General features: G+C 34.6%; 1 protein-coding gene and 1 long non-coding RNA gene across 2 annotated transcripts; both read left to right on the top strand.

The window, feature by feature from the left end:
• Nucleotides 1-30322: 30322 nt before the first annotated feature.
• Nucleotides 30323-33670, top strand: LOC141300753 (uncharacterized). The gene is made up of 6 exons (XM_073831051.1): nucleotides 30323-30515; nucleotides 31979-32034; nucleotides 32161-32454; nucleotides 32557-32586; nucleotides 32725-32769; nucleotides 32863-33670. Exons 1-6 carry the CDS (start codon nucleotides 30511-30513, stop codon nucleotides 33054-33056), a joined length of 624 nt encoding a protein of 207 aa, XP_073687152.1. The 5' UTR covers nucleotides 30323-30510; the 3' UTR covers nucleotides 33057-33670.
• Nucleotides 33671-50963: 17293 nt separating this feature from the next.
• LOC141300088 (uncharacterized) lies at nucleotides 50964-55177 on the top strand. The gene is made up of 3 exons (XR_012341918.1): nucleotides 50964-51006; nucleotides 54123-54473; nucleotides 54677-55177. It is a non-coding gene; the product is annotated as an uncharacterized lncRNA (long non-coding RNA).
• The last annotated feature ends 16912 nt before the right edge of the window (nucleotides 55178-72089 follow it).

Below are 72089 nucleotides of genomic sequence, written 5' to 3'. Positions count from 1 at the left end.
AGTTCAGGACGATCGGATCATGTTTATATTATAAGGCCAAGGATAGACACGTTCGTGGCTGCTGGTAAGCGGTGTTTTCACCAGATTTAGCATTACTTATTATCATAAGAATGACGTGAAGGAAAGATATTATGAAAAAAAAAATCGTAAATCTATCTTAAAGGAGAGGGCTCCTGCAGGTCCTTAAAAACTCCTCAATTAGGATGTGTCAAATTTAAGGACATAAAAAGTTTTATATATGTTAAATAGTATAAGAACATACTTAATTATAATTTAGGAGGTCTTACATTTGGGGACGGAAAGACGAGAATCTTGATAGGGCTGGATTAAACTTCAAAAGTCAATGATGTCATTGAATAAATATGCACACTGCACATTTCAAAGTCAAAATGTGGCACTGATGTCTTGATGAATGAATCTGAAGGGAACCGACTGTCCTCAGAAACGTGTCGTTTGCATTTTCATTTCACGTCTGATAAAACTGCATTAATGCTGCTGCTTGGTGTTCAGTCGTTCCCATGGAAACCGTAGTATTTCAGCGCTCCTAAAGCGCCCTCTTGTGACAGAGAATGAATTTTTATTTCCACATTTTTCAGCTCTTTATGGTCAAATAATTGCAATTATCGACCTAGTTTTTATGCAGCAAACACATAGAGTTGTAAATGTGAAAGATGTTAATGTGCCTTCTAAAAATCTAAACAATTAAGACAGTGTATGTTTTAAATAAAATATAATAAATTATAAACTCGATTTATCCCTTTTAATGGTGTAAAGGCTGACATTCCATTGTACAATATATTTTGTTTTTGTGTGAACCTGTATCTGAATTATAAATCCATATAAAGCCATTTTATGCCTTAATATTCTACCGTCTACAATCTTACAATATACATCAGGGGCCACAGATATTTTCAATAGTGACCACACAGAGTTTAATATAACAGCTGTTCTTTATTATTGTGTTAAACAGAGAGAAGAAAATCTTTAGGTTGGACAATTTAATACACAACAATTTTTAATCAAAATTAAAAGGTCCAAAGAAAATATTTTTCAATCTTTTAAACATAAAAATGTTCCATTTCTTTCTCAGAACTGCTTCACAGCATTGGCAGCTAGAAGCCTCTGTAATGATATGTTTATCAGCAAGGAATGTGTCACAATATACAGTACAGTATTGCTGTACTGATGTTTTGAGCACAGCCCTATTTAGAGAGCCCCTTTTATAGTGATAAAAATATTACTAATTCTATTGTTTGAGTCCTGAACTAAACATAAATGCAATTAAAACTTTGAATAATGCATTATTTGACTTATTAATGACATTGTTACTTATTACGTAAGTAACTGGATGCCTACAATGAGGTGATGGACCCGAGGGGCTCTTAAATGCCTTGTTCCAGGTGCCCTTTTTATACTTTGAGCACCTGCCCCTTTAAAGGTCTCTGCACGGCCCTGCACAGAGGCTAATATGCATGATATTGTGTTCATTTCACTGGAGCTGTATATCTATTCTGCAGATTCTACATAGAAAATGATACGTTCTGCTCTTATCCAAAACCACGCTTGATTCAAGAGCATCTGAAAGGTACAACCCTAATTTTAATATGGCATCTTAATGCTTATGTAATGATAAAAATTTTAATAACATCATAATCTTTTCTCCAGCTCTAAAGGAGATAGTGGACAGGTCTATTGAAGGCCAATAGAGGATGCTGCAAATCTATCTATATATTGATCTATTTTTCGAAAAAAAATATAGAAAGTTTATTTGTTTAAGTCTTGTAGCTAACGTGGATGTTAAGAGATGTTTCACTTAATCGATTTGATTTACATGCTTTAAAATTAATGCAAATAACCATGTACCTGCTTACATTCACACAAACATCCAGCCTTTTCTCTGTAAATGCATTTAATGTACTATACATTCAAAAAATATATGCAATGGTTTTGTAAAAGCTGTTATTATGCAAGTGTTAGCGTTTTGTTGCATTTACACACTTTTGACCAGCAGGTGTCACCATTCGTGTCATCCATGTCAGCCATATGTCTCCCATTAATAAGTACTTTATCTAAAAATGAGTAGGCTAACTCATTACAAGGTTGAAAATTAATTTGTGGTTGATGTGTATAATTAAAACTTGGAAATGTTAGCATGATGATGTGCTAAAACTACAAATAAACTATGATCAGCATCTGCTTGTTTTGCTTGTGGTTGATGTTTCTGATGGTGTGCTAGAACCCTCCCATAACATATGGAGATGCAAGATCATCTTATGATCATCTTATATATCTTATCATCTTCTAGAGCCTCCTACTTTCTATGTACAATACACACTGTATCCTTAAACAAATTTTAATTAGCATGAGTAAGATTTATGCAGCACTTTATATAGCCACGTCCAGTGTTGGGAAGGTAACTTTGGAAATGTAATAAGTTACAGATTTCAAGTTACTTGATTTAAAATGTAATAAGTAGTGTAACTTTTAAATTACTTTATAAAAGTAATGTGACTTATTACTTTTAATTACTTTTTGATTACTTTTCTAAATTTTGAATATTTTCAACTGTTATTCATTTTGAATCATTTAAACGAGGCAGAGTTAATCTTACAGTAGCACTCAACATTGATTATTGTCAGAATTTCAAAATCCTTCATCACTTGAATTAAATAAGGGATAATATACATCTTTATTTTGCGGTAACAACTGGCTACATTATCAACAACATTATCCCACTAATTACACAATTGCTTCATAGATTATTTAGATGTTTAGGTCAAAATTATTAGACAAAAAACACTGTTCTGAGTTGAAATATTTGAATGCAAAGCTTCCATGAAGAAATCAGTTGTTAGCAAACGGCAAGTTCAAATTAGACATTTTAGGTACACTGTGGAGTCTTACCAGTTTTCTTACACAACATTTCACCACATAAATAATTAAGGAAGTAGTACTAGTTTGTTAGTTATCTTATAATCCATTACATTGTAAAAAAAAAAAAAAAAAAAAAAAAAAATTGTCCACATAATATTGAATTAAGCTTTAATAATTTATTAGCTAACCAAACACAAAGCTTGGACCAAGAAAAATTATCAAGCATATAGCACTGACTTAAGTTCCCCTGAATGTCAGAATCAAGTACCGTGTAATAATTTAATTTAAAGCACAGCCACCACAAATTCAGACTTTTTTTTACTTTTTTTGGTGGGTCTTTTTATGCCTTTTTTGTGATAGGACAGTAGAGAGATGACGGGAAAGAGCTGGGAGGAGAGAGGTGCGCGGGATTGGCATAGGACCTCGAGACGGAATCAAACTAGGGTCACCATGAGTGCAGTTGCACTATATGTCATAACAAGATCATAACATAAATAACATCATAATAAATAGTTTAATATCTGTGATACTGGGTTTGAAGTTAAATGTTTGCATAGTTATGACAGGAAACACAAGCATTTAACAATGCCTTGGCAGGGCTCGAAATTGCGACCATTTTGGTCGCATATGCGACCAAAAATTAACCTGTGCGACCTCAAATTATATTTGGAAGCATTTGTGCGAGTGAGAGAAATGATTGTGGTGCGACTCGATTTCAAAACTGTCGCTATCCTTACTGCACAGACTGCTGTGAGCTGATACAGTGACGGTTTCGCCGATTTCTCCAACATTACATAACTATTTAAGTTAATCTTCACATTATTACCTTAAATGCAGATTTGAGATATTAGCCGGCAGGGCTCGTAAAATCGCTAGCCCGACGTCCCTAGGCTCTTGTGTTTCCAGTAAGGCTACCAGAATGTTTCACCCGACTGTCAGACGTACTATCGTGAAGTAGAGGACTTCTGCAGGTCCTTAAAACTCCTCAATTTATTTGTATCAAATGCAAGGCCATAAAAAGTTATAAACATGTAAAATGGTGTAAGAAAAGTCTTGATTAACGTATAAGTTTAAGAGACGGAAAGTCGATCGCGATAGGGCTGGATAAATCTTCAAAAAGGCAATGATGTCATTGAATAAATATGCAAGCTGTTCGTTTCAAAGTCAAAACGCGGCACGGATGTCTTTATATGAATGTATCTGAAGGGAACCGACTGTCCTCAGAAACGTGTCGTTTGCATTGTCAATTCATGTCTGATAAAACTGCGTTAAGGCTGGTTTGTGTACAGCTGTTACCATGGAAACTGTATTATTTCAGCGCTCCTAAAGCGCCCCCTCGTGACAAACATTAATTTTTATTTCTAATACATTTTTTCAACTGTTTATGGTCAAATTATTGCAATTATCGATCCATGTGTAAATGTGAAAGAATTTAATGTGCCTTTTAAAAATCTAAACAATTAAGTAATACTACTGTTATATATCTTATATAAACTTGATTTATCCCTTTTAATGGTATAAAGGTTGAAATGCCATTTTATTAGATATTTTTTTTTGTGTCTGTATCTGAATTATAAATCATGTCATTTTATGGCTTAATATTCTACCGTACATTGTCCAACCCCAGCTCTTTAAAAAAAAAGGGGTCATAAATTGCCTTAAATTGATATTTTAAAATGCTGCAGCGACACTAAATGGTGAAATAAAATTCCTTCCTTGATATTTGTTTATATTTGTGTATTGAAAACATTTTTGATTGACATTTAGACTCCTATCTGATTTTCTATATTTAAAAAAAAAAATGTCTTTTTTAATTTGGGCTAGTTAAATTAATTTTTGGGCTATCAAAATCTGTTAATCAGAATCGCCCATGAAGAATCAAGATCGGCGCATAACTAAAAAGAAATTGGGTGCTCCTAAATTTTTTGGGATGCTCCTAACTTTTTAAAGTTGGGAGCACCAGTGCTACCAAGTAAAAAAGTTAATTTCGAGCCCTGCTTGGAAAAAACAATCTTAAAAAATAAAGTTTATTTATAAACCCAAATAGGAAATAAAGCAGTTATGGAATGAGCATGTGTCCTATTCTGTGTGCTAAACTCCTGAAACATTGGTGTCTCATTTTAGAGCAGTCAATGCAATTTATGAAAGAAGTCAAATAAATCTGTAAGTGGGGGTGAGTGTGTGAAAAAAATTCAGATGTAATCCCCATTGTAATCGCTGGCATTTTTCAGAAGTAACTGTAATTTAATTACACATGTTTTATCAGTAACTGTAACTACTTACAATTACATTTATTTTGTAATTAAATTACGTAATTCCGTTACATGTAACTAGTTACTCCCCAACACTGGCCACGTCAACTTGAGTGTTGACAGTGAGAGAGCCCACCGTCTAATAATTCTTATGTGTGCACTTTTGCGCCATCTAGTGGAGAACATAAAACACAGAAATACATAGAAAATGTCAGCACTTGACACATTTTGTCAAATCACAGTTTGTTTTATCGCTCATCGCTGTGATAAGTTCATACTAATGTTGGTGCAAATAATTATTTTACAATCCATTATTTCATGTAATTTCTTAGTACAACACATGTAAAGTGCACACACACCCGCAAACAAAAGCAAAAACATTTACATAGCTACCTACTGTTGCAGTACAGGATATACAGCGATGATGTCTGAAAAGCGAGACGTGTGGACAAACAAACGGATGCATTTGATTTGTTTCAGGTACTGTAAATATTCACTTAATCCAAGGCTCGACTTGTTTTTTGGCGAGCAAAAGGTAGATAGATAGCTTTAAACGAGCTCAGCGCATGCATGATTTGCTTGATTCAGACTGAGTCGTAAACAATCCGTGGAAAAAATGAGCTGACTCAAAAAAAAAAAAAATGATTGTAGTGATTCATTTAGCAATCAGAAAATGTAGAAGACAATTCCGTTGTTTGTTAACCAGATATGCCTATTATACCTGCAGAGGAACAAATAAGTGATATGTTCGATTCACTTAATCGCAAACAATCCATCAATCAAAAGAGTGATTTATCTATGAATCTTGCATCATTGTATCACTATTGTCTTGTTTATCACTGTAAAGCTGCTTTGAAACAGTCTGTATTGAATAAATCACTAAATAAATAAAGGTAACTTGACTTTAATTTAAAAAAACTGAACAAAACCGTTTTATAACTAATTAAATGTAGATTCATCATGAAAACATCATGTAATGCATTAAATTCAGATATAAGCAACTCATTTACATTCTGAGTGGTGTGACCATCTTTTCATTTGTCGTTCTCTGAAACAATCACCAGTTCTCTGGACCTGCTGTGGTCTGTAGCACAGATACCGCAGCACATTTTCCCATTCGTGGTTCATTGTGATAAAGCACTATGTTCAGTTAAAATTGACCATTGTGACTGATAGCAATGAAAAACAGGATGTGGTAACTTGCCCCTGAACAGAGAATTTGTCTAATGTAAAGTTTAGTATGTTTACTAAAGAAAATGCATCCAAAAGACTTGTTTTATTTAGTTTGAATGAACTTTATTAAGAGCATTATGCTAATTAGAGTGTAACTTTTTTTTACACTAATAATGGTATCCAAGAGGTGCTTTATGATGTCATATTATCACAGCAAAAATAATATCAGAGCTACAAGACAGGAGTAAAGGTGATGCTAAGCAATACTTGTGCTTGAAGACTGTTTTACACATAGTTGAAGAAAAGTTAATTCATAACTTTGTTTTTAATTTTAGCATTCAATGTGATACAATTCAATATACAAGCAATATAATGTGTATGAGCACAAAAGATGATGTTAGGTTTGTAAAAGAATTTTGCAATGATGATTTATAAAATATTATTTAGTGGTGTATAAATAACTTCCGCCAGTGTCCAGTCATCTTGTCTCATCAAAAAATGGCCCAACTTTATATTACCCTGAAAAGCTCTCCAGCACACATAGACACTTGACACCAGTAACAGTAGCAAAAGCACACAGACAACAGGCAGCCATGGGATGATACTGATGATCGCTGTTTCATGACTGATAGTATTTGTATCTTGCTGATCCACATCTTCTACACACAACAAAATATAGATTATATAATATAATATAGATATAGAATATAGAAAAATACAGATTTCTAATTTAGCATTTGTTTAATAGATAAATATGAAAAAATCCTACCTTCATAGTCCAGCTTTGTGCATTGAGTTTGCTCAATCTTATAGTCAGTGCAGCAGTAGAGCATGAGATCAGTGTCAGTGATGTTCATCAGAAGCAGAGAGTGAGTGTTTGTGGATGAACTGAGAGCTCTTATCCGACCTGCATAACTGGGGTGAATATTGGAGACCTCTGGTTTAGAATTATCTGCATTAAGATGCTCTAATCTCAGAATTCTGACAAATGTTTGGTTTCCATTTATAATGATCCAGTTAATCTCTTTATCATCTTTAATGCTACAGGGGAGTGCTGTGTTTCCTCCTGGATGAACTTTCACTGATGATCCTTCAGTGCCAATCATTAAGACACTGAAACCTGGAGATGAAACAATACAAGTATTTGGTTTATATGGAAAATGTGAATTCAAGAAAAACTTTCTTGACAGCGATCACTATGATAATCTGGATCTTAGTGATTTTTGACAGCTCATCATGTAGCAGATGTTTTAATTAAAATCGATTTACAAACAAGAAATATCACAAGCTATTTATCAAACAATATATATAGCAGCAGTCAAATTAAAGTACTTGATAATTTCATATACTCACATACAAACTGTCTCATCATCATTCTCGCTCTCTTTCGCTCTTTGTGGTTTGTTGCCATTTACATCGCAGCTTGTGATTTTTGTCAACTGCTAAGGATCTGTCAAAGGCACAAATCCCTCCTTAAATAAGACCACGCCTGTGTGTGGATGATGTAATGTAAGCGTTCTAATTATTTCACTTAAAGCGTTAGTTCACCCCAAAATAAAAATTAGCTCATTATTTACTCACCCTCAATGCATCCTAGGTGTATATGACTTCCTTCTTTCAGACGAATGCAATCTGAGTTATATAAAAAAAAACATTCTGGCCCCTTTAAGCTTTATTATGCTATGTGGACATTTCTCTTCATCAGTCCAAAACAAGTCCAATAAAGCACACCCATCCAAAAGTGCCTCACACGGCTCAGGGGGGTGAATAAAGGCCTCACTTTAAGGCATATAATAATCACTTTAATCTAGATGCGCTAACAGTTGTACACAGTAGCAGCTCCAGGCAGATGACGTTGGAGTTTTGCATGTGTCTGCGAGTCTCGTGAAAACCAATGTTTATTTACAGGCAGTGGTGGAGGTAACGAATTACAACTACTCACGTTACTGTAATTAAGTAAATTTTTTGGGTATTTGTACTTTCATCATGAGTATAATTTTAAGTCTGTAATTTTACTTGTACTTGAGTACAAATTAACCTGAGTAATTTACTTAATTACTTTTAAAATCACAATTCGTTACAGAGCACTGCAATTTGAATATTATATTTTAACCACTGACCGGCTTTTCGGTAGCCAATAAAAATATCTCTTCTTAACGGACCAATGAAAACCTGGTATAGTATTTGAACCGAAAAACAAGTTCCGTTTATTTTTATTTATTTTTTCCTGCGCGCTATTGATAAGATAATCATTACTAGAACTAGGGCTGGGCGATAAATCGATTTTATATCAATTAACTCGAATGTGTAGTTTACATCGATTTGTTTGAATGAAATTCTCTTTAATATCCGCTGACGCTCTGGGCTCCAGCAGTTCCGAATGGGCTCAGCCCTCCCCCCGTGAATTCACCATATTAGAAACACTGATAAACTGTATATATTTGTTTTCAGAAAGGCACGGAAAAAAATAATGGGAGCCACTAAAGGGATATGATTAGCTGCTTGTTAGCCAGTTAGCCGGACCGATCAGCATATTTGTGTTTGCGCTCAGCGGATCTTCAAAGGTTTCTACGTGTTTTTACAACGTAGAGTAATATATCACGGACATATCTCACGAATCCTTTCAGAAACAAAGTGTAGAGAGTGTAAATAAGAGACTGATGTACAGTATAGCGAGCGTTGTTGATTATAATAGAGCTTTGTGATATTGCGATCCAAGATGAGTAACAGCTTTTAATATTTTTTAAGGGAGTTTTTATATGAGATATTGATTTAACACAGCAGTTAAATAAAAAAGAAGTTATTGTCTGACTATAACACTATTGCCCTAATTTCATGGTCAAAAGTAGCCTGAAACAAGTCACATCTGAGCCTCTGAGCGTTTATGAATGAACGTGCGTTTTTAAACGAATCTAGTGAAATGATTCAATTTCCCATTCATAAAAACGAGAAGGGTCTGGCTGCAGACCGTGGATGCGAGTGGAGCTCCACTCAAGAACGGAAATACGTCACCTCCACTTCCGACGTATGTTACACCATATTGGTCCGGGCATGACGCGGTCGCCTTGATGGTCCGGGCAAAATTTTAAGACATTGCATATTTAAAACTTATTGTTTAATTTTTCATTTTGTATTATTTATAGTTACATATGCGTGTTCTTAATATTTACATTTTCTGTACATTTCATAATTAAAACGTTTACCTTGGCAAATGATATGTGTATATTATTATATATTTTAGAAAGTAAACAGTAGATCTTTTTTTTATTGCACAATTAAATATTACAATAATGAAGATGTAAATACGGACAGCATTTTTTATGACAGCATTTATTGACAGCATCAGTTTTTAGAACAAAACAAAAAAAGAACATAAAAGGGCAATTACATAGTACATAAAACATAACATAAAATAGAAAATTAAAATTAAAATAAAGAAAGCTGTAACATCACATATCCATAACCAAGTACAAATAGTTATAAGTTATTCAAGAAGTTTTTTTTTTTTTTTTTTACTTTGCTATTATTTGTTTCTTTTAATGTACACAGGTAGTGGCCAATTTCTATTTTAAAATGAGTAAAATTAGTTTTTTTCACTGCCCGTTTACATTTATGAATGAAAAACATTCCATATATGAGTAAATTTACAATATACCAAATTTTGAAGTCAGCACTGTACTCATAAAAAAATTAAATGTCCTTTTCTTTGAGTTGCAGTTCAACATTAGTATTTTATATCTCCAAAAACCAATGGCTTAAGGAACACTAAAAATTTGGCAAATCTTTCTAAGATAATTATTAATTTTTTTTTTCTTTTATACCTTTCAATTTAAGACAGAGATCAACATTTGGATTTTTATCTATTTCATTTACTAATAATTTTCTAAGTTCTAAGGGAATGGCATTAATTACCATTACATACTCCTTTACAGGTATATGAAATGAACATTTTTTAAGAACTCTGCATAGGTAAGCACGTGACCATTAGAATTCAACAGCTGTGAAACCAACCAAACATTTTTTCGAAACCAATTAACTAAAAAAAAAAGAGATTTATTTTGGTGTGTAATGTATTTATTATTCCAAATTAAGCACTTGTGAGGGGAAAAATTATGTTTGTATATCATTATCCATGATAATAATGCCTGTCTGTGAAAATTGGAAAGTTTTATGGGAAACTTGCGAATATTAAAGTTACAAATAATTAAGGAGAAATTCAATACCACCTACTTTTTCAAACATAATATTAGGGATATAATACCATAATTTATCTTTTGAATGAACATCATGTTTTATCCATTTAATTTTAGAAATAGTGTTAGATATTTCAAAATCAAGTAAATTTAGCCCACCTTGATTAAGTGGATTAAAAAAAAAAATTTTATTCAAATAATGATGTTTATTTTTCCAAAAAGAAAATTATATATACACATTTATTTATATCTTTAATAATACGTTTTGGAGTGTCTATAACCATTGTGGTGTAACAAACAAAGGACAGCATCACATACAGTTATGAGAGCTTCACAGAACAACAATATATTACACATATTGGAGGGGAAAGGGGAAAAAAAAGAAAGAAAAAGACACCTCGAAGATGTACAACTGACTCAAGAATTTTAAAGTTTTAAAAGCTTTTGAGTTCAATGGTTTGGACACATTCTTAAAAGAGTCAAAGAAGACTTTTTAAATCAGTAAAAACAGTAAATAAAACAGTAGATCTATAATATCACTGGACATTAAATGAGAAGTTATTTTATTAAACATCTTAATCACAACTTGTATTTTAAACAAAATAACAACATACATATCACAGTAAAATAATGTTTCCCACAATGTTTTCCATCCATTGAAATTTCACAAGTAGTTTTGTTATGATATGATAACCTCGTTGTAACTCGCTATTATAGCGATGCTAAATTAATAGGCTATAATAAAAAAATAAAATAAAGTGAGCGACGCCATTTTCATTTTAGTGGAGGTGACGTGTTTCCGGTTTGCGGGTGGAGGTGACGTATTTCCGGTGGAGCTCCACTCGCCGTATGTCTGCAGCCAGGTCCTCTTGATAAAAACAGCTCACTTATTCTGAGTGAACCAGCGGTTCGAACGAATCAAATTTATGATATGATTCTTGCTGCCACCTGCTGGCAGATCGTTTCATTTATTTAAATCATTTAATATTTCTGCATTCAAAATGTAGTATTTTTATATACAATATAACTGCAAGAGAAAAGCATGGAAATATATATTTTCCTCCCACCGCATATTTATTTGTCTAACAAACATTTACTGTTTCCATTATAATAAGAATGGGGACTGGTGGAAAGCGATCACTGATGCAGTTGCAATGTATATTGCAAAATATACGGTGCCCATATGTTGTGGAAAAGCTGGGGTTTCTTTCCATGCTAAATGTCTTGGGGGGGGAAATCTATTTAAATCGTAAATAGGATTTTTTGTGAAAAAATCAGGGATTTTATTTTTAGGCCATTTTGCCCAGCTCTAACTAACATGCAAATCTATCATCATTGTAATACAGACTGTATTAATTAATTCCTGATTTGTTAATTTGTTCTTATTGCATTGCTTACTGTGTACTTGTTTTAATATCTTAAATATATATATATATATATTAGTAAGGCATACTGGGTTTTTTTCTGCTTATTGTGTTATGTAATGAATGGAAAATATATATGGTGATTAACCTATAATTTAATTTGTATAGTGTGTGCTTTATTGTCTAGATCTTGTCTGATTCAGCAATTATGGATAATTCAATAACCAGCTAAAAAGTAATTAGTACTCTGAGTAGTTTTTATGAAGAGTAATTTGTACTTTTACTTAATTACTTTTTTAACACCAGTACTTTTACTTGTAATTGAGTACAATTTCAGCAATGTAACGGTACATGTAATTGAGTATAAATTTTCAGTACTCTTTCCACCACTGTTTACAGGAGCAAAGGAAGCAAAGATTCCTGAGCTTAGCAAAGGAAATCAAGTATCCTCTTGGCTTATATCGAAATCATCCGACAATTCCTCGTTTTGTACTTCTAATTTGTGACTGAAATGAAATTTCATTTCATTTTCTTCCTCAGCTTCAAAATCGTCCTACAACACAGCTTTACCTTTTTTGTTAAGGGTGTTTGATCTTGCATGTTCATTTTGCAAACACTGGGTTGGTACTTCTGCAGCGATGTAGGATGATTTTGAAAAGATTTTTGAAGTTGAGGGAGAAAATAAGATGGGAGTTTTTCGACCTACCCTAACTATTTTGAACCAGAGATGCACAGACTACTCATACACATCACAGAGAGAGACAAAACAAGCATTTGAGGTTAAAAAGTATATCAATTGTAATAAAAAAAATAACATCATTTCACCAGATAAGACACTTTTTCCTCAACTGGAATCGTTTACAGCCGCATTTGGGATCGTTTGAAACTGCATTTAAAATGCATTTTGGAAGTTCAAACTCAGGGGAACCATAGAAGTCCACTATATGGAGAAAAATCCTGAAATGTTTTTTCTCAAAAAACAAATTCTTTACGACTGAAGAAAGACATGAACATCTTGAATGACAAGGGGGTGAGTTTCTGTAAATTTTGAAGTAAACTTCTCCTTTAACTTAAACCTGGCTCAAATCTGAGTTGTGTCAGGGTGGGCTCTTCAGTATCACCCTGACTACTCACAGCCTAGAAACCATTTAGAGCACCCTAGTATCCACATAGACAGTAAAGAGGGTAAAGCCATGACTCAAAGTTTCTTCAGAAAATGTTCTTATCATTTTGTTCCTTTTCTTTTTTTTTCTTTTTTTTTTTTGTTGCAGGAAATCTCAAAGAAATACCCCTGACAAGAATGTTGACAGTCTGAGTGACTGATTTTTATGAGGAAAAACATGGAAATGTTAGTATGATGATGTGCGATGGTATTATTGCAATCTGAAACTTCAAATAAAGTATGATCAGCAGCTACTAGTTTTGGTTGGGACTGTTGACTGTGTGCAGACTTTTCAATGGCAGTGATGGCATGTGCGCCATCTAGTGGAGAATGCCACGTAATTGATCAAACCATGTCAGCATTTGCATTGTGAGATGTTTTGACTCTGCAAAACAGCTGAAGCAATAAAAAACTAATATTGGCTAGCAAATGAAACTAATGTATGTCATGGAATGCATAAATAGCCGTAACGTTTGTTATGGAATGCATAAAGGCAAAATTTTTAAAGGACTAGCCTACTTCATATTTGTCACACATAAAGAGGCTTTTCTATCAGCAAAGGACACCATCAATACTCACGGATGATGAGCAACAACATACCTAAAATATTTATTCATGTGACAGTTTGTCAAAATTACCCAAACGGCAATTGGCAGATTCTTTTTCTAGATATTACATATAAATGTGTTTTTTTTTTTCTTTTCTTTTAAAAATCAGAATCAACTGTTGATTAGATTGATCAATTCACACTAATTCCCTTTTTTTAAAAACATCAAGCAATGTATCAGTCTCTTTGGACCTGCTTTGATAAGATGTACAGCACATTTTTTCCATTAGTGGCTCATTGTGGTAAAGCGCTATATGTGGTTCTAAATAATCACCATGACCAATAGCAGAGAAAACAGGATGTGGTTAACAGCCATTGAACAGAATATATGTCTCACATAAAAGGTTGTGGACATGTTCACCAAAGTCATCACTTCGGATGCACACAAGAAAAGAAAAGACTCCTTAATTCTCTATTTCAGTTCTGCTTGTATCACTTTATTAGAAGCATTTCTATAAATACAGTATCTCTGTTTGTGTGCATGAGACACCTTGCTTTAACTGCTGGCACAAGAGCTACATTTAGTCAACAATGACGGACAAGAAATAACACTATTACAAGTTGTGTGAGAGGAGATTTTTGATGCATTAAATCACAAGAAAATACAACAGTACAGGCCATTGCAAGTATTGTCATTATTCATGTGCAGAAGTTAGATATTTAAAGTGGTAGAAAATATCAAAGTATTGACATAAACAGTTAGGGGTTGAATACACAATTCTTAACAATCTCATATAAGCATGTCTGAAAAACTATAAAACTACTTCTCTGATTACCATAGAGACACTGATGCTTACAAATTGTATTAAAGAGAAAATAAGAAGTTAAGTATAAAATATTAAAGGGGTCATCGGATGCAAAACTCACTTTTACATGTTGTTTGAACATTAATGTGTGTGGGCAGTTTAACAACCCAACAATGATAAAAATCCACCCAGTTGTATTTTCTTTAATCTTTAAAAGTAATATCCCCTTTTTAAAATCAGGTCATTCTCAGCTTCTTGTCGGCCACGATAGTTGATTGACATGAGCACCTTACCTAAGACCCCCCTCACCGAGCTGAAACAGTCCGACTAGTGATTGGAAGTTCTGATAATTTTATCTGATCGTTCAGCAAAATTAACAAATCTTTTTTTCAAGTCATTTCGTTCATTTTAGCAAAATATAATTAAAATGCTACGTGTTACTTTCCTAACACATCTACTGCTTACACAAATGTTGATCACACTACAAACAAGACAAACCTAAGAAACAGAAAAGATTAATTCATTGTTTACCTGGGTCTTTAGTCTACAATTAGCTCACCTTACCTCTATCTGTCCGGGTTCGAATCGTTCATTACGTGACAGCCCCATATAAGCTTAACCAATGCAGTCTGAGCCGGTAAGAGAATCGATTAGTTCATCTCTCGAGTCTTTGGGTTTGAGTCGTTCGTTCATCACGTGACAGCCTTTGAACTAATTCCAGTACAGAACCTATAGTATGTTGTGCAATTGCGCATGCGCGACTGAACGAATCACTCCCCAGAGCGACTCGTTCTTCCCGAGTCACATTAAAGATTCGTTCAAAATGAACAAATCGTTCAAGAACGACCCATCACTATGTCTGACTCCGATCGCCATTGTGTCAACTCAGGTGCAGGGGAAAACAAGCATGTGTGCGATAGAGGTGTTCTGTTGTTGGATGTAATAATGAACATAGCAGTAGTCATTTACTCCCGACATCTGAGCTGTTGAAGACGCAGAGGATAACGTTACTTTCGTTTTTAAAAGGAAAGCGCCAATTCCGATCTACATATGCGTTCGTGCGATGCAGCGTTCCTGATGCAGCTTCACCCACAGCAGAAATGAGTATAAGGGTTTTTTATGCATCTTTGCAAATGGCCTTTCTTAATAATGTGCTTATTGGCAAGTTTCACCGCTAAACGCAGCTAAATGCTGCTAAAGTAAACATTACGGCTCAGGCAGAGAGGGGCGGGGTGAGCAGAGCACATTTGCATTTAAAGGACCATGGAATAAAATGAGCTGATATTTTGCAGAGCTGATTTTGACAAGGTACAAGTTTTTTTTTTACACTACTATTGAGAATTTTTTACCAAGTATATTGTAGACTTTCCATTAAGACCCTAAAGAATCATATGAACTTGTGGAAAATGGGCATCCGATGACCCTTTAAGTAATAAATTAAAGTATCTGTGTATACAAAACTTCAGCCAGCGTCCAATCACGTTGTCCCATTTTACCCTGGAATGCAAGAAAAAAAGAGAATGTGAGTTTATATTAAATTACTAACTACTAAACTATTAAACGAGACATTCTGACCTGAACACTATGAATCTTCCACAATCTTTAAATGAGAAAACAATTAGGCCTATTGGTATTTATGAAAATAATGTCATGCTCAAGTAAAATTCACCTGTCCACAGTCCTGTTCCTCTCCAACACACATAGACACTTGACGCCAGTAAGAGTAGCAGATGCACACAGACAACAGGCAGCCACAGGATGATGCTGATGATCACTTAACCTAAATAAAGTTAGTGGTCACCTTTTTCCTCTTGTTTTAAGTCAAAATTAAATAAAAATAACAATTAAACGGCAATTAAATAAAAAAAATAATCTAGGGATTTAAATAAAACACCTTGATAGTCCAGTTTAGTGCACTGACTTTGCTGAATCTTATAGTCAATGCAGCAGTAGAGCATAAGATCAGTGTCAGTGATGTTCATCAGAAGCAGAGAGTGAGTGTTTGTGGATGAACTGAGAGCTCTTATCCGACCTGCATAACTGGGGTGAATATTAGAGGGCTCTAGTTTAGAATCTGGACCATAACCATATTCTAGTCTCAGAATTCTGACAAATGTTTGGTTTCCATTTGTAATGATCCAGGTAATCTCTCTATCATCTTTAATGCTACAGGAGAGTGTTGTGTTTTTCTCCTTGATGAACTTGAACTGATGCTCCTTCAGTGGCAATCATTAAGACACTAAAACCTGAAGATGAAACATGTGTATCAGCTGCTTGTTGCCGTAGGCTTGGCATCTCAACGCACGTTTTACGCACACAACCAATGTCCAGTCTTGCTTCCAATTCTAGTTTAAGTTCACTTTATTTAGCAACTATTTGGAAATACATACTTTCGATTGATAATGGTGAACACCTTAGCGTCCTGAAGTGCATGAGTGTGTGTGGTAAAAACTGTATGCGTTCCCTCTCTCAAGCCTGCTAACTCTACGTGAATGAAACACCGACTTAAAAACCCTATGTGCACATACTGCCCCCAAGTGGTAACAGCCCAAAATACATTCACATCAACACAGGTTTATACACACCGGCCCCATAATTGTTGGTGTGTAACTACAATTAATCTCTTAAATTATCAACGGAGTCAAAAATGGTGTATGTGTACTACTTCTTTGAGGATCAGTCCATTGTTTCTTCTAACAACAGGCAGATTTTGGAAACCAGTCTATCAAGTAATCCTGTTTTCGTCTTCAGTTGTACAGAGCGGACAAATCCCTTCTTATCAGGATATGTCTGAGTGATTTTGCCTAATGACCAGGAACCACGTGGAGCAGTTGGATCCATGATGACCACTATGTCGCCCACATTGAAGTTTCTATGTGGCTTCCTCCATTTTTGTCTTTCCTGTAACAGTGGAAGATATTCCCTTATCCACCATTTCCAAAACAAATCAGACAAATATTGGACTTATCGCCATCTACGTCTGATATACAAATCATCCTTTCGGAAAAGTCCTGGAGGAAGAAATGGTTTTGATCTCAACAGCAAGATATGATTCGGCGTGAGTGCTTCCAAGTCATTCGGATCATCAGAAAGCTTTGTGATGGGACGGTCATTAAGAATAGCTTCAGCTTCACAAAGAATAGTGTGAAAGCCCTCATCATCCAAGCATTGTTGTCGAAGTGTGGAGTGCAACACCTTCTTTACAAGACGAATGAGCCTCTCCCACACGCCTCCATGATGTGATCCTGCGGGAGTGTTAAAGGTCCATTTTATTCCTTCTGATAGAAAGGTACGCTGAATTTCATCATGATCCAAACTTTTCAAAGCATTTCTAAGCTCTTTCTCTGCTCCAGTAAAATTAGTGCCGTTATCAGATCTTAACTGCAGTACTTGGCCACGATGGCACATAAAACGACGAATGCAATTTATGCAGGAATCTGTATCCAGAGAGTAGGCTACTTCAAGGTGTACTGCTCGACTGGCCATACAGGTAAACAAAACTCCATATCTTTTAACAACACTGCGACCTCTCTTCACATCAACAGGTCCAAAGTAATCCACACCAGTGTTGGAAAAGGGAGGAAAATCTGACATGATCCTTTTCTTTGGCAAGTCAGCCATTTTTTGTTCCCCAAATTTGCCTTGAAAACGTCGACACACAACACACTTAGAGATTACTTTTCTACAAGCAGAGTTTGCATTGATAATCCAGTATCTCTTTCGTAAAGTTGACAACATGTGGTTTCTCCCCGCATGACCCAGTTGTCTATGAACATGTTGCATGATAAGTTTGGATACATTATGTTCTTTCGGTAGAATAATTGGTCTTTTTGTCTCCTCGGGCATTGCTGCTCTATTAAGTCTTCCACCCACTCGAAGTAAACCATCCATCAATACTGGATTACTACACCTTTTAACTCCAGATGTTCCACTTTGCAAAGAAGAAATTTCTTGTTTGAATGCTTCAAGTTGAGAAAATCCAATAATTGCTGATTCTGCTCGAGAAAGATCATCTGGTGTGAGACTTTGACCATAGAATCCAGTTTGAAACCTTCTCATTTCCTCTTTAACTTTGTCCTGTTCTACTGTAGAATTGTTTGTTCCAAAAGTAAATGAGGACTGAATGTATTTTCTGTGTTGCTTAAGCTTCAAAAGAACATCTTTAAACTTTAGAATCCATGCCACTGCCGTTTTCAGTTTTGTCCAATCAGAAAAGTAGTTCAAAAGTTGATGAGTAGCACTGTCAGAACAGTTTGAAATGACAGCATTTACCACTGTATCTTTTTTTACCTCGGGATCATTCATCAAGGCTCGGTCAAAAGAGGATAGTGTCCATTCTTCTGAAGCTTCTAACAGAAAATCTGGACCCTGTATCCATCTGCTGGATTTCAAGAAGTTTTCAATAGACATGCCTCTAGAGGCATCATCAGCAGGATTCAATTTTGTACCAATATGTCTCCACTGTACAACCTCTGTTGCATCCCTGATGACCGATACTCTATTTGCTACAAATGTATGAAACCTTTTGGCATCACTGGCAATATACTTCAGTACAGTTTGGCTGTCCGTCCAAAACACTGACTTTTCTAGATCCAGTTGAAGTTCCTTCTAAAGCATCTTGTCAATTCTGACTGCTAAAACAGCAGCTGCAAGTTCAAGTCTTGGTATAGTTATTTGTTTCAAAGGAGCAACTCTAGATTTTCCAAGCATAAAGGAAAGGCTCACCCTTTTAGTTTCATCTTCCAGACGCAAGTAGGAAACAGTTCCATAACCACATTGACTTGCATCTGAAAAGTGATGCAACTGAGCTGTCCTGATCATTCCAAAATCCTCTGACTTGATACATCTGTCAACTTTCATCATGGCTACCTTGTTGAGATCTTGCAGCCACTCAGACCATTGATGTGAAAGGGTTTGTGGCATTTCGCTATCCCATCCGATGTTTCTTTTGCACAATTCCTGTAACAGCAACTTGGAAGGAAGTATTAGAGGGGAAAGAAATCCCAAGGGATCATAAATAGAACTCACCACCGACAAAATGCCTCGTCTTGTGTGTGGTCTTTCACTTACAGCAATCTTGAACATGAATGCATCAAATTCCACACACCAATGCAACCCAAGCGCTCTTTCTACAGGTAGATTGTCTTTATCCAGGTTGAGATCTTTCGTTGATTTTGACAGACACTCTTCTGGAATATTTGCTAACACCTTACGGCTATTACTTATCCATTTGTATAACTGCAATCCTCCTTTGGAACAGACTGCAGTTAAGTCTTTGACCATTTGAAGTGCCTCCCCTTCTGTGGGAACAGATAATATACAGACATCTACATAAAAGTTATGCAGGATAGAATTTAAGACTTTAATTGGAAAGCAATCCTTGTAATTTTCTGCAAGTTTTCTCAAAGCAAAATTGCTGCAGGTTGGTGATGAAATAGCTCCAAACAGATGGACTTTCATTCGGTATTCTTTGAAGCTTTGCGTGATATCACTGTTGGGCCACCATAGAAAACGAAGAAAATCCACATCCTTCTGTGACACCTTTACTTGGTGGAACATGGCCTGAATGTCTGCCATCAAAGTCACATGTTCTTGTCTAAACCTGGTCAAAACACCCAACAATGTGTTGGTGAGATTTGGGCCTTGTAGCAATTGTGATTTTAAGGACACTCCTTTGAAAAATGCACTGCAATCAAAGACAACTCTAATGGTCTTCTTTTTAGGATGGTATACTCCATGATGTGGGATATACCACACCTTACCATCATCTCGAAATAACTGCTCTTGTGGTACTGCTTCAGCATACCCCTTATCGATAACATCAGCAAGAAAGGTGGCGTACTCCTCTTTAAATTCCTGGTTACGACTGAACTTCCTTTTCAAGCCCTTCAAGCGTTGTTCTGCAAGGCACCTATTATTAGGCATGATGACATCATTCTTTCTGAAGGGCAGGTCGATACAATAGTGACCATTTTCGATGCTAATTGACTGTTCCATTATCTCCATAAACCTTTGATCTTCTCTAGACATTTTGAAATCATCCTCTGAAGATTTCTCCCCGAAATCATGATTGTATTGAGCAACCAATAGTTCTTCCAGCTTGGTAACAGAAATCATATTAGCAGTGACTGACTGAAAGCCAATCTTCTGTCTATCATTTGCTTCCTTCACAAAACCGTTTATGACCCATCCCAATAGGGTCTTGATGGCATAGGGTCCTTGACCTTCACTATTGATGATCTTCCATGGTTCTAAGAGTTTTGGAGCATTTGTGCCAATTAACAATTCAACTTCAGCATCCAGTTTTGGAATTCTGACATCATCCAAATACTTCCATTTCCTTAGATCTTCTGGATCAAGCACATTATCTTTACTTACAGGTATTGTCTTCTGAGTAAAGACTTCTGGCAAATCCATGAATTTACCTTCAGATACTCCTGATATCTCCAGTCCAGTGAGCACAGATGTATTTACTACATTTTCGTGCCCCATTGTTCGAAGCAATATGCACTTCTTTCTTCCAGTCATGTTCAGCTTCCGCATAAGCCCTTCGGTACAAAAAGTGGCGGTGCTCCCTGGATCCAAGAAAGCATATGTTGTTACTGTAAAATCTCCAAGCTTAGATTTTACATGCACAGGCACAATGGACAAAGAACAATCCTGTTCTCCGGCCCCAATATGAGCATAGGTCTGCACCAGAGCATTACTAACTTGCTTCTCCTCAATGGGTTTACCCTTAGCTGAAATATGCAGTATAGTAGGATGCTTCTGACTACACATGCTACAAATCTGACCATTCGTACAGTGTTTGCTAAGGTGTCCAAATTTTAAACAAGCAAAGCAAATTCCATGATTTTTCAAGAAATCTATCTTTTGTCTGTGAGTCATTTTCTGAATCTCAGGGCACTTCTCCAAGACATGAGTTTTTTACATGCATAACAGGATGAAAAACTGTCCTGTGATGAGTTGACTTTAGACTGAAACCTTTCAACAGTGTTGACTACAGCAACTGTAGCTGAATTTCGCCCCCTACCACTGTAAGGTACAGACTTGACTTTGGCTTTGTGGGATATAGGTGCTTGTGTGTCTTTAATATCTCCAAAGAGAGGATCAGTGAGAATTTTAACCTGATGTTCAATGAAGTCCACCATATCTGTCAACTTAAGCCTACAACCATTACGTTCTTGCAATTCACAAGCTGTGGTTCTCCATTTCTCCCTAAGTCGATAAGGCAGTTTCATCATGACATCCTTAAGGTTCGATGATACATTAATCTCATCCATATACTGCAAGTTTACCATTACATTGCAGTACCCTCTCAGAAACAAAGCATATGCTTGCAAACCACTAATGTCATCAGGTTTTATTACAGGCCAGTTCAAAGCCTTTTCCATGTAGGCTGCAGTAATTTTTAACTCATGACCAAAGTGTTCCTTCAACAAATTCTTGGCTTTACGGAATCCTTGTTCTGCTGACATATGATGGCAACTTCTGACCAACTCTCTGGGTTGTCCTCTAGTGTACTGTTCTAAATAATACAAACAATCCTGTGCATTTGTGGTCTTTCTTTCAATTCCATGCTCAAAGGCTTGAATGAAGGCAGCAAACTGTAAGGGATCTCCATCAAAGATTGGAATTACTCGAGGAGGTAAAGAAGCCATGTCCCCCCTGTGCACAAGCTGAGCTGTTATATTTGCCTGTTGCTGCATGATGTTATACAAAATACTTTGTCCTGTATCAGTTTGTGGATGGACATGAGATTGCAAAGAATGATCTTGTAATTGGGAATGAGAGACTGGATTATTTTGAACAGCAGCTGTGCCATCCTGTATGCCTGCAGCTTGTTGTGTAGTTGTACAGTGCATAGCAACTTGAGTTGAATTACCAGGAAGATGTACTTGTAAATCAGGTTTCGATGAGTGTAATTTTTTACTCTTTGAGTCATCAGATGATGCCTTTTTGCTGCTTCCAACATCACTGGCTTTTAAAACTGACAACTTTGCATCTGTGGCTGCTATTTTTGCATTCATCATGAGTTGTTCCTTTTGTCTCTTGAGTCTTTCACTTTGAATGCGAAGTATTTCTTCTTCCTCTTCTAAAGTATGTCTCTTCTCCATAGCAGCAGCATGTTGTAGTAATGCAGCCCTTTCTGCCATTGCTTTTATCCGTGCAGAAAAAGTCGAACTTGAAGTACTTGACGTTTCTGACACTTTACTACGTTGGGATTGTTTTGTAGACACATTTGAAATACTGTCATCAGGTCCTATTTCACTGCTTACTGCAGATGAAGCATCACAGGCTTTATCCACACTCCACGACTTTCCAGCATCAGACAACCATTCTGTGATTTCCTTTTGAAAACGTAGATTTTCAGCCATTTTAGCATTGAACCATTTGGTTTGCTTATCAAACTCATCCTGAGGTATTGGCATTTCCACAATTGAATTATGCAAATCTTCAGCTTCTTCACAATATTTGACAAACTTCTTCATTTGCTTTTCAACATTTGGTACAGTTTCACTTGTGGTTTTAAGAGAAATGATATCATTCACCTTTTGTTTGATTTTGTTTACTTGACTCAACTTCTGTTTTCTAGACTTTTGCAAATTTTCAAAGAGCAACGCAACCCCCTTTGCAGTCATTTTTCTCACTCTCTTTTGCGACACATTTTCATTAACAGCACCATTATCATTTGCAACATTTTCCGTAACAACCTTTCCAGCAGCCATTTCACAACCGGATTCTTCCTTTCCATCCATGAACAACACAGCCAGCACAAACTATCATGCATTTCACAGCATGTCTCCGTTTGATCTAAAACTTCACATTCCATTACATGAAGCCTTTAAACAACATAAACAGCACCCACCGGTCTTCCTTGTTGTCCGCCCGTGTCAGCGTTGCAAACTCAATCACAGCAAGCAGGTTCCTTCAATCCTCGCTCACTTTCCACATTTGGCGTTTATACGGAAATCCACTCCAATAGCGATCCACGTATAATCCATTCAAGCCCCTCAGCAATCCAACGGGAAATAAGTTTTTACTAATGTATCAGCAGCTTGTTGCTGTAGGCTTGGCATCTCAACGCACGTTTTACGCACACAACCAATGTCCAGTCTTGCTTCCAATTCTAGTTTAAGTTCACTTTATTTAGCATAATGGAAATACATACTTGCGATTGATAATGGTGAACACCTTAGCGTCCTGAAGTGCATGAGTGTGTGTGGTAAAAACTGTATGCGTTCCCTCTCTCAAGCCTGCTAACTCTACGTGAATGAAACACCGACTTAAAAACCTTATGTGCACATACTGCCCCCAAGTGGTAACAGCCCAAAATGCATTCACATCAACGCATAGGCTCCTACAACATGATTTTAAAAAAAAATCATGGTGATTGTGGACATTTATTCACTTAAGCATTTTAAGCACAAGCATTTTATCATACAAAAGTCAATAATATTCACAAAATTAGTCAAATAAAAGCATTTGCATTTCTATATTGGCTTCTCAAACATCATTCCACGTACTTACATATAAATAGTCTTAGGATCATGTTTATGTTCTGATCTTTCTTTGTGCTCTGTAGCCAAATAGAATGAAACATCATCACATCACTGAATGATCATCCACATAAATTCTGCAGAAATGCTGATATTTTTGACCATTTTTAGTATGTGTTTTTGTCCAGAATATTTTATAATCAAAATAATATGGATTCTTTTCTGAAGAACAGCGGGCATTTTAACTGTTCAGACCAAACAAGTGACTCATGAACAACTATCGAGAAACAGCAAAAACACAGCTGTGGATCATTCAGGTTAGAACACAGTATTAGGATTCATATGGAAACTTTTGAACATGGGTTATTTTTATGAATGCAACTTTTTTTCTCTTGTGGATTATATGTAAATGTTTTTTATGTGAAATATATTATTTAGGTCAGTACTCAATTAAAAAAGACACTCAAGAGTCCATCTTAACAGCACAAAGGGAATATTTTTGTAAATATTATTTCATTACTATATTTACAAAAAATATTGTCTTTGTGCTGTTCTTACACTTGGTGAGATGTGACAAATTAATTGTTGCAAAGAGCATCTAAAGAGCACTGACTTATGGTCTGTATTCATATTTTTTATTTATATAATAACCCCCATTAAAGAGGTAATTGTGGTAAAGCTCTGTATGACACTGCTAAGACTTTGTAAGGCAAACATTACCTCCTGCGGAAGTCTCAGTCATGTCAGTGTTTTCTTGGTAAGTACATGGATTTCCTGATACAGGAACTCAGGGGCTTTAACACATTTTTTAACAGCAAGACCACATCTTCTCCAAATATGTTTTTGTTGAGATACATTATTAACATTAGCATATAAAAAAAATCAAATAGTGAAAGTAACCTTAAGGAAAGACTGCAATGTGTACAAATCACAAAAACATATCTTTCCACAGAGATCAGTGTTTATCATACTTGCTTGCTGACACAGCAGAGGGAGAGTTGCTACTGGAGACAAGAAAAGTAAGTGTATGTTTGAAAAGAATGCCTAATTTATAAAGTCTTAGTGGTGCTTTATTATAGAATTTTGATTGAAATTAATTCGGATCAATAAACATTTTACCTGAAACATTTAATGCATCACGCAAGCATTCAGTTGAATCATTATCAACCTTTGCTTTTTTGTTCTCTGTGGCCATTGTCATTGATCTGTTATGAACTTCACCACAACAACCACTTTATAAGATATCTGTTCTTGCTTTGAAAATTGACATTTTTCAATGAACTCAGCTTAACTTGTTTTGTAAATTTGAATAGAAAATTATGAATTGTACCTAAAGATTGAGGCTGAATCTGATTATTTAAGGCAATAGTTTATAACTTAATAGCTTAATGACATTAGAATTACATGATGGCATAAGCAACGTCATTATTGTATTGTAGTTATCCATATTTAATATTTTTTTATTTCAAAAGAAAGGACCATATCAGTCATATCACAGTAAGTTGATTTTGAAGACCAAGGAAATTGTTACCCTCCTAAAACTATACCCTCAACAACTACATCAACTTTTTTTTAGTATAATTAAAAGGATAGCTCATCCAAAACTAAAAATTGTCATCATTTACTCACCCTCATATGACTTTCAACCTCATAAACAACTGCAAACAACCTAGAGACACTGATCCTGTTCATTCATTTGTATTGCTGTGTGTGTCTTTTCCTATAAGGATCATTTCCTATTGGTGAGTCAATGGCTTCTATGACGTTATAAAAATTAAAAGAGGAAAACACCACAAGTGGCTTTCAGTCTGCTTGCAACCACAGAGAGAGAAGCCCAGAGAAAATGATGCTGAGAGAACTGATAAGTAAGCATGCCAAATGTTTTATGCATCATCCTTTTGCTATATAGATGTATCCTATGTGTTTACTAATATGAGTGCATTTAACAGTGTCTGTTTTTCTGTGCATGATGGATTGAAATTATATGGACAAAATTATCATTTCTTATCAAATTCTTTTTTTTCTGACCTTTTCTTCAAAAGTATTAAGAGAGAGATCGACTGAGTTAACGATGTTATACTGTGGTATCATAAAGAATCTTGCTTAGAATAAGATTTGGATTGATAGTAACTGATTTACAGATTATCTGTCTCGCTTGATTATCACACTGAACACATACAGTACAAGTTTGCAGTAAGAAATGATTATACTTCTGAAGAATATAAAAAAAAATCAATTTGAGACTGTGAATGTGTTCTCTTGGTAAGCTTGAAGCTGCTGTGGGTATTTATAACTACACAAAAAGGGTCCAAAAAATGCATGTGATCTTTTCTAAAAAAAGATTTTCTGTCCCACTGAGAAATGGAAATGAAAACCTTTTCCTGAGGTTTGTTCAAAAGGATGTTAGGTGGACACTAAGTATTCTGTCATTTCTAAATCATAAATGTGAAGAGTATTGCGTTCAATAAGCACTGCTATGGTCACTGTGACTAATGTTGATTTTAGTATATTATAGTACATGGGTTTGTATTGTCGATTGGTGTGATTAGTGTGCTGCGAAATATAGCTAAACTCAAATCCGTCTTATCTTTCAGTGATCTAGAGAAAGTAATTTATGCCTTTATTCCTTTATTACTTCTTGATAATTGTAATGCCTTGTACCTGTAAGGGTGCAAGTCAGTCTTCGCTTTCACGTCCTTAGCGGGTACAAAATGCTGCAGCAAGGTTGCTGACTAACACAAAAAAAAGGGATTATATATTCCTTATTCTGGCCTCTTTACACTGGCTACCTGTTAATTTTAGGATAAAGTAGGTGCTTTTGTACACTTTTATAGCTGTACACGCACTGCATCTTAAGAATTATTTGTTTGATGAGGCCTTTGCTGCTTTGTGAAGACTTTTGGTTCAGATTAGTTCCATTTATATTTGTTTGTTGTTATTGTTTTATTTTATTTTATTATACTTTATTTTCTTGATTTGTTTTTATGATCTCTCTCTTTGTATTTTATCTTGTCATTAATGTAATTGTACAGCACCTTGGTACGTTCTATTCTATTTCTATTTTATCTATTTGTTTATATATATATATATATATATATATATATATATATATATATATATATATATATATATATATATATATATACACACACTTGACCTAAAAACTAGCATTCTCTATTCTTTTTTCTTTTGTATCTACTTCTTTTCATTTTTATTTGTTTTAAAAAATTACCCTTTAATGTATTCTTTTAATAATCTTTTGACTTGTTTTTTTTTTTTTTGTTTGTTTTTTTTTACCACTGGCATTCACTGGTTTTTTTTTTTTCTATTCTGTCTTGTTTTCTTTTTATTTATTTATTTTTTTAAACACGAGACTTGTCATAGCACTTACATATTATGTTCTTTTGTTGGTTTTGATTGCTTCTATTGTCCTCATTTGTAAGTAGCTTTTGATAAATGCAAATGCTTAATGACTAAATGTAAATATAAATGTAGATATTAATGTTTCAATTGCAAAGTCAAAGATGAATAAGTGAAGAAAGCCAGTTCATGTCATGTCATAATACTTGCTTTTGTTTCATCTTCAGGTTTCAGTGTCTTAATGATTGTCACTGAAGGATCATCAGTGAAAGTTCTTCCAGGAGGAAACACAACACTCTCCTGTAGCATTAAAGATGATAAAGAGACTACCTGGATCGTTACAAATGGAAACCAAACATTTGTCAGAATTATGAGACTGCAATATGGTTATGGTCCAGAAACTAAATTACAGCCCTCTAATATTCACCCCAGTTATGCAGGTCGTATAAAAGCTCTCAGTTCATCCATAAACACTCACTCTCTGCTTCTGATCAACATCACTGACACTGATCTTGTGCTCTACTGCTGCACTGACTATAAGATTGAGCAAACTCAATGCACAAAGCTGGACTATGAAGGTATGCATGCATTTCAGACAATCCTATGAATAACATAATCATAGGCCTACAGATATGAAATGTTTATGTGTTTAAACTGAACTGACAATTCAGATCCTAAAACCATGCCATATTTTCTATATCCTGATGTAGAGCAAAATAATGCAGAACAGAAAACAAAAGCTATTGGGAATTATATCATAACCACAATATGTCTGCCTGTGATCTGTGTTCTTCTATTACTCTCACTGATGTCAAATGTGTGTATGTGCTGGAGAATAAAAAGACCAAAAAAAGGTTAGCAGTGCATAGTACAATTTATACATTTCTAAATTTTAACTGCTCAAATGTATACAAATTATAAAATTAATGTTATTTTCTCTTCTTTTTCTCATTTTTTTTTTCAGATGACTTTTCAAAGGAATCAATGACACTGCCTAAAATTACACAGGACAAGCAGGTATACTTCTAAAGAAGTCTAATTCAACATATATTCCACAAGAGAAAATGACAGTTTGATTTATAAAAATTACCCTAGTCAAAAGTTTACACATGCTTGATTATTAATACTGTGTTGTTACCAGAATGATCCACAGCTGTTTTTTTTTTTTTTGTTTTTTTTTGTGATAGTTGTTTATTAGTCCCTTTTTTGTCCTGAACAGTTAAACTGCCTGCTGTTCTTTAGAAAAAAACTTCAGATCCCACAAATTCTTCGGTTTTTACAGAAGGTTCAAATGCTCACTGATGCTTCAGAAGGAAACGATGCATTAAGAGCCTCATGAACAACTATTACAAAAAAAAAAAAAAAAGAAAAACAGCTGTAGATCATTCAGGTATAACAACACAGTATTAAGAATCAAGCGTATGGAAACTTTTGAACATTTTTAAATATCATATATTTTTAACTATTATTTTCTCTTGTGGATTATATGTAAACATCTTTTATGTGAAATGTCTTATTCAGGTCAGTACTAAATAAAAAAATAACATGCATTTTGTATGATCCCTCGTATTTTGGTAAAATAATTCACATTTTTCTGATTCTGCAAGCTGTATGGAAACATTTGACTTCAGCTGTGTTATTTTTTTGTTATCAAATGTAAATGTACACTTACCTCTACTGTTTCAGGGGAATGAAGCTGGTGAAATTACATATGCATCTGTAAATATAAAGAAAGTACAAAGAAACAGAGGACAACATCATCCCACACAGGACACGGTATATGCACGCATTAAATAAAAAGAAATGCATTTCCAGAATCTGTTCCAGAGTCTTTTTTTATTTTGTACAGAATAAATAAATCCTACATAACAAATGCTTGATATATCATGTTTTATTATTTGGTACTTCAGTATACAAATAACAGAGGAACATTATTTTTTACAAAACAAATTGTTCTTCTGCTGCCATTCTCTAATAAGGAATTTAATAACAACCTGAACATTTTATTTAATGTGACATATTGCCTAGAGATCTTTTTGACAAAGTAATGGTTATGGCAGTACTACTATAATAATTCCATGTAGGATCAAGTCAAGTCAAGTCAAGTCAAATTTTATTTCTATAGCACATTTAAAAACAACAGAGTTGCGCCAAAGTGCTGTACAGAGCTACAGAGTGCAAATAAAAGCTTTTAGAATAGACAAGACAAAATACAATTAGGATGTATTGAAAAAAATAGTCTATGAAGACAAATTATTAATTATTTAGATTATAATTCAATAATTAAATAGCATCACTGTAAATCCACAGAATAATAACATTTTTGTTTATTTTAGAATACATCAGAATTTTAATATCATGCAGAATCAATCACAAACAGGATGGTCAAAAATTCAAGCATCAAAATGAATAATAAAAGCATTTTGTGTGGTAAAAGAGAACTATGAGCTGACGAAAGCCTGCTGTAAGAAGTTTATCTTTTTTTTTTTTTTTTTTTGCATTTTAATATGTCTTATATTTACGTCTCTTTACATATCTTTATTGTTTACCTTGCTTGCATAGTTAGACAGTCTGTAACCACCAGAGGGCATTGTTTAGTGAAGTCATTGTTTACAAAAACCGTTGACATAAATGTGATTTTACCTATACCAAGGTCCTGTTCGTTTATATTCTCATATCTTTACTGTCCATTTTGAATGTTTTTTTTTTTTTTAATTGATAAATTTACTTAAGCCAGAAATGTTCTTTTGCTATGGTTAAATAAATGTTTAGCAATATCTTTAAAAGATTTTAAAGTTTAAAAAGCAAAAGTTTAGCTTTTTTTATAAAGAGCATCATTTACATGACCACTTTATCTGCAAGTCAGAGCATGCAATAGAATAAGGGCTGCACATGCATGCATATAATCAGCCTGCATATTACAGCAACGCTTTGTACTTTGATTCTTTTCACATCTACTTCGCAAGGCTGTAACGCTTCGGTAAAGACAGTTCTTTGATTATAATACGCGTTCTCACTTAACACTGACCTTTATTCAGGTCACTGTCGGTTGCAGTGTGTAGTGAACACACACACAGTGAACACACACCCGGAGCAGTAGGCAGCTATTTTTTGCTGCAGTCGTGTAGTCGACTCTCTGTAGCAACGCTCGTCAAACCAATAGCTGCAATGCATTTAGTTATTTCCTCATAGGGGTAAGTAAAAGCGCGTGTACACTTTTGAGAACAGAAACAGGGAAGAGATCTACTGTCAACTGAGCTGACCACATGTCTGGACGAAATGCTGTGAGTATACAGCTTAATAGCCTACTTTTAGCGCAGAAGAGCTAGAATCTCCTGGAAAACTGTCAGACTGCGTGGAAAGTAAACAAATAAAGGAAATTATTTGAATACTCAACATGAACTGTAGCCTATTTATTACATCGATTCTACACAGTTGTATACATGTAAGGGGCATTTTACCTTTTGATTGAACAAATGTGTATTTGTGTATAGGGTTGGATTGGATGCACAAACAATGTGCCCCGCTTTTATTATGCTATTTTATGAGATTAGTGAGGTAATTTACACTAATTACTTTCAACAGTTGAGAATTGAGAGTTTCAATGTTCAGAAATTATTATTTCAAGAAATGTAAAGCATGTTGGCTGGTCTGTTTCGTTTTCATTGACAAAATATTTTAGTCATGGTCATGTTACGTGCTTCTCAGATGTTATAATATGCACCAGATAGGGCATGTTTTCGCATTTCATTTCCACTATTTTGGGGTAAATAAATAAAAAAGTAATGACAAAAATAACATATTTGTACTTTGTGAACTTAATGTGGAAAAATATAGCCTACTCTTAAGCCTATGTAAATTTGCAGAAACTGAGAAGTCAAAAAGTTTCAGATGGTGTCTCGCTCTCCTCTAGATAAATATTTTAAATTCCCTGTGCTTCGAAGGGACTTTAGACAGCATAAGGCTGTCAAGATTTTCACACAGCAACAGCTATTAATACGAAACCTGAAATCTGAAACGACTGGATGCATCTTTGGTTCACAATGGGGGGTTAATTTAAGATTATATTTCTATATGATTTCCCAAAATGACAATTAACTTTTTTTTTCTTTTCTTTTTTTTTTTCTTTCTTTTTTTTTTTTTTTTGACAAAATGACAGTTTTGGGAATGTACCTTTATGGTGTTTTTTTTTCAAGAGCATCATTATTTTTCCACAACAGTGGACTTTCCCCACAATTTACCTGCAAGTCAGAGCATGCAATAGAGTAAAGGCTGCATGCAGGTATATTTAGCCTACAGATTACAGCAACTGTTTGTATTTTGTATTGGCTGTACTTTCCACATCTATTTTGCAAGGCTGCAACGGTTCAGTGAAGACAGTTTTTTTTTTATTATAATAAGCGTTCTAACACTCTCAGCATACTGCATATGTAAAATAAATAATTTGATCAAATAGTAAACATATCATATAGTTTATCATGTTTCAAATAAAATAAAATAAATATATATTGTCAAAATTGTGAAAATGTTAAAAGAAGCAAACTCTCCCTGCAGTGAAGATAATTAAATTAAACCTAAACAAGACAAAAAAAAGATTAAAATGTCCAAACAAGCAAACAGATTTCCCCTGCAGTGAACAAAACCCTATTCACTGATAAAAATTAGTCCAGTAATATATAACTGGTTTTCTTGAACTGCTATGTTTCATAGATTTTCATAGATTTAAATGTATACATTTTACCTGTAGGTCAACAGACATGTTATGGATCCTCCTGCTGTTTTCTGTAAGCACAGCCAATGCAGGTAAGCACTTTATACACAAATAATGCAAGTCTTATTTCTTACAGAATTACCATAATTTAACATCTGTATCAAGTCGTATTTGTTGTTTCAAACAAGTAATGTAATTTTGCTTTGTTTTGTATTGAGGTGCCACAACTAACTGTAGGGGTGAAAACATTAGACTATCCTGTCTGGGCACACAGATTCAGAAAATCGAGGGCAACATGGAGATAAATGCCCTTTGGAAAAAAGATTCTGGTGAAAGAGTGATCTGGAAATATAACGGAGACAGCAAAAAAGGGGACACTTTCTTGAACAGGACAGTAGCGTTGAATGATGACTTGTCCCTTTCCATTGACAGATGTGATCAGTCAGATCAAGGCATATATATTCTCTGTATCAACGGAAAACCAAGCTGTGAGATTATGCTATTTGTCACAGGTATATAAAGCAGTTTTTAAATCAATATATTATTATTTTTATTACAAATATTGTATGTCATTAATTAAAGGTGTCATTTTAAAAAAATCTTATTTTTTGCAGACAAGCAATGCAAACCAAAAACAACCACAGGTTTGTTGAAAAATACTTTTTTAATTCACAGGGATGAAAACTAGTCTTTTTTTTAAGTAGTTACTTACTTTCTGTGCTTTTTAATGCTTTAGAATTGAGTGAACCTCATTAAACAAAATAGTTTTTATCTTCCCACAGAACAATCAGTTACAAGCACTGTATTTCCTCCGATGGCAAAACAAGGTACATAGCATTAGAAACAAATTATTCTTATGAGCTATCACTTTGCTTTCTCAGGGTCTTTACAATGTATGTTTTCCCCTCTTTCTGTCATAGATGGCAAAGATGATGAAAACCTGCCAACTGAAACTAGTACTTATATCACATGGGTTATTATTGCCTCCCTATGTTTGGTTGTGCTTGTGGTTGTATTGCTGTTCGTCCATGTTATCTGTACATGCATTGCAAAAAAAGAAACGTGTAAAAATGACAAGTCACAATCTGAATTGCTCCACACATGTAATATATAGAGTAACTATGCCAGTGCATGATTTTAAATTGAATGAGAACACAACAGTGTACCATAAGGATGAACATCTGTTCCAAAGTGTTAGACTCAGAAAAATAAACTTAAGATCAGCACAGAAACATTACACCCCAATATGCCTAAGCTATATCTACCCACTATTTTTTTGCATGTTGTGCAATTTTTCTTTTCCTTACTGTTTGTGGTTGTATTGTTTTTGTTTGGGGCCCCCAAGGGCCAATGATGAAAGCAAAGACAGTACATCTACAAAAAGTAAGGGAAAGAAAGTTTGCACAATACCAAACAAACGTCTGAGCAAAAATAGTTTAGAAATGTTGCCATTATGTATCTACCATTGTAGAGTTTTTTTTTTTTAAATGAAAACTGTAAGTATTTGTACATGCCTAACTCCATACAGTATATCATCTCTAACTGTGAAACATTTTTTAGAAACTGTTTTAGCTCTAAATGCCAAAGATCATCTAGAACTGAAGGCATATTATCTGTTCCCTTTACTAAAAAGTATCAAATCAAGCATATATCTTACATATTTATATTGTGAAAATGCCCTATTTTTCTACAGATTTTTTTTTTAAATAAAGAAAATAGTGACTATTGTTTTATCTTGTTTTACTTTACTCTAGCAGCACATTGCCTCTATGATTGGTGCCTGTCAATTATTTATTTAGTTATTTTTTAAATTGTTTATTTAGTTACATGCGGCTTGTTAAACCTGAAACTGATGAATGGCTTTACATGCAAGTTCCAGTCTACTGTAAATTATCAAACATTCCAAAAAGTCCAGCTTTTGTTATTTTCGTTTGTCAGTTCCTCGAACAACCAATGATTAACATGTTAAGGAAATAACTGATTTACTTCCTTATTATTGTGTCAGGCTGATGAGAAACAAAGATTTATTTCTTACAAATTTCCTTCTTATTCACTAAAACACTTTTCTTTATACCAGCCTGGTTTTAATGTTTATGCATAGATATTGGTACGTTAAATTTAGAAGCACAAAACAAACATTTTTTATTAATGCTAAAATGTACAATTCGAACATATTTCATATGGCTACGCATTTTTACCTTAACAACGTCAAATATTTAAAACACCCTATTTTTAAACTCCTTAACCTACCCCCCAAACCTAAACCTTGCTCATTTCTTTCACATTTTGTTTTGTTGCAGCATTATGTTAAACTGCTTTAAATTACTTTTTTTCCCCACATCAATCTACATCTCATACACCATAATGACAAAGCACAAAACAGGTTTGTAACAACTTTTTTAATTTATTAGAAATAAAAAAAAAAAAAACTGAAAATTGCATCATTTCTGGGACACTCGAAATTTAGCTCAGGAGCATTCATATTGCTTCTAGATGTTACTACACTTGGAGTGGAGTTAAACTGTGGCAAATTCATTTGAATGAGTATGATTTAGAAAGGCACACACCGCTCAGAAAAGGTCTGAAAATGCATATCAGAGCAAAAACCAAGTCCTGAGGTCAAGATAACTGCCTGTAGAGCTCAGTGACAGACTTGCGTTAAGGCAATGATCTAGGGAAGAGTTCAGAAAAAAATCTGCTGCATTGAAGGTTCACAGAAGCATGTAGCCTCCATTATCCATAATGGAAGACGATTGGAACTAGGACTCTAGAAAATGTCTGCCAGCTCCCATCCAAGCTGACAGAGCTTGAGAGGTGAAAAAGTGAGGCAAAGAATGGCAGATAATTGTGCAAAGCTTGTCACATCATACCCAAAATGACTTGAGGCTGTAAAGGTGCTTCAACTATGTACTGAGTTAAGGGTATGAATACTTATGCAATGCACTTATTTCAGTGTTTTATTTTTAACCCTCTGGGGTTCTTCCCCGACCAGTCACACTCAGGGCCCTCACGGTCAAAAGTGACCGGAGCCCTGAAATCATTATTTCCTTTTTTTCAGTAAAATCAATCAAATGTATTTCTGTTCAATAATATTTTTTCTTTTTTTCTGTCGTGTTTTGACAGAATTTTATGATAATAATTAATATTTATGCTACAATTATGATCTATTTTTTGCCATTGAATATAATAGAATTTTTTTTAATATATATAATTTTTATTCTTTTTTAATTAATGCTGTATTTTAGTTTAAAGTAGATACCTGGCCTATAGAAAATAATTTTTTGAAGTCGGATTTGTGCCATCTGGTGGCGTAGTTTTACCAGGCATATATCCTATTTTAACCACTAGATGGATGTAATGCTCTCTATAGAAGGATTTGTGAATTCTAGTTGTTTTTGCACATATTTGCCAATGCCTTTTCAGGTTGTGGATTTTATTATATAAAATTAGATTATCAAAGACTATTTTTTTATTATTTGCCAAGTTTTTTGTTTGTTTGATTGGTTTAACTGGTAATTTGAAGTGCCAGTTTTACTTTATAATACAGTCAAACCAGAACATTGCATTAGAAAGAGAAACAATGGAAAGCATTTTGTTACCCATTGTTTTAATTCTAACTGAATAAAAATGCCGTTCTTTCAGTCATACCATTTTTTTTATTTTGTAACCCTTTTATAATGAACATTTTGATTTAAATAATTTTTTGTAAAATTCAATAAACAATAACTCTTATTTAGCACAGGAATTATGAACAGCAACAGCATGGGCAACAAAATAACAGCAAAAGTATAATTATCAAACATTAAATGGAAAATAGAGAAATAAAAATATTTTAAATATCATCCTAACCCTATTTACATTTTATGTGCATTCTTTTTTTACATATTCAATGAACAGTAACTCTTATTCAAAAGGCAACAGCAATTATGAACATAAATCTAAAATAACAGAAAAGTATAACAATTGTCAAATAGTAAATAAAAAAATAGAGGGAAAAAAAGTTTGTTTTAAATATCATTCTTACTATAATTACATATTATTTACATACTAATTGTGATTACAGATCAGGTTGTGACAAATCACAACAGAGTGTCTCCATATAGCACTTTGAGCAAATGATGCTTGTTTTGAAATCTTTTTTCCGTGTGTGTGTGTGTGTGTGTGTGACATGGTGTGTGACTTTTGGATTTTGGATCCAATGTCTCCCTTTTATTTGATTCATAGTCTCACATTCCTCTGTTACAGTCTCACCAATCTCATATTTCCCTGTGTGTGTGTGTGTGTGTGTGTGTGTGTGTGTGTGTGTGTGTGTGTGTGTGTGTGTGTGTGTGTGTGTGTGTCTATTTTGGAACTCTGATGGCTTACAGTCTCATGCTTTCATTGCTGTGTGCTTTATTTCTTACATTGATTGCCTCTATTTCACACATTTCCCAAAATTAGCTTTTGAAATGACACACATTCATTTGTGTGTGCGTGTGTTTTTGTGTGTATAAGTGTGTGTGTGTGTGAGTGTTTTGTAGTGTTTTGCACTCTTGATGTTTTAGAGAGTCACCCCTTCACAGTTGTGTGCTTTTTTTCTGGATTGTGGCTGATTTGTAGATTGTATGCACAAAAAAACTCTGTATTTTCATATTTTTGCCAATTTCCCATTCATTTCCTATGGCCGGTCATTTTGACCCGAAGACCCCGAGTGTGACTATTTTTTTTACGACCACTTAGACTTTTCCAATCCTGTCCCCATTTTTTTTGTGTGTTCATATACCAAGTACCATAAAAGTCACCAGGTTTCATACCATTCCGATGAAGCTACGATTTTTAAAAAAATTTTATTTAAAAAATTCCGGTCAAAAGTGACCGAAGAACCCCAGAGGGTTAATAAATTTGTAAAATTTGCAAATCTGGTTTTTGCTTTGTCATTATTATGGTGTATGGAGTGTAAACTGATGTGGGGAAAAACCAATTTAAAGCAGCTTAACAATGCTGCAACAAAACGTGAAAAAAATGAAGGGGTATGAATACTTTTGCAAGGCACTATAAAAAGATATCAAACATAATTGACTGAAATATGCAGGGAAATGTCAAAGTACATTACATTACAAGTAATGACTAAACTATTGCAAAAATGTTACTCATTTAAGAGCTTATGTAGGCTATTCTTCGAAACGAACTGGCAGCAGAAATCACACAGGACAGAACGAAATGTTATTATTTCATATTACAAAAATAAGTAGGCCTAAACAATTTAATAATGCAATTGAAAACACAATGGCACTTATATGGCAACTGAATACAATAATAGTAATATTTCAATATTATTAAGGATTCATTGTTCATAGTTGTTCATACGTAAAGGTGCCATCAATATGTCAGTATTGTGTAAATGTTCTGTATTGCGTAAATACATACAGATTTTCATGAGATCATGTTGCAAAAACACATCTTGAAAAACTGAACCATATGGCTAGCATTGATTCTACTTACACCAAACTAACATGCACACTTCAGTTGACAAACTGTATTTATTTATCCCCAATTTGAGCAAAACATTTGTAACACTTACCCGTAGGGATGTGCAATTAATCGCAATCGCAAAAAAATCGCGATTTAAGCACATGCGATTTCTAAACCGCACAAGGCTGCGATTTTATCTATCCCCCCAACGGCACCCCCCGCCCCCCTTGAACGTCAAATTCGTTTTATTTTCGATATAGCGCCAGATCACAATAGAAGTCATTTAAGGTTATCTTTCCTATAGAACAGGTCTATACATAGTTCTTTTATTAAACATACTAAATTGCCTTATGTTATTTATCTTATTTACACTAAGGCATGTCATTTCTGTCTCTTCATGGTCGCGCGTTTACAATGTCTCCAAGAAAATACGGACTGGATCGCGGACTCCATTCATAAAAACCTAATTTACTATAGCACGGAATGCCACGTAATTCGTCGATTTTTGGATTAATAAATCAAAAGTTGGTCTGTAACTTAATTCAAATCGCGATATGGACTAGTGTCTGTGAAAACTGAAATGCAAAAAGACCGTTTTAATATGAATCCTGCATGTTCCGTTTGCTTCTGTATGTTTGAATGGTGGAGACGCGTTTTATTTCTTTACTACATGCAGACTAAAGCACACGTGACGCTCCCGCTAATTTTTGGCATTTGCATCTCACATGAACAGATAAACTCAATCGCCAAATCGCTGCTGTGAGTGTCACTTTTACCGTTTCATTTGAGAAAACTAGCATCATATACAAACAGAAACTTCACGGCAACCTGTCAAAATAAAAGTACGGTTTAACATGAAGCAGAACAATATTAGTCCTGTATTACTTTTGTACAGTATGATGTAGGTGTTTATATATTCCTATTTAAATAATTTACATAAAACAATATATATGATAAAAAAAATATTACAACAAGATTAACCACTTAATTATTATTTAAACGTTTTAAACTGAATATAATTTTTCTTCCACACATTGATTTTAACAGTAAATTTCTGTTTGTTTGACAAAAATTAAAAGGTTTTTTTTTCATTTGATTAAAAATAAATAAAAGTTTATGCTTTTTCATTATCAGAAAAAGTAAAACACAAGAATTTCTAAAAAAAAAAAAGATTTTAGAACCTTAAAAATGTTAAAATAGAGAGTTTTGGACTTATTTTTCCACTGAAATGAATGTATTCGTTATTGCACAAAGTAGGCTAAAGTATCGGGAAAAAAAGTAAAATGGCTTATTTATTTTTTGTTGTCTGTTTTAAAGACAATTTTACTAAAGTTTTGTTTATTAAACTTAATACTATGTTATTTCATAGTGAAATGTTTTGTTATGCACTTCTTGTGCACTGAATACATTTAGAATGTATGTATGTAGCTTGTTTGAAAAAGCCAAAAAAAAAAATCGCAAATAAAATCGCAATCGCAATATTCTTTCAAAAAATCGCAATATGATTATTTTGTGCATATTGCACAGCCTTACTTACCCGCATTCATAATTCAGAAGTTTCTCTTCATTTTGCAGATGGTTCTTTATCATGAAGAAATGCTGGAAAAGCTTTATATCACTTTGGCAAAGCGATAAGGTATTCCTTAAAATTTGGTGGGCATCGTGGCCCATTTAGGATAGAATTGAACTTTATAAATCCCCTTTTCCATGCAAATATTGGAAAATTGTTAATACTCAGTGAACAAGCAAAAGGTGGAAGACTATAGCGAAAATAAAAGCCACAAGGTGATAAGACAAACATGACCCAGGTAAAAATAAAGTTGAATGCATTACAATACAACTCAAATGTAGTAAATGTGTAAAGGCAGCACATTCTTTTTTTTTTTTTTTACTAGTTCTAAAGTGATGTTTTGAAATTAGAAACTGAGGCTTATGCTGATCAACCGTCAAACTTTAATTATATAAACAAGAAAAAATCTGAACTTCAAAAAAAATGTTGCACAACTGTAATTTTGTAATTTTTTACATTTGCAATAAATGGTTAGCCAGCTTTACAGCATTAACAATGGGTGTCTCAACTGTACCATGGCACTGTTTTGACTGTACACCATATTGGGTACAGTTGGGTACTTTATTGTGAACCATAAACATGTAGTTAAGTATATCATATAAAAGGAATGTTAACAATTACAATACATTTTAAATGAATTATTTAATCTCTATGTGGGCAATACATTATGAATACATTTTTTTTTATATTTCCTATATATTATTCTTATATTTTAAATAATTTAGAAGTCAAATTTCTATTAATCTATCTATTCCCTTTAGGCCAGGGATGGAAGGCCTGTTGAGCCCTGCAGTTTAGCTTCACCTCTAAATAAACACACCTGATCCAGCAAATCAAGTCCTACAGGTTTATTTGAAAAGCAGGGTTGAAGAAACTGGAAATCTATTCCTATCCTAACCCATAAGAGGGGTTACTCTAGGTCAAAACAACAAGCTCAGAGCCCTCCCTCGGGCAGCACACAAAAATACACATGACTCTTACTCCATTTACTCTATTTACTTTATGTGTTAACTCGTGAAACTCTGCATGGCTTCAAATACCTTACGAAAATCATATGAAAACTTTGGTCTTACATAAAAATATTTACCTCAAATATTAAGATGGCCAATATATTGTTTATTCAACTACTGCAGTTTTGTGACAGCAATATCTTTTTATTTTTTATCTCAGGCTGATTATATAAAATGAAAAACAGCACAGCTATCACATTTGAACTTTGTAAAGGTTGCATGTTTCATGTTTCACTGCAACTACTGCACTGTCAGTACATTTAAAGTTATAACGTTATATTTCAGTCTGACCTAAAGTTACTTGTAAATAAAAAAATTTGTAAACTTTTTTTTAATAACTAAATATCCCTTTTACTTTCTAATGCTGGAGGCATTTCATTACAGGCTATCATGCCATTTCTCAGAACAGAACTGAAGCTTCCAATGTGGTTTCCTGTAAATCACATGACTCCTTGTGAAAAACAAATATACAAGTCACAAGACATTTCTCTTTTTTATTTCAGTGTTTGTTTTATTTGTTTCTTTTCAACATGTTATTTACACTGACTTTCAAGTATGTAGATGCACGTGCATATACGCTCAAGCCTATTATTTCAAATGCATATAAACAAGCCAAGATCTAAGCACATATAGAGAAATTTGGGGTTACAAAAAGAGGAAGAAACATTAACTGCAGATGTAGACTTGATGATATTTGTTTCTTAACTAGGTTTTTGACTGTTTTTATGAGTACCCTGAGATAAAGTATGTTTTTCTATGATATTGTTCAACCCAACAGGTTACACTATAATTACTGCACAGGTATAACATTTATTTTATTACTCTACACACAGTCTAAATACTTGACTAGGTAAAAAAGGTTACCGTAACTTTATGGAAGTTGTAAATAAACGGCTGCATGTATGCAATAATTTACAGGCCAACTGTTTTCGTTTGAAACGTTTTGACATGACACCCTACAACAGACAAACATACTTTTACTTTTAGATGAGGCATACATATTCCCCCCTAATTTTAATAAATTTTAAGGTATAAAAGGTCAATTTAAATAATAAAATCCTAAACAACAACAAACAGAAATAGTTAGAGGGCTGTCATGTCTGCCTTTCAAAATGTAACATTATAAGACTCAGACACAAGTTGTCCAACTGATGTAAGAAATGCATCAAACACTACAAAAAAATAATACTAATATGTTCATTTAAAAAAGTAATTCAGGAGGCCACATCTTAAATAAATAAATGCTTAAATTAAAAATTCTAATTTATTTAACTTGACCTTTTAAATTGCTAACATTACTCTGAGGAGTTCTGTTAAGATAATGCTGTTTTTAAATGCTTGAACTTAATATTGTGTGTAATGTAAACTTCTGCATTAATTGCTACTCCTATTGCTACTCCATCTGATCAGCTAATAATATTCACACTCACTGTTTGAAAGTACTCATTGAAATGATCATGCCATCATGCATGCCAATATTTTAACCATCCCTCAACATTAGTGACCAGCAAAATATCACTGTAGTGCACAATACAGTATGACCTAACACACATACTATGCTGCACTCTAGAGGCACATACTGCAAAGTACAAAAGTCACAGACTAAGATACCTATAATGAGATTAGGAGCTCATGTATACAACCCTGTAATTATATTAATGTAATAACGCGTATAATAAAAATAACCATAAATGCAGTCAAGTCACACTTCACGTCTAACGTCAGTTTGTAATTTCGAAAAATACAGACCACACTGCACACCAATGCTAGCCAACTGTTAGCATGCTATAAACTTAGCTTCAATCTAATTTTCCCCCACTGATAAACACCTTAAATCAGCCTAAAATGGTTTGTTGGTCATAAATTCTGCTATCTCAGTCTGATTAATTGGCTGGTTTTGATGGGGTTTTGACCGAATTCACAGCAAATTCATCTAACTTGTTAGTCGGGCTGGAACAACCCTCTTTTTTTGCCCTCTTTTTAATTGAAATGGCCAAATAAATAATAAACATCGTTATTGCTTGTATTGTAGCTATATACATTGCTATTTATTTAATATTATTCCTCACCGGGATCCTATTACTCCTGCTGATGACAGCCTCTTTCGAACGGTTTTTAAAGTCCAAAACATGCCTTTTACGCGTTCCTTGTTATTTATATGGGTGTGTTCCAGTCGTCCGCTGGTTCCCTGCAAGCAGCAAACTTCAAATAAACGTCGACATGAGGATCTTCTTAAGCGAAAATCCACTTAGCAGAGAACGTGCGTGCTGCTCATCCAAAATGCGCTACAAATAACTCAGAAAACAACACCGCTTTACAATACAGCGGAAGCCAAAAAAGGGCACGCACGTCACAAGCTAGAGCTTTGCGTAAGCTTTACGTCAGTACATCGTCAATGCAGCAGCAGATTTGAGAGTTTCACACCTGTAGTAAGTGTTTGTACAGTGTCAGTGGCTCCAAAGCTACATATATCTTTACAAAGACAACTACAATTACAATACAAAGTTGGTCAGTTGTAAACGCCCCACAGTCTGACAAAGCAATTTGCTTTATATTTACAGTAAAATCAAAGTACAGGCAATTTTAGCTTAAAATTAAAAAGAATATAATGAATTACATAATTATAATAGCCATTATAATATAGGCTATTTGAAAATATTGTTTGCGGATGCTAAATGGATAGCTAACTATCTACCTGATGCTAACTTGAGGTAATTTTTAAATTTAAAGTCCAAATATTTTTATTCAACCAACTAGAATACATTTAATGGAAAAACTAAAATTTAGATGTTCAGAACAGAGTAACTCAGTCATTCTTAAGAAGTGGGACAAAACAAAAATAATTTAAAAAAATAAAATAAAACGTACTCAAACAAATTAAACTACATTTATGTATCTTATATGTACTAAGCTACTGAACTATGCTTTGATACAACCTCCAACTTTTTTCTTTTTTTAACAATTTTATTTTTTTTACCTTGGACTGTGTAATCTAATTTCACCTTTAACTTTAACAGCATTAAAGATGTTTATGACATTTCAAAACATATTCTCATGTTAGCATACAGATTACACTTTCACATGTGACCAACAATTCCACAACAAATATGACATATCAAAATGAAATTTTATCAAAATATTCAACTAATGGAGGTGACAGAAGTGACAGAGTTGACACATCTAACGGTGGTGAAGAAAACCTGCATTTGTAGTCATTTTAACTATTAAATACATTGAATCAATCAATTACTGTATTAAAACATTGTTATTGTTTATAAAGCTTCTATTCAAGAGTCACATTTAAGTATTTTGATTTATCATTGGAACACAAAATCTTATGGTGGTGACATCTGATAGTGTTGTCAAATTTGGCATTTCTTTTCCAAAACAAATGGAGTTCATGTAGTAGCCATTTTTTTCTGTTAATGCTTTATGCTAATGGAACCTGCTTCAAAATAATAAAACTATCTAAATATTTAAAATAATTTCCTCAGAAATTGGAAGATGGCGTTGAAATATCATAGTTAACATTAGGATTTAAAATATTTTAAAACAAATTTAGCATGCTTATTCTGTGCATTCTTGCACTTTTTATACGAAATTATATTGAAATCATGAAATCATGTAATGCATTTAATTCAAATATAAGCAACCCATTTGCATTCTCAGTGGCGTGACTATCTTTCACAAGCTGATATACCAAAGCACATTACACCCATTAGTGGTTTATTGTGGTAAAGCACTTTATTAAATTATAAAGGACCATCGTGACTGATAGCAATGAAAAACAGGATGTGGTTAATAGCCACTGAACAGAATATTTTGCTAATACAAGTTTAGTAAATGTTCACTAAAGGTCTTCAGACACCCACAAGTAAATGCATCCAAAACATTTCTTAATCTCGTTTTGTTTCCGTTAATTTAATTAAGAGCGTTATGCTAATTACAACACAACTGCTTCTTGTCTTTTTTCATCAGGCCAGAATTTTTTAAGTTTAGTCTGAAAGAAGTGCCATTTGATGTCATATAATCACAACAAAATAATATCAAAGCTACAAGACAACAATACAGGTGATGCTAATCAAAACATGTGCGTAAGTTAAAGACTTTATACACAGTTGAAGAAAAGTTCATTCAAAAGTTCATTTCTAATTTTAACATATTCAATGCAATACAATTTAATAACAATATATTAGGTCTTGACAGCGATTACTTGATAGTCTGGATTATTGTGATTATGTAAGGAATAATTGATGACGGACCATTAGAAAACTTTCAAATCCATGCTGTTGCTTCCTCAATTGTGAGAAATGTCATGTAGTTTTTAAGTTGTTAATGGTCAGAACAGCGCTAACAACATTAGCGTGTATGCTAACGTGTGTGCAGACTGTATGTGTGTGCGTCTGTAAGGGAGAGAGAGTGGGATAAAAAGAGTATGTGCTTTTTGTACATAATAAAATGTAATATTGTGGCAAAAACATGGAAATAATCTGTTGTTTTTATCCTATTGTTTACTGTATTTATTTGTTTGGCCAGTGTCATTGTGGGTTTTGGTTATTTTGCTGTTTTAGGCTGTAAGGACCTTTGAAATAACTGAAATCCTGTAGCAAAGTCGTGATATATGTAATGCGGTCAAGTGTTGCCTGGAACTACGTTCGTCATGCGTTTCCCAGAAAATAATGCACACCTTAGAACGTTTGTCAGCCAATAAGATTCAAGCATTCAACCCCGTAGTATTATGCTGCATTCCAGGCAGGTTTTTGATCCCGTAAATCACGAGTTCAAACCACAACTCACGACTTTGTATCATTCCAGGCAAGTCAGGCCAAACTGCCTGGACGCATTTATTGTTTTTATATTATTATTAATTTGATTGCAACGTTATATTGTCCTAAACTCTATTTTTCCACCGTGTACCACTTGCATAAACACCAAACCCCTAGGGGCTGTCATTGTTGTTTCAGCAACCTCCCGCTCTCTCTGCTGAAACCAACACGGAAGTGACTTAAACTGCAATTCATCGATTGTCCACTAGAGACTGGCTGCAAAAGCGAGTCAATCCCATTGACTCCCCATGTTAAAATGCCCAATTTAAAAGCGGAAAAAAGTATGTTTACAGCCTGGTACAAAAAGTGGTTTTGGTCTATATAGCTAGTTTTGCCCTTCATGTCAACTGTGAGGGGGATGAATTTTTTTATAACTCATCCGTTTAAGTTATATAAAGCCTTAAAGTTCAGCATAATTAAGGGCGTGGTCACTTGAGTGACGGGGGATTGGCGCTGTTGTCACCACTGTCGTGCTAGGTGGGCGTGGTTTCAGCAACCAGCTCCACCCACGTCCCGCCTTTTTGCCCATTTTTGATTATCCGGGAGTGACGCGGTGACGCGATTCCAAGATGGCGATGGCCGACTCCTGCCCACTATAGGCTTCAAAATCGCTCTTCAGAAACCTACGGGTGACGTCACGGACACGACGTCCAGATTTTTTACAGTCTATGGTCGCGTCAAAGCTCAGAACTGGGAAGCGGGAAGGGTGGGAAGTCACGGATTTGACTGCCTTTCCAGTGTACTTTCACAGGTAGAAGGTTGGAAAAACACGGGTAAGGGGCTGCCTGGAACGTGGCATTAGTATTAGTAACGTGCATTAAGCCAATCAGAGTCTAGCAAAAGTCGATTCAGACAGACACGGCCTAATTGCACCTGCTCTGTGTGCTTTAGACCATGCGCTTAGATTGTTAAAACAGGGCTCAGTGTTTTACAGAGGTAGCTAGACTTTGCTTTAAACAAATTCACTGCCTGATCTGTTCGATTTGTGAACAATCCATGGTCAGAATTGGGCTAAACCACAGAGGACTAATACCTGCAGAGAGCTACGGTTCACATTCATCTCAATAGCAGCTAGTGGCAGATGCTTTCTCCATATATTACAGAGAAATTAATAAATAAGAAACACTTATAATGTCTATTTTACCTGTAAAAATCAGGCACTGGTGAATCATTTACTATAATAAAATGAAGTGCTTTTTGTTTGTTTTTGTTTTTTTAAAGAACAAATTAACTGTTGATTAAATTAATCAATTCAAACTATTGCCCTTTTAAAAAACATCATGCAATATATTAAAGACTACCAAACAGGTATAAACCTCATTTACATTTGCAAGATGTGACCATCTTTCCATGCATTGTTTTAGAAGTGATCACAGTCTGGATGGACCTACTTTGGTCAGATACCACAGCACATTTCCCCCATTAGTGGCTTATTGTGGTGAAGTGCTATATGTGGTTATAAATAATCATTGTGACTGATATCAGAGAAAACAGGATGTGGATAATGACCACTTAACAAAATACATGTCTAACATAAAAACTTTAGGACATGTTTACCAAGATGCCCACAAGAACAACATGCCATCCAAAAAAATACTGAAAACTTTTGAATTCTCTATTTCAGTTCTGCTTGTATCACTTTATTAGAGTGTCTCTGTTCAATGTGCGTGAAACACCATACTTTAACTGCTGGCACAAGTGCTACATTTAGTCAACAATCACCTACAGGAAATAACACTATCACACGTTGTGAGAGAGGAGCTTTTTGATGCATTGAATCACAACAAAATTCAAGAGTATAGGCCATTGCAAGTATTGTCATTATTCAAGTCCAGAAGTTAGATATTTTAAGTGGCAGAAAATATAAAGCATTGACATAAACAGTTAGGGGTTTAATACCCAATTTATAACAATCTAATATAATCATGTCTGAAATAAAGGGTCATAACATGACTTCTCTGATTACCACAGAGACACTTACAAATTGTATAAAAAAACATAATATGAAGGTAAGTGTATGAAGAAATTTTTAAATTATAAAATTAAGGTATCTGTGTATACAAAACTGTAGCCAGTGTCCAATCATCTTCTCCCATTTTTCCCTGGAAAGCAAAAAAAGAGAGAATGTGATAGTTTTATGCAGTAATTATAAACTACTAACTAACAAACTGAGATATTCTGACCTGGACATTATTGTGAAACCAGTCCTGATCCAGGTTATTAGTCTTTCCACTTCCTTTAAATGAGAAAGCAATTTTGAAAACATATTATTGAATACAACTTTGGTATTCAAGACAATAAAATCATGTTCAAGTAAAATCCACCTTTCCACAGTCCTGTTGCTCTCCAACACACATAGACACTTGACACCAGTAAGAATAGAAGAAGCACAGAAATGACAGGCAGCCATGGGATGTTATTGATGATCGCTGGATCATGACTGATAGTATCTGTATCCTGCTGATCCACATCTTCAGTGCTCACTTCTACATCACCTATAAATGATGAATATGTCAAAATTCTTTCTTCAAGGAAATTGATACTGAATTGAAAGCACTGATTGTTTACATGATCGTTTTAATGTACATAACATTATCTGAAACATATACCTTTATAGTCCAGCTTTGTGCAGTGAGATTGTTCAAGTGTGAAGTCCATGCAGCAGTAGAGCATTAGATCAGTGTCAGTGATGTTCATTAGAAGCAGAGAATGAGTGTTTATAGGAGAAATAAGTGCTGTTATCCGACCTGCATAACTGGGGTGAATATTGGAGGGCTCTGGTTTAAACTGACCTCCATATATATATTCTAGTTTCAGAATTCTAATAAATGTTTGGTTTCCATTCGTAATGATCCAATTAATTTCCGTGTCATTTTTAATGCTACAGGGGAGTGTTGTGTTTCCTCCTGGATGAACTTTCACTGATGATCCTTCAGTGACAATCATTAAGACACTGAAACCTGAAGATGAAACATTGTGGTGATTATGGATATTTGATCACTTAACAAATGCTTTTATCCAAAGCAACTTACAAGTGAGGAACATCATAAGCATTTTATCATTCAAGAGTCAATAACTTTCACAGAATTGGTCAAATAAAAGTATGTGCTTTTCTATATTTGCTTATCAAATATAATTTTATATACTCACATTTAAATAGTCTTAGGATCATGTTCTCATGCTCTTTCTTTGCATTTATTATGATAGGATCGTAGAGAGTACTATCAGGAAGTGAAGGGGGAGAGAAAGAGAGACGGGCATGATTAGAAAAGGTGCTCAAGCTGGGACTTGAATTCAGGACACTAAATGCTGATTTTTTACATTTACCCACTGACAAAGAAATGATCAGTGTATAGTTTTAATGGTAGGTTTATTTTAACAGTGAGAAACAGAATAACAACAAAAAATCCAGAAAACGCATTTCAAAAAAGTTATACATTGATTTGCATTTTAATGAGTGAAATAAGTATTTGATCCCCTATCAATCAGCAAGATTTCTGGCACCCATGTGTCTTTTATACAGGTAACTAGCTGAGATTAGGAGCACTCTCTGAAAGGGAGCTGTCCAAGGATGTTAGAGACAAGATTGTAGACTTACACAAGGCTGGAATGGGCTACAAAACCATCGCCAAACAGCTTGGCAAGAAGGTGACAACAGTTTGTGCGATTATTCGCAAATGGAAGAAACACAAAATAACTGTCAATCTCCCTCGGTCTGGAGCTCCATGCAAGATCTCACCTCATGGAGTTTCAGTAATCATGAGAATGGTGAGGAATCAACTCAGAACTACACAGGAGGATCTTTTAAATGATTTCAATACAGCTGGGACCATAGTCACCAAGAAAACAATTGGTAACACACTATGCCGTGAAGGACTGAAATACTGCAGCGCCTGCAATGTCCCCTAGCCCAAGAAAGCAAATGCACAGGCCCGTCTGAAGTTTGCCAATGAACATCTGAATGATTCACTGGGTACAAGTGCTGTGGTCAGATGAGACCAAAATCAAGCTCTTTGGCATCAACTCAACTCGCTGTGTTTGGAGGAAGAGGAGGAATGCTGCCTATGACCCCAAGAACACCATCCCCACTGTCAAACATGGAGGTGGAAACATTATGCTTTGGGGTGTTTTTCTGCTAAGGCGACAGGACAACTGCACCATATCAAAGCGACGATGGACGGGGCTATGTACCATCAAATCTTGAGTGAGAGCCTCCTTCCCTCAGCCATGGCATTGAAAATGGGTTGTGGATGGGTATTCCAACATGACAATGACCCAAAACACACAGCCAAGGCAACAAAGGAGTGGCTCAAGAAGAAGCACATTAAAGTCCTGGAGTGGCCTAGCCAGTCTCCAGACCTTAATTCCATGAAAAATCTGTGGTTAGAGTTGCCAAACATCAGCCTCGAAACCTTAATGACTTGGAGAGGATCTGCAAAGAGGAGTGGGACAAAATCCGTCCTGAGATGTGTGCAAACCTGGTGTCCAACTACAAGAAATGTCTGACCTCTAAGATTGCCAGAAAGGGTTTTTCCACCAAGTAAGTTATGTTTTGCGAAGGGGTCAAATACTTATTTCACTCATTAAAATGCAAATCGATTTATAACGTTTTTGAAATGCATATTTTTGGATTTTGGGGTTATTCTGTCTCTCATAGTTTAAATAAACCTACCATGAAAATTATAGACTGACCTTTTTTTTTTTTTGTCAGTCGGAAAATGTACAAAATAACTAAGGGAACCATATATTTTTATTGTTGTTTACAATTGAATGTCACTTTATTGTGTGAATTGACCTTTAGAAGTAGTAGTGGATTGTTGGTCCAGTTAGTTTAATTCAATTTAATTTAATTCAGCCAATTTAATTGGCTTAGAAATCTACCTTTACCTGGTATCTGAGCTGTTCTTTTAGTTCTCTAATTAATTAATTAATTTGGTCTGTTCAGTTTCAGTTGGTAAAGCTCTGTATGACACTGCTAAGACTTTGTAAGGCAAAGTACTGCCTGCGGAAGTCTCGGTCATGACTGTGTTTTCTTGTTAAGCACATGGATTTCCTGATACAGGAACACATTCTGAACAGCTAGACCACAGCTCCTTCAAATCTGTTAAGATGCATTTTTAACTTTAGGCATATAGAAAAAGATTTAAAATAGTGCAAGTAATCATGAGAAAAGACTAGTATGGCTGTGCTATCATTTCAGTTATTGTTAATATTTGTAGTATATTCTTGAAAGAAATCACAAAAATATATCTTTCCACAGAGATGTAGCTACATGTCAGTGTTTATCATGCTTACTGACACCGCAGAGGGGAAGTAGCTACTGGAGACAAATATTTGCTTGAAAAGAATTCATTAACCATCAGCGATGATCAAAGCCTTAGTGGTGCTTTATTATAAATTTATTTGGATCAATCAATAAACGTTTTTAATGGAACATTTAATGCGTCATGCAAGTATTTAGTTAAAACATCAGTCAACCTTTGTTTTTAGTTCTCTGTGGCCAGTGACATTTATCTTTATGTGCACAGAGCTTCACCACAACAACCACTTGAAAAGATACATATTTTTGGTTTGAAAAAGAACATGTTCCAGTGAACTCAGCCTACAGTCATGCTCATTAACATTCACTATGCAGTATTAGAATTTGTACAGTCCTCAGGTTGTTTTTTGAAGAAGACTGAGGCCATTTGATTATTTAATTAAGCAAAGTCGTAGCATTAAAAAGTGTGATGATAATAATGTGAAGGAAATAAGCAAAGTCATTATTGATTATTCAACAGTTCTCACAGTCATCCATAATTTACATATTTTCATTTCAAAGGAAGGACTATTATTTAAATGATACATTATTATTACCCTATTTGTTATGTCAAATCACATTAATTTGACTTTGAAGACCAAGGAATACCCTCTCAACAAATATGACAGCTTGTATAGTTAAAAGGATAGCTTATCCAAAACTAAAAATTGTCACCATGTACTCACCCTCATAAGCAATTGTAAACAACCTAGCAAGTAAGATATTAATCCATTCTTTTAGGTTGCTGTGTGTATGTCTTTTCCTATCACAGTGTCATTGCCTATTGGTGAGCCAAGGGCATCTGTGACGTTATAAAATAAAAGGGGAAAACACCACAAGTGGCTTTCATTCTGCTTGCAATTACAAAGAGAGAAGCCCAGAGAAAATGCTGCTGAGAGGATTAATAAGTAAGTATGTGTTTACTCCCAAAAAATGTTTGTAACATTACTTTTTATTACATACACAAACTCTTGTTCAAATGTATTAGGAGAGAGATTGACTATGTTTGCAATTTTATCAATGTTATTGCAGTGGTATCATAAAGAATCTTTCTTAGAATAAGCTTGAATGATAGATTTTCTTTCCGTGATGGTTGACTGTGCATCGCTAGACTAACATTGAACACAAAAATTTCATTTCTCATTTCTAATTTAAAGTCTTTTCCTGAGTTGAGTCTGATTGTAAATGCATTCTCTTAGCTTGAAGCACTGTGGGCATTTATAGTAATGTGTTTGACTTACTACTACTACTACAAAAAAGTCCAAAGAATGCATGTGATATTTTCTGAAACTAGTTTCTGGACCACTGAGAAATGGAAATGAAAACTTTAATTTTATGTTTGTTCACAAGGAAACTCTATCATTTCTAAATCTGTTATACATACACTGCCACTCAAAAGTTTGGGATTAATAAGGTTTTAATGGATTTTAAAAGATATTACCATTTCAGTAACACAATAAGGTTGTATGAATTAGCATTAGTTAATGCATTAGTTAACATGAACTAAGCATTAACAACAACTCTGTTCAGCATTAGTTAACATTAGTTAACGTTAACTTACATGTTTATTAATGCATTTATTCATGTTAACAACTGAATTAATTAATGTTAGTTAATGTCATTAGTTAACATGAACTAAGCGTGAAAAACAACCCTGTTCAGCATTTGTTAATCTTAGTTTACATTGACCTACGCGTATAGTAATGCATTTATTCATGTTAACAGCTTAAATAGTTAACATTAGTTAATGCATTAGTTAACATGAACTAAGCATGAACAACAACTCTGTTCAGCATTAGTTAATCCTAGTTTACACTGACCTACACGCATCTATTCACGTTAACAGCTTTATTAATTAACATTAGTTAACATGAGCTAATAATGAACAATAATGGTAAACAGCTTTATTTAATTTTTGGTAATTAGACTTGCTGTGCATATTTACATTAGTGTGATAATGATACACAGTAAGGATAAACAGTTCTAACTCACCATCTTAAAGGTACAAAAGCTTCTGTGTACTTATTAACTTTATTTAATAATAAGGCATCAATTTGGCCCACTGGTAAACACGTCTAAAGAGGAAAGACACATCTACTGATGTGTTATTCATGTTCATAGGCTCTTTACTATCATTACTTGTATTGAACAAAGCACTTACTAATGAATTTGTGAACCTTATTGTAAAGTGTACACTAGGTTAACATTAACTTATGTTTTACTAACATTTGTAGACTCTTTATTAAGATGACTTACCATTAACAAAGCACTTACTAATGAATTTGTGAACCTTATTGTAAAGTGTACACTAGTCCAACATTAACTGATGTGTTACTAACATTTGTAAACTCTTTACTACCATGACTTACCATTAACAAACATAATTCAAAGTGAATTCGTGAACCTTATAGTGTACACTAGAGAAACATGAACTAAAACTTGACTTCAAAGCAAAGGAACAGGCTGGACATAGAACACGATCTGTCATATTAGATGTAAAAATGGTTATGCTTATTTTAATCATTTTACTGTAATTTGCTGGTTTGTTCTGTTCAACAGGATCAGTGTTAATGTTTTATTAACAGTTCAGTTTAGTTCATGGTAACTGAACCTTTCCTTACCCTAACCACTGTTTACAGTATTTGTCGTTTTTACTTTGTAATACTTCTATAATTTGATACATTTTGTTATACTACAGGGCCGTTGAATGCTTGAATCTGATTGGCTGACGAAAGTTCTAGAGGTGTGCATTACATTCAGGGAAACGCACAGCGAACGTAGTTCCAGGCAGCTTTAGACCGCAGTGCATGTACATATCACTTCGCCATACGATTTCAGTTATTTCAAAGGTCCTTACAGCCCAAAACAGCAAAATAACTAAAACCCACAATGACACTGGCCAAACTAATAAATACAGTAAACATATTGGTGTAGACAATATGCAATGCAGCCATAATCAAAGTGGGCTACCCTTTCAATATTCAAAGTGCAAATAGATGCCGAATCTTTCAAGCATTATACAACAAAACTTATTATAGCCCACATACTAATATTTAATAACAGCTTTGATATTTTATGTAGCCTAATTTTCGCGGACTGAGGAGTCGCTCTCTAAATGTGGGGTATTAAAATTGCCTTTGAATGCCTGTGCGGGTTTTACTTTTGGTTTCGTTTTAACGATCAAGCGAAACTCGGCGGTATGGAGTTAAAATTGTTGCATAATTCCAAATAAATACATTATGATCCACAAATAAATGTAAAGCGATTGACAAAAACCAAGCATAATCACAAAATAAATAAATAAATAAAATGAGATCCACAAATAAATCTTAGAGTTCCACAAACATGAATTATATTCACAAGTAAAAAAAATTGAATTGCAAATAAAAAACATACTCACAAATATTTTTTTTTAAATTTGGTACGGTGTTCATTTAGGAAAGTATAGGTACTTTAGTACACTTTTAAAGCTGTACACGGACTGACACCAAAATTTACTTCTGAGCTCATGAATTCTCATTGCTCAAAGAGATCTCTGACATCCAAGACCAGCTGCTCCTTAAAATTCCTCAGTCACATCTGAAAAGCAAAGAAAAATGTGTTTTCTCAGTTGCTGCTCCAGCATTGTGGAATGGTTTACTAATATCTATGAGATTGTCTACCTCTGTAAACATGTTTAAAACTCGCCTAAGAAGTTTGGATTAGATGTTGTTTATTTTTATTGTATTTTATTTTGCTCTTGATTTGTTTTTATTATCTCTCTCTTTGTATTTTATTGGTTTATCTAATTGTACAGCACTTTGGTTCACTCTGTGTTTATAAAGTGCTTTATAAATAACTTTTAAATTATTTTGAATTATTAAATGAATTATTTCTTTATCAATACATGTATGTTGCTTATTCTCAACGGTATATAAACTAACATTCTTTTAGATATTAATGTCTAGAAAATTGCAAAATTGAAAATAAATAATTGAATGAAGCCAGTTCATGCCATAATACTTGCTTTTGTTTTCATCTCCAGGTCTCAGTGTCTTAATGATTGTCACTGAAGGATCATCAGTGAAAGTTCATCCAGGAGGAAACACAACACTCTCCTGTAGCATTAAAGTTAATAAAGAGACTACCTGGATCATTACAAATGGAAACCAAACATTTGTCAGAATTCTGAGACTAGAATATGGTTATGGTCCAGATTCTAAACCAGAGCCCTCGTATATTCACCCCAGTTATGCAGGTCGGATAAGAGCTCTCAATTCATCCACAAACACTCACTCTCTGCTTCTGATGAACATCAGTGACACTGATCTCATGCTCTACTGCTGCACTGACTATAAGATTGAGCAAATTCAATGCATAAAGCTGGATTATGAAGGTATGCATGCATGCATTTCTGACAATCTCATAAATAACATTATCGTTAGGTCTATTAATTTAAAATATTTGACCAAAGGTGAACAATGAATAAACAACAACATATGACTGCAGAGAATTTTATTACATTTGTCATGTCAAGTTATAAAAAATGCTATACAATATTTTACCAGTTATGGCATTTTTTCTGTTCTAAATTAACAGAAATCCTGCCAGATTCTCCTAATCAAGATGTAGAGCAGCAGGATACAGAAGAGAAAGAGGATACAAAAGCTATTGGTATTGGTAATTATATCAGTACCACAATATGTCTGCCTGTGATCTGTGTGATTCTGTTACTCTCACTGATGTTAAATGTGTGTATGTGCTGGAGAATAAAAAGACCAAAAAAAGGTTAGCAGCACATACTATACTTGTACACTACTACATTTTTTTTAACTGTTCAGCTGTACAAATTACACATTAATTTTCTTTCTTCGGTTTTTTTCCTCCAGAAAACTTTAAGGATACAAAGACATTATATAAAAGTACACAGGATAAGCAGGTATTCATAAAGCAGTTAAATTCAATATATTTTTTCCATTTGGTTAGCAAATAGAAATGTACATGTACTTGTTGTTTCAGGGGAATGAAGGTGATGAAATTTCATATGCAGCTATAAATCTAAAAAAAGTACAAAGAAACAGAAGACAACATCATCCCACACAGGACACAGTATATGCACACATAAAATGAAATGAAATACATTTCTAGATTCTGGAATGTCTGTTCTCATGTTTGTACACAATAAATAAAATCTGCATAACAAATGCTGGATATAACATGTTTTTATTATCTACTTCAGTATACAAATGACAGGGAACAATAATTAAAAAAATCTGCTGCTGTCATTTTTCAATTATTCTATATTTATATATAGAAATTCAATAATTCTAAATTATTCTATTTAATGTGACATATTGCCTAGAGATATTTCTGACAAAGTAATAGATCTGAAAATCAATGATCAAAATCATTAATACCAAAATAAATAATTCCAAGCAGGAGGTATTGAGAAAAATCATCTTACTTGAAAGAGGTCTAAGACAAAATGTTCATCATTTAGGGCAGGCATGCCCAACCCTTTTCCTGGAGATCTACCTACCTGAAGACTTTAGTTCCAGCCTACTCCAACACAGCTGTCTGTAATTATCAATTGCTAACTAAGAGATTAATTAGCTGGTTTGGGTCTGTTTGATCAGGGTTGGAGCTGAACTTTGTAGGATGATCTCCAGGAACAGGGTTGGGCACCCCTGATTTAGGGCAAGTGTACCCATTAAGCCCATGTACCCTTTAAGCCAGTGGTTCTCAACTCCAGTCCTCTGGGCCCACTGCTCTGCACAATTTTTATGTTTCTGAATCTGACACACTCAGTTCAGTTCATGGATCTTTCTGCTAATGAGCTGATGATCTAAATCATGCGTGTTAAATGAAGGAGACATACAAAATGTGCAGGAGTTGAGAATCACTGCTTTAAGCCAGGGGTTCTCAACTCGGACCCACGAGATCCATTTTCATGCAGAGTTCAGCTCCAACCCTAATCGAACACATCTGAACAAGTTAATCAAGGTCTTACGGATCACTAGAAATTTACAGATAGGTGAATTTGATCAAGGTTGGACCTAAACTCCAACTGAAAATGGATCTCGTGGGCGAAAGAGTTGAGAACCCCTGCTTTAAATAATGTTCTGAAGATGAACAATGCTTTTACGGGTTTGGAACAACATGGGGGTAAGTGGTTAATGACAAAATTTTCATTTTGATGTGTAACAACCCTTTAAAAAAATTGATGTATAAAGTTGCAGTTATGTTAGTTAGAATTATGAAAACTATTTATTATTTAGTGTAGGATACAGATGAATGCTCATTAAACTTAAATTAAACTTAAACCACACTGATGCTAAACATGATGCATCTTAGAATCACCCTACATGCAACAACCCTCTCATGGTGCAAATTAAATTAGGTCCAAGTGCTTTTGACTTGGAATTCTACCAACACTCTGCATGTCATGCAGGACAAAACAGGATGATCAGAAATGCAAGCAAGCATCAAATTTAAATTAGCACAAAGGTCTTTCAGTGCTGTAAAAGAGAATTTGAGTATTCAATATAAGCTAATAAAAGCCTGCTGTGCTCATTTTTCATTGTTGTTGTATTTTCATAGGGCTTATATTGTTTACATCTGTTTACATATCTTTATTGTTTCTTACCTTGCTAGCATAGCAAGATATTCTTTAACCACCAGGGGACACTGTTTAGTGAGGTCATTGTTTTATAACATTAATTAGATTAGATTAGATTAGATTCAACTTTATTGTCATTACACATGTACAAGTACAAGACAATGAAACGCAATTTAGGTCTAACCAGGAGTGCAATAAGCAGCAAGTGCAGGATACAGATATAAGTTATAAGTGCACTTATAAGGAGAAACTATAGGTAATATTTACAGATGAATGTACTGTGAGCATAATATACAGGTTGCTATTAGTCTCATGTATAGCAGACCTTCAGACTGATGGCTGAAGGTCTGGAATCCATGGCAGCTTTCATTGGCCAAGGCCCGCCCATAAGGCTGCAATCATAGTCAGTGGCATACCGCACATCTTAAAGATGTTGCCAGCGTGAATTACTTAGAAGAGCTAAACTGGACAGTCCTTCTTGTAACATTGTGCTCCGGAGAAATGTCTTGATCACTTTCAATTTCGAGAACGAATGATAAATTGTATGGAAAAATCTAGTGACAAGTCGTCAGTGAACCGCTGCCAGGTCATTGTCAGAGAAGCTCAGCAGCGGACCAGAGCACAAAAACATAAATATATTTCAATTAAATCGTTAACAAATTAACAAAAGGAAAGTAGAAAAATGTGCTGAGTTTCGATTTGTTGTTTCACGATCCAAAGTTCATGTAATGGAAAGCGAGGGGGAAACACCGTTTTCTTTATTTTGCTTTGTGTTTTGTATGAGCAACCAGCATTGGTAGGCTATGTCTAAATTACAGTAACAGTTGGAAAAAAAACTGCAGTGATCACACTGGCACCTTACGAGCACACACAGTTTTGCTACCTTAACAGCTTGTTCATTATCAAAATCAAATGCATTTAAAGAAAAATGTAAAGGTTGCTTAATTTAAATAGTCCGTTTAGCGTGACCTGCGCCGTGCTATTATAGTCTTTGTGAAGGATAATGTTGTGAATATTTGTTGTGGAGAGAAGGGAAGTTGTGTTTATAATATTTGTAAGCATTTTGGTTTAGGTTACCGGTATTTTAGTCTACATTAGCTATTTCTGAATATAATTAAATGCGACGTATTTTTCCTTTCAAAACGCAATTTTATACATATAGCCTCTTTTTAACTATATAGCAAACATTTTAATCTTGAAAAAATACAGATTCGGCTCGGAGTGAACCGTTATTTTCGTTTTAAACCCTGCTTAAAGAGCCCCGCACATGACATGCAGGGGGGAGGGGGGTAATAATTTATCATGTTACTAAATAGTGCATGACATTAAATGGTGACCAGGATTTAGTTAAATCAAATAAACGAACAAATTATTATATTGTGCACTCAATTTACTTAATACAAGGGAACGAGTTAGTCGGCCTAAGTTCTGCACACAATTTAGTAAAATGAGGGAGCGAATTATAGGCTACTCTTGTGCGCACGCTTTAAATTTTTCCCCTGCGGCTCCGTAAGCTACTTTAAGCGTAAACATATGCTCTTTGAGTACAGCGCGTTTGTCTTTTCCCCGGTTGTTATTTTTGAACATTAAACTCGCTCCACTAGCTACCTTTGCGCTCACGTCTCGCATATTTTGCAGCGTCTCGAAGTACTGCCTTTTAGAATTTCCTGCAATTCGCCATATTCACATCCAACATTCCATCGAGTCTGAGGGGTACACTTACCATTTCTGGGAGTTCTCACAACGCGATTTCTGGATTTCGCTCAGTGCAATGGTGCTGTTTTTTTTAGATATACTGTCATTACACTATCGTTGTCAACAAGCAATAGCAACATGCACCTAGCCCTGTCTGGCTTTGCTAATTTGAAACAAGATAATTGAGTAGATATCAATGAAGCTTATGTGATATTACATCAACTACAGATAACATGTTAATGAGATAAAATCAACATGTTATTTTCAATTAGACAGGGAAAGGTGCATGGTTGATATAAACTCATAACGAACACTTAACAAGCTGGTTTAAATGTGGCACTGCTCTGCGAACTGAGCAGTTTGTCCACTTAGCACTTTGACACCTGTATGTTGTACGGTGCCTCATTTTTCGGCACCAAGGGAAAACACCTAACATTAGCCCTCACAAATATGCGTGATGGGCTCCTATTAACTGTCGATTAAATACATGTTAAGTGTTAAATAAAATCTAACATAGTACACAGAGTCAACAACTCCGTATCACAGCTAAACTTAAATCAAATCAAACTTTATTTATATGTTAGCACTTTTCATACAAAAGTAGCACAAAGTGCTTTACAAGATAAAAACAATTATTAAGTATATTAAAATCTTCACACACCCAATTATTATCTGATTATAATAATAATACATTTTATTTTTAAAGCGCCTTTCAGGACACCCAAGGTTGCTAATAATACTCTCCATTGCTGCTTCCGAAATCGCATACTGCTTCAGTAGGTACTACATTTAAATTCAAACGTACTTCATGACCGTTAAAACAGTACGTTCTATATAGTATGAATGGAATTCGGACGTACTACATCCGCCGCGTCTCCACTTTCCGCCATTTTTTCGAATAACGATTCCTCTCCTGGAGCCTGAAGTGTCCATCGGATGCGTAATGCAGAATTCGAGCAGAAGCAGTAGGTCATCCGGGTACTTCTCGCCTACTGTATTTCGAATACTATGAATTCGGACATACTACTCGCCTCACATACTGTTTTTCGCGTTCTATATAGTAGGGAAGTATGCGATTTCGGACGCAGCACATGTCGTTACAGGCTAGCAGAAACTGAGGTAAATTAGCATCCATTGTCGGGGATAAAACTTTCGATCCAGTTACTGTATCCCTTAATTAATACTGCCCGGGGGATGTTGCAGTCGGTACTGGCCCACTGCTCCACGTTTTGTATCGTTAATTCGGGCAGACAGGAAAGATTTGAGATCCACACTGTAGTTTCCATTGCAGCTTAATCTCTGTAGATCGTATGCGTCAGGCAAACTTCCGGTTTGTGTACCCCTCAACGGCGTTCGAGTTTTAAAAATGGCCACCAGGTGAATAAGGCGAATGGGGCCCCCCAAAGGGTCGAGGCCCCCACGCACCCGTACGCCAGTTCGTTCAGCGTCACGTTTCGTGGCGTGGAAATGTTCCCACAACAACAGACTGGCGTGCAACGTCAGTCATTGAAATAAGAGCATTGAAAGTTAAAGAAGAGGGGGGGGGGGGACACAAGGGGGCAGGCCCTATAAAAGTAACATGGAAACTAGGAAAAGGCATAGAGAACGAGATATGAGCAAACACGTTGTAAAAAGATATTAATATATTGATTATTTTCCTGGTCAAAAAAGTTAACATTTAAATAAATAAACAAAAACACAAGACACAGTCTGCACAACAGTGGTTATTGTTTGATCAAAATCATTTCAATAGTCGCTGGCTACTGGTAGGGACATGTCCCTGTTGTGATCGAAATGGTTTGACTTCACTTTTCACACTTGGCATTACCGGTATCTACGTCCTCGACTAGTTGGTTCCACTATCATTACTACTTACCAGACGTCACCCTGTGCAACCAATAGCTTTTCGTGCATGTACTTTGTTCTTTGCTATGTACGGTCGCGAACACCACGCAAACGAAGTCAGAGTATGTGTGGCACTGCTGAGAACAGAAACAGGGAGGAGAGACTACAGAGATCTACAATCAACTGAGCCGAAGTCCTGCCCAGCGCAAAATGCTGTGAGTATGCAGCTTAATACTTTTAGCACAGAAGAGCTTGATCCTCCTGGAGAACTACCACGTCAGGCATCTTGCTGTATTATAAAGCACAACGTCCGCGACAGTCTGAAAACAAATAAAGGAACTGAAATGGATGCTGAATACCATAAACTGTTGCCTATTTAATACATCGATTACAGTGTTTTACACGTGTGTAGTACACTACTACGGGGCGTTTCACTTTTAATAAAACTTTGCTTTGAACAAATGTGTATTTGTGTACATCGATTTTTTTACAATTCACCGTGGTTCGAATGGGCTGCTAGTATTTTTGTTCGCTCTCTCGGTCTTTAAGACAGCTCAAACGCGTGACTTGTTATAGCCTGCTGTTAGGATTTTTCCTATGAACTATTCCTATAAAACCTATTTTGGATACATCTTGAGTTCACTGTTAATTTTCAATGATATTCCTATATGATTTGCCTAAATTTAATTATTAATAATATTAAACATTGATGTTTCCTAATGGTTTTAAGAGTGTCTCAACTACCTTTGTGCAACTTCTTTTTTTTTTTTTTTACGGAGCTTTATTATTTTTATATTTTTATATTCCCACAGTGGACATCAGGGGCGGACTGGGACAAAATTTCTGGCCGGGGAAATCTCACACTCATCCAGGCCATCCCAAAAAACCCACAACAAATTCTGAAACAATGGACAATATTTTATTTTATTTTATTTTTGTTTGTTTTTTGTAAAGCCATTGTTATTATCGCATTAAAAAAAGTATAATCCATTGGCTGGTGCTACGCAACATAATTAAAGATTATCTCTTGAACTTCCATTTACCTTTTTATAAAAATTTAAGTATTACATTAGGACCATGTGCTATTGTTTTATCTTGCCTAAATGTCAAAACTGTTGGCCTACAATAATAGCTACATCTTGAATATATCTTTAGTAAAATCCTAATACTGAATTTTTTTTGCATTATAATGGGTCATTTTTTGTCCTTAGGAAAATTAACCATGGTTTAATTAGGCCTATGGTGAAAGTATAGTAGTAACCGTTTTTTTTTTTTTTTTTGGCATTTTGATTACAATTTGTATAACCAGAGTTTCAAATACCATAAAGTGTAGCAAAACCTTTGTTAATTTATAGTTTAACTATAGTAACAATGTTTTTTGGTTTTTAGTGAAAACATGGTTAATTTTTGTAAGGGTTGTATTGTTGTTAGCCTTAGCCCCCTCTAAATGTGTTATAAAACAATGTGAATATTTGTAGGCTAAATTCCTACTCTTTACAAGTAATTTTGCAGCAAACTGACTACTATTGATAATATTTGCAAGCAGTTTAATGCTTAACTAAGTAAACAAAACAAATAGTAAATAGTCTATTTACAGATGTATCTGACCTGTAAATGAAGTACTGAACAGGACAGTTTCAGCTTTCTGCTCTACCTGGGCGCTCCATTCTCGAGTCTTGCATTCTTTTGGCGGACGCGCGGATGGGCGGAGCGTGCTCGTTGCGAATTGCGTTGTCAGTCAAGACGAACCGGATTACGATTTATTAGAGTATTATTATTGAATGGCGAATTTGGAAATAATCACTTCAGTACATTCGGCAGGCAACAGAAACAACAACAACAATATATATGAAAATAAAATATAAATCAAAAAATGGCAGCGGGCCAAATCCGCCCCTGGTGGACAATTTATCTGCAAGTCAGAGCATGCAGTAGTGTAGAGGCTGCACATGCATATTTAGCCTACAGATTACTTTTCAGATTTTTTTTATTTCACTTCTATATTTCCTAAATATCAAATATACACATTCTAATTACAGGTCAATAGGCAACTTGTGGGTCTTCCTGCTGATTCCCTTGAGCACAGCTAGTATTACAAGTAATGCAAGTTTGATTTCTAAACAGAATTAAAATCTGTTTTAATATTTGTTCATAACAAATAATTTCATTTCTGTTTTGTATTGAGGTATCAAAAAAGAGTGTAAGGGTGATCAGACTACATTGTCCTGCCTGGATCCAAATAATCATACTGAGGACAAATTGAAGTTAAATGCACTTTGGAAAAAAGATTCTGGTGAAAAGGTGATCTGGATATATAACGGAGACAGCATTAAAGGAGACACGTTCAGGAACAGGACAGTAGAGTTGAAGGATGACTTGTCCCTTTCCATTGATGGATGTGATCAGTCAGACCAAGGCACTTATATTCTCTGTATCAATGGAAAACCAAGCTGTGAAATTATGCTATTGGTCACAGGTAAATAAAGTAGTTTTGAAATTAATCTTATTTTTATTAAAAAATATTGTATGACATTAATTAAAAGTGTCATAAAATAAATGTTCTTTTATTTTAACAGATTCAAATCACTGCAATCCAAAAACAACCACAGGTGTGTAGAAAAATAATATTTCTGTTGAGTCTTGTTGGCACAGAGATTAATATTTTTGTCCTTCTTGAAGTATAGTCCTAATTAAACAATTTATCCTGTTTAATGCTTAGGAATGATGAATTGAGTGAGCATCATTAAACAGAACTGTTTTTATCTTAAAGAACTAGAGTTATTTCTTGAGTTATCAATTTCTTGATAATATGTTTTTCCCCTCTGTCATAGCTGCCACAGATGAAAACAGTCCGCCTAATGCTTACATCAGATGGGTTGTCCCTTCATGTTTTTGTGGGCTTGTACTTGTGGTCTTGTTGCTGGTTGTCTGTGTATGCATCCTCAAAAAAGAAACAAGTAAAAATGCCAAGTCAGAATCTAAACTGCTCCACACATGTAATGTATAGAGTAACTATGCCAGTACCTGATTTTAAATTGAATGTGGACATGTCAGGACGTCACATTTTAATAATTCTTTTAAGGTCAGCACACAAATGTTCTGCCACAATATGCCTGAACTACATTTGCCCACACATTTTTTTGATATTGTACAAATTTTCTTTCCCTTACTGTTTGTGGATGTATTGCCTTTGCTTGGGGCTCCCAAGGACCAATGATGAAAGGAAAGGCAATACAACTACAAACAGTAAGGGGAAGAAAGTCTGCACAATACCAAAAAAAAGTTTGGGCAAATGTAGTTCAGTAATGAGTAGAGTAGTTGTTACAAACATTAAAACACTAAATATCTGCACATGTTTAACATCACAAATTATATTACTTCTAACTTTAAGAGAACTATTAGACACTGTTCTAGCTCCAACTAGCAAAAATCATCTGGAATTAATCTGGGTGAAGGCTTATCTTTTTTCATTTACTGGAAACTTAAATCAAGCACTTCTCTTATGTACTCATATTGTGAAAAATGTATATTGTGATGCTATACAGCTATTTATTTAATAAAGAAAATATATATAAATCAAATCCTTGAATTTATTTCTTTAATTATGAGGCTGTTTGTTGAAACTAAAACTGCTGAATGAATACAAGGCTTTCGTGTAAATTCCACAGCAGAAGCATGTTTTTACCCAACAGTCTAAAAACAAAACAAAAAAAATTGTAATTTTGCAAATGACATCTGATTATTTTTCAGCCTGGAACAATAAGCCTGAAATTATCCAGTCAATAATTTACAGTGAGTTCCTCATGAACAACCAATGATTAACACATTAAGAAGTAGTTGCCTTCATGTTTATCATTCCAAGCAAATGAGGAACAACGTTTTCCTTATTCGCAAAAAGACCTTTCTTTCATATTTAATGAAAAAACGAAACCATATGGCTAGTATTGATCACACACACAAAACTATATTAAATTTTAAAATCATATACCTCAAATTTTAGCAAAACATAAGAACAAGACTTACCCCAGACAGTCATAATTCAAAAGTTTCTCTTCATTTTGCAGATGGTGCTTCATTATAAAGAAATGCTGCAAAATCTTTATATCACTGAGGCAAGGGGAGGGGGTATTTCTCAAATTTAGGTTGGCATTGTGGCCCATTTAGTGCCTAGGTCTTCTACCCTGCTCCAAGGGACCCACTGTCCTGCAAATGTTATTTCCAACCTGGTGCAACACTAGAGGCCTGTGGTTTTACAAGATCTAGAAGGCCTCGATTAGCTGGTTCAAGTGTGTTTGTTCGGAGTAGTAACTAAACTCTGCAGGACAGTGGGTCCCCGGGTTAAGGTTCGGAGATTTATACCATAGTGGAAACTGAAGTGTTACAGCATTTAATAAATCACTGAATATAAATTCAATACACTGTATATATACTTTTTTTCCATACAAAGACTGTAAAAATGTTAAAGCTGAGAAAAGTTGTTGACTTGAAGTTGAGACAAACTGCCATGACATGCATAAGCACAATGACTAAGTCTAGTCAAATCGATTTGTATAGTACTTTTCATAATACAAACACATATCTATATAAATGTCTTTAAACGCCCAGAAAGCAAGCCAGAAGTGACAGTAGTGAAAAAAATCCATAAGGTGATGAGAAAAACATCTCTTATCTATAAACAAACACACCACGTACTAACGTCACACATTGTTTTCAGACATTAATCACCTCTTTGTTTGGTTTCGTGCAACAAAATTGGGCATCAACAGCCTATTATCAAGGCTTGGCAAGGCTGTGGGTATTTCCTGCTAAACTGGTTATGCAAATACTTTATGAAAATAAGGGAAGGACAACCTTAGCCTTATATTGCTCATCTTATTTTATGAGGTAAAAATTTTCATATATTTATGCAACGTACTTCACAATTTTGTAACCGCAATATCTTTTTCCCTCTCACACAAGGTTATGATGTTGTTCATGTGAAAAACACTGAACCTTGTGACCATTGCATAATGCTTTGTATCTTATTGCGACTACTGGGCTATCAGTCTGACCTAAACATTAGCTGATAACTACAGTAGTCAATATAAAAAGTGGATCAAAAACGTTATATATATATATATATGTGTGTGTGTGTGTGTGTGTGTGTGTGTGTGTGTAACAACACATGTAAAACCTCTTATACCAGACTAAAATGTGTACCATCTTTCCTTATAAAGGAAATTAGTCAATTTATTTTCATAGAACCACGATACCATGGGACAAAATTTCCATGACATAATACCTTGCAGTCATTAGAATGAGGTTTTTATTTAAAAGGTTTTCCCATCGAAATTCTTTTGAAATATTTATTTTTAAAAAAGCAGAAATGTATGATATGGCACCACAGAGTACAGTCTGCCACCCAAAGCAGATAACTATGGCCTAATTCGAACCATAAAGATATACAGCACAAGCAATATCAAACATTTGTCTGCAACAGCAGTAATTCAGCAACGGTTTTCTTTTGATATTTAACCTAGCACATTGCGTCTCCTTACCAAAGGTGTAATTTGCCATTTAAACCTGATCTATTTACATTGTTCCCTTGGGAACAGAGATATAAAAGATACACCACCCAAATCTACAATGCTTTGTGTGTTAACGGCTGTATTAACACACAAATTATTTCAAGTTTTATTAACAGAACATACAAATTCATTTTATTTTTTGATACTGTTCAGAACGTGTCTATTGCACTGGAAAGGAAAAATAATTAAATAAATAACATTTTTGGATTGAATGTTATGGCTCCATTTACAAAAAGCAAGCATAGTGATATTTCCCCCCTCCGGTCTAAATGGGTTCAAGTTTCAAAAACAAAAAATCAAGATCAAACAAGTTCTTACAAGAAGGACATTATACTGTGGTTAAACCGGTTTATACAAAACAGGACATCCTATAAAATGAAAGCTTAAATATTTTGTTGTTACTATACATTTTTATGTTTAAAATACAATGATTTAGAGATTTTCAATCTGTTTGATTCAGGTCAACACTATAGAGGCTATAAAATGAATATTTTATAATGCCTTGGGTCAAAGCGGAGTTAATTTTTTATATCACGCCACTTCTTGGAAACAGAAACTTAAGCTGCCTGGGAGTGGCTTTCCTGTAAATCCCATGATTGCCTTTCACCTGACTGCACTTTACAAAACAATACAAGTCACAGCAGGTCATATCACATTTTTATTTTAGTTTCTGTTTTATTTGTTTGTTTGTTTTTTTACATGTTATTACACTGACTTCCATGTATACACACAAAAGAAAGCATGTTGCAGTTTTCCCTATTTAAAACTAAACGAGTGACATGCCTTGGGTATTCTAAAGTCTTTGATATAACTCAAGTCTATTCCATATGCATATAAGGAAGCTGAGATCTAAACAAATACAGAAAAATATGGGGGTTACAAAATGAGGAAGGAGTATTAACTGCAGATGTTTGAGTGGTTAAGTATGTCTTTCTATGTAACTGCCATGCCCCAATGTTATTGTTCAACCTGAGACATTAAAGTACTGCATTTTTTTTTTACTCTACACACAGTTGATAGTTTTAGTCTTGACAAGAAGTTTACCATAACCATGGTAGAAACAATTTGTCAGATGGTTGAATATATACTGTTCACGTGGTCGAAATGGTAGCATGCATTCAATGGTTTGCATGCAAACCAAGAGTAAACTGTTTTTGTTTGAAATGTTCTCATGACACACCCTACAATGGAATAGACAAACATACTTTTCAAATGAGTATAAAAGGCAAATTAAAATAATAAAACCCTGAACAACAACATTTTTATTGTTCATAATTTTTTTTTTTTTTTTTTTTAGGGCTGCCATGTTTGCATTCATAATGCAATAACAAAAGATTAAAACACAAGTTGTTCAACTGATGCATGAAATGCATTAACAACCAAGCTTGAAACAAATATATGTGAAGTGCTCACAATTCAGGGAATCTTTTGCAATGGCTCAAATAAATGTATAGTTGCAAGTTAAAAATTCGAATCTATTCTGCCAACAGTATTTTGATGAGTTCTGTTGAGATAATGCTAAACTTAAATGCTTGAATCTAAATATTAATTTTTAAAAAAAGTTGTAGTAACTTAACATTATCTTGTTACCTTTGGTAATTAGGCAGATGTTTTCATGTTTACCTTTGTACTGAAGAGTAGACCACATGACGGCAAACACATTGACTATGAGCAATGCCTGTGATAATGCCAGTGGCAAGAGATGTACTATTTGATCATTAAATTTACATGTGATATGCTAGCTGTTGACATCTTAAAAAAAAAAAAAAAAAAAAAAAAAAATTAACTGATTCCAGAGCCACATATCTATTAGTTAGATGAGCAACTTAATTTTCCTTTCTTTTTGAGTAATCAACTTAATTTGTTCATGGCACAAATTTTAGTTCTTCTAAATGTGGTTTGTTGGTTGAACAATTTTATTACAAGTTGTCATAAAATCTCGGAAGTGCTCACATTTTTCAGTCATATTATTATTTGAGTGTAGCTACAAATTCTGTGTATTCGCTCATGAGCCTGCCATATACCATCTGATTTACACTCACTGTTTTCACTCAAGTGTTTTTATGGCAAAATTTCCTCCATCCCTCAACATTTATTACGTGCAAAATGCACTGTAGTACACAAAGTATGGCCTAAGACACATACTGTGCTGCACTCTAGAGGCAGAAGTACAGGATGAACGACTACGTTAACATTAACCCTATGATATAATAAAAGCAGTACTGTTTAGGGCTCATGTAAACAATACTTTAACTATATTAATGTAATAATGCTCATAATTAAAATAACCATAAATGCAGTCAAGTCACACTTCAGGTCTAACGTTAGTTTATCACGTATAGGCCATACTGAACACCAATGTTAGCCAAGGCTGTTAGCTTCGAACTAGTTTTTTTCCTGTTGAAAAACACTTTAAATTAAGTTTGTTGGTCATATCTGCTCTTTTAGTCTGATTAGACGGGTCTAATGATTGGGTCTTAAACGGGTTTTGCACAAATTAAATGTTCAATTAATCATCTAGCCAGGCTGGGAGAACGTAGCCAAGATGTTGTTCTCTTTTAAATTGAAATAGCCAAATAAACAATAAACATTGTTAATACTTACATTGTATCAATATACAATGTTATTTAATGTTATTTCTCACCCGGATCGTTAAATAGTGTAGGCCTACTTCCTCTGCTGATGACAACCTTTTCCGAACGAAAAGCCCAAAACACTTTTTTTTACACTTTCCTTGCTTTTGAGTCCGTTTCAGTCGTCCGAAATTTCCCTGCAAACGGCACACTTAAAGTCCACATGACAATCTTCTCAATTTGGAGAGCGCGTGTGCTGTTATCCAAGATGGCTATGATAACCCAGGAAACAACATAGCTTTACAACGGGAGGCGAAGCGTAACAATAATGTTTTTTTTTCTTGTTTTCTCGCCATCTTTACATAATGTAACAGTTGTTGTTTCATCGTAATGTCCGCTTAATTTTTTCACGAAAAATCTGTCATCACTCACCATTCCTTTCCTTAGCCGAAAGACTTTTAATCACTCCTACACCAATGCAGATAACACATGTTTCTCGAGATGGCTGACAAATGGGACTGAATACGTGTGCCAAGTCACACTATGCCCCGTTTCCACCTGGAGTTAGGACGCATTTCCTACGATCCGACCACAAGTGGTCCGCCGAGACTTATTGCTGTTTCCAACTCTTTTGACGTGGGTCTTTAAACGTGTCTCCTGGGGTCACTTGCGTTTCCTGTTTGTGCTCCTACGTCACTTTGGCGGGAGAGCTGAGTGGTTTAATAAATTAGTGGCGCTTTACTACCTCCCAATAGAGACGCATTTAGGCCACGCCCACACCGGAAGAAAACAATCCCAGTGTTGCCAACTTAGCAAATTTGTTGCAAAATTTAGCTTCTTTTATTTGTCAACTTTAGCACATTTTGATAAGTGAATCAATAAATAGGCACACATTTACAATTTAAATTACACAAAAAGAAGAAACCAAAGATGCTTAGCAGTACACACCTCACGTGAATTAAGTTAGCTGCAATTTGCAATTGTTCAATTTAATAAGTGTTTAATGATTATTACATTTTTGATTGTATTAATTGATTTTTGATCAGTTAGTAAACTGTAAGAAAAATATCTAGAAAAATGGAAAAGGTACTAGTCATTTTCCAGGACAGTCAATTATCTGTTGTAATCCTGTAACCTGAAAACACAAAATATGTGTAATTTAAAATGTAGGTAAAAACAAACTGTGAAAAATCAATACGGAAAATTCCTTTATAGATTGTGCTCAATTTTTTTTTTTTTTAACAGACTTTTCATTAGCTAGTATTCTACTTTTGTATATACTGCTTAAAAGTATAATTGTTCAGAATGTGTAGTTTGGCCTGTTTTCATGGATGCAGATGGATGTTTATTTGAAGAACAAATCTAAATGAACATCTAAAATATATATTTTTGCTGAGATTTGATTTAGTGACAATTTTGCGTCATATTGAAGTCATTGCTTAACGTCATCACAATTCCATTTAGTAACTTTTAGCAACAAATCAACCTTCCTTTAGCAACTTTTCCTGAAAATTAGTTGGCAACACTTAACAATCCAATCCTCTCCATTGACTTTGTATTGTGGGAAGCTGCTTCCTTGTCATTTCTGACTTTGATAACAAAAAAAAAATATAACAAAAAAAACACAGAACAATGCCTAAAAGCTGCTGTGTGACAAGGTGTATAGCAAGCAAGCTAAAAAAAAAACAGAACTAAGTTTGTATAAGCTGCCAAACCATGAAAGCCAGCCTTTAAGGAGATAAAAGTGGATACAGGCAGTAAGACGTTAAATATCATCAGGAAGAATGGGTAAATTGTGGGATACTGACACCTAGCTATGTGTTTTGATCTTTGTTAGGTACATTAAATGATGCTGTTATACCTGGTGATTCGATCAAATAGTTGTAGATGTTAGGGTATTTCACGGTGGGCCATTCATTTGGATCATCAACAAAAGGAAGGTAAGGAAAAGGGGCACTGACAAAGACCAAGTATGTTTGAAAAATTGAATTTTTGATTAGTAATACACATTGCCAAGAATTCATTTCAACAACTTTAAACACAATTTTCTCAATATTTGTTTTTGGTTTTTTGCACCCTCAGATTCCAGATTTTCAAATAGTTGTATCTCGGCCAAATATTGTCCTATCCTAACAAACCATACATCAATGGAAAGCTTTTATTCAGATTTCAGTTTTAAAAAACTGACTCCTGTGACTGGTTTTGTGATCCAGGTCACATATGACAGGTTGCGCTTTACTTTATGCGTCCTTAAATGCACATTTTATAAAAATGTAGTTCTGTTTTTTTTTTAGCTTGTTTACTGTACACCTTGTTACAGCAGCTTTTAGACATTGTTCTGTTTTTTTTTTTTGTATAAGTCAGAAACGACAGCAGCAAAAGACAGCTTCCCGCAATACAAAGTCAATGGAGAGGGTTGGATTGCCCCCAGATTATTTCAGTTTATGACACGCCCCAGATAGCACACGTATGTCTGCAAAATGTCTGTTAAAGATCATTTGATCTGGAAAGCATTTGCTGCGTACAAACATCTGACAGACGATTGTTAAAATTTAATTTTTACATTTTTTTTACTGTTTTTTTAATCAAAATATCACAGTATCACAGGTTACTGTTTTATATCAGTATTTTAGGTATTCCTAAATTCTAAAGACACAATTAGGAATTTAATGCAATACAACTGGTGTAGGTATACAATAATTCCAGTAGGGGGCGTTAAGTAAGTTGACATGCAGTACAGTAATAAGTACATATCATTTATTATTTATCTGAGGACCAACAGAGGGAGACAGAGAACAGAGAATACGGTCATAGACAAGCTCAATTTTAGAATGAAAAAATGAAGGCTTTATGTGAACATCTTTCTGTTCTCCCATTGTTTTTCTTCCCTAGATCAGCAGTTTAAAAATTATTCAAAAACAGAAGCATAATTATTTCTTCTGGCTTGAGTAAGTCTTGTCTCCTGAATTCTAATGCCATTCATATCTGCTTCTAATGCCTTGAAGAATAATGGAGACCGCTAATTTTATCAAGGCAGTGTTATGTGGTGTATTCTATAAACTTAGCTCATGTATAGTTTAAAATAAAAGCAAAGTAGAATAGAAATAATCAGTCGTTTAACTTTCTGTACAACCAATATGCCTTTTAAGCTAACTAATAAAAGCTAAATTGGGAACAAGTAAAAATAAAGTTAATCCCCTTCTAAAAATATAGGAATGTAATTTATTTCTTGTAATACACAAGTTTATTAAATGATACATTGAAATGTCAAAATTCACACCCACACCACTACCCTCAGACAAACATAGCAAACTTCTAATAAAGGGATATTTGGTTGAGGTGTCTTTACAAAAGCATGCTATGAGTAAATTCTGGTCCATCTGATGCTGTGGTCCATTTACACATACATTCGCCCCCCAAACCTTCTCAAGCAGTGCCAAGAACAATGTGGTAGAAAAAGGGGGGGGGGGGGGGGAATCAACAAATTTATGGATTATTACACCCTCAAATCCACTACAATCTATCAATATCTTTACTCTAGTTCATGTGTGTCCACACCAAAACTCATCATTTGTGTTGCATGCCCAGTGTTGAGCATTTAAGGAACATCAACAGCCTGTTTACTCTGCACCGAATGGATATTTTGGATCTGTCCCTAGAGACGGAGCTCAGAGTGTTCTTTTTTTCCTGGTCAGAAAATTCATTATTCAAGG

Source organism: Garra rufa, chromosome 24, assembly GCF_049309525.1.
Source record: "Garra rufa chromosome 24, GarRuf1.0, whole genome shotgun sequence".
Classification (NCBI taxonomy): domain Eukaryota; kingdom Metazoa; phylum Chordata; class Actinopteri; order Cypriniformes; family Cyprinidae; genus Garra; species Garra rufa.
Note: the sequence above shows the minus strand (reverse complement) of the source record. Positions and strands in the feature narration are given on the sequence as shown.

Bases quoted from the DNA above. Each gene is read 5' to 3' on its own strand.
- LOC141300753 (XM_073831051.1), top strand. The intron at 32,035-32,160 runs GTAAGCACTTTA...TTTTGTATTGAG, and splicing joins TGTAAGCACAGCCAATGCAG to GTGCCACAACTAACTGTAGG. The intron at 32,455-32,556 runs GTATATAAAGCA...TATTTTTTGCAG, and splicing joins GATTATGCTATTTGTCACAG to ACAAGCAATGCAAACCAAAA.